Raw genomic sequence first — 72,089 nt, 5'->3', positions numbered from 1 at the left:
AAAATATTGGTTTTAATAAAAAAAGTTTGGCACATATTTTTCGTCACTTACTTCACATATTTTAGAGAACACTTCCATCTGGAAATTCCAATTTCTGTGCATTCTCATCCCGCGAAAAGTTGAACGCACACACACACCGAAAAAAAATATTCGACAAGTTTTTCGTACCTTTTTTAATTCCGTTTTGTTGGCATTTTTTTCTTCCTTCACCGCTCTTTCTCTCTTTCTTTCTCTCTATTTCTCGTTCTCTCTCTCTCTTTCGCTCTCTGGAAACTTTTCGAAAAGAATTATTGAGTTGAGAAGTAACAAATGTATAGATATCATATAATCCGTTTGCTCCATTTACTACATCGTCTGTAAAAATGTGCAAATTTTTTGAAATGTATTTCACCGTTGACTGACACAAAAACAATGCGCGTACACTTTGGTATTGCTAGATAATAAAAAAATGTGAAATATTACTTTCAAAGTAAAATATTTGATGTAACTCAAGCTTTGATGAATGAAACTTATATGAAATGGCCACACCCGGATGTATATGCTTTTTATTTCAAACAAAACTCCGACCATCTTTTTTTTTAAATCTATTGTCTTAAAAACAAAAAAGGAAAGTTTCAAGAAATCTTTTATTCTCGAAGGATTGTACAGTCGATTCTTGAGCGTAAAAAAATCATGCGATTGTATTTTTTAAAAAATGTGAAAAGAAGACATTTGTTCCGTCAGCAACAGACAACTGATACGAAGAAAAAATCTCGATAATAATTGAAGCGATACAATACACTGCCAATTTCAATCACAAAAAAATGAATATTTTATTTAGTAAATCACATTTGATTATATTCTGTTTAGCGACAAAACGGATCCAGGGATGAAAATCGATGATGCGTACAGATTTATAATGCGAAAAAAAATGTTGAGGAAAAACCATCAATTTTCTATTTGTTGCTATATAATCGAGGCTGTTGAAAAACAAGTTTTATTTAGCATTTCAGGTGATTTCCTCTTTGCTTTCGAAACGACTCTTCCCATTCCATCATGTAAATAAAAGGTCGGACATATAAAAACTTAACAGTCGAAAAAAAATGGATTTTAAAAGCGAATCAATAGAAGAGATACCCAATTCAAAGGTGAAGCAAATGAAGTAGAAATGATAAAGCATTTGAACTGTTTGTTTATCTCCGGTTTCCTAACTTTTCATTCAAATTATTTTCTTTCGCATCTTCTCAATGGAGAGTAAAGCTTGATTGTATTTTGAAATGGATATGGAAATGTAATCGATTTTAAAGAGGGAAGATATTTAGATGCCATTTAGTGGCATTGATCTGTGTACAAACATTTCATCAATAATAAATGTTGGACAATCCATTTCGAAAAAAAGAACAGCTCATTTTAGAGCACAAAGCTATTCGTATTTTGTTTTCAATGAACTAAATACGTCAAAAACTTTTCAGGGAGGATTGTTTTCATTTTGACTGACGTTTGATGATAAAAAGTTCATAATGAGAATAAGGTTAAATATTCACGAACTATTTATAGTTGAATAAAAACTGTTGAATAAACTTCCCAATCTAATCACTCCCACCGGAGTGTTGAATTACTTTTTTTAGTTTACCAAAATGTCACAGAATCGCTCATCAAAAGATTGAAAGAGTTTGATGATGTGTCAACACATTTTAATGTGAATGAATTTACCGTTAATCAGCGAAAAAAAAACTAAAATTACTAAACGTTATTTGATTGCGAATACCACTGAGAGAATGGACTTGTGATAATTCTGAAAATAGAAACTAAATTGATGTTTTCGATGAAACCGCAGAGTAAAAAATAAATAACTTGGAGCATTTTGGTTGTGATTGTGTGTGGACTTAATTTGGTATTTGACAAACGCAACCTTTTTTCGGTTAACAAAATTGCGTCAGAATCTTCAATCCTTTTTGGATTCGACTGATGAATAATTTACATAATCCGATTTCCGTTTCGTTGGTTCTCCATTCTTTGATTTCATATGTCAACATACGCGTAAAATATTTTGCCATCGCCAAGCAACCAAATTATTATGAGTTACGCGATTGCGTTTCTTCGATGTTTGTGAGATTCGATAGATTCGCGAAAACCTTTATTAAATATTCATTCGGATGATTTCGTTTGAATTTATTCGTCTTAAAATTCGTTATGTACGTCAGTTTTGTTAAGTTATAACCTTTCTTCGTTTTGAAGTGTTTTCCTGGATTTTAACGCAAGCTAGTGCACCTAGGGGAGTCTCTCACTTTTCTCAAGCATGAATATTTCAAGATAATATCGATATTATCGAATAAGTAAGATTTCAAACGATATTTTCAATAAAAGCCGATAAAAGCAGTTTAGAGCAATATTTGACGATTTTTGATGGATATTTCAATGCCAACTTAACCTGCTATACCGACTTGTCATGTTGATGGAGTACTAGATTATGTTATTAAAATTTTCTGTTCTTGAAATATTCATGCTTGAGAAAAGTGAGAGACTCCCCTAGTAGTGCACGATTACGCAAATAAAACTTAAATTTCAGGGACTAATACACGTTGGTAAAAAGTGATACAGCGTGCGTGCACCGTGTCTCATCTGCATAAAGAAAAAAGGCTCTTGTTGGCATTGATTAATTTGGGTCGGCACATGAAGCGAAAATCGCCAAATCTTCACGATTCCTATGCAAATACGGTGTGTAGAAAACAGCGTAAAGTGACGCTAAACACTTTTTCCTTCAAATAATTTTCAAACGGATAATCCGAATGAGAATTGGAACGGAACAGATAAAGATAGCGCATCACATTATTTATACATTTAGCGAAGCAGTATTTGTACGTTCCAAAGATTCGTTCCATCAAACGAACACGGGAGTCGCCAAGTTTTTGGCCAAACAACGACCGAACGACGAACATTTTAAGATGAATTCTTTGATGGAAGATGCATAAAATCTCATCCCAATGGACTTCGATTTAAAGTTTTATCCGCACTCCGGGGAGATTAAAATGTTCAATCTCAATCTTGTACGCGTGTTGCGCAAGGAACTGGTCGAAAAGGTACGAGGGAACGTTATGAACGAACGAATGAGCTGCGGTGCTTGTGGTGTAGGCGAATGATAAACATTGCCAAACTAGAAAGACAAAGAATCGGAAATAAGATTGAATGCCGGTTTATGTCCTTTGTCACACAACGACCGCATTCATTTTTTGGTTGTGCGATAAGGCGTCGGTGACTGACGACAACTTCAGCCAACATATTTTCCGCTTTTCAAAAATTCACTTGTTTTGCACATCGCACTCGCTCTCCTCTTCTCTCTCTCTCTCTCTCTCTCTCACACACACACACACACACACAATTTCGACTGCGAACAGATGGAATACCGACCGACCTTCACCTAATAAATGACTGCTTTGTCAAATTTGATCATTGTATGAAGGTGAAAAGTGTTCGTTAGTTTGGAAAATATCGTGTACTCATTCATTTTGTATATGAACGGGCTCAATTTCAAACGATTTATGAAATTATGAGATGAACAACGGAATCTTCTTTAATGGCAATTACACTGATCTCAACTTGATGAAACACACACACACTCTCTCTCAAACATAATTACGTCACCCAAATAGCACATTCTTCTTCCTTCTCAACAGAATTCATTGCTCATCTTCACATGCTCTCACACACATCCATTTCAGACGATTATGCTTGTACTGTGCAACAGAAAGTGAATGCTTTTTTTATGTGTTAATTAAGATTATGAATATTAAGAGATAGAAAACTTTTCCGTTCGAATTTTTCCCACACTTACACACGTGTCGAGATGCCGTGTGCCTTTCTCTACACAATTTGTGCGCATACACACACACAAACATAGCAAAAGTGTTATAAGAATGTAATGAATTTAACAAACGGTTAAATTCAAATCTGTTAATGATTTAATCATTTTGTTGGCGCAAAGATTTTATTAATTCATGTGAGTCGATGATTTCTTCGCCAATCTTATGCTGGAAATTAATTATAAATTGTGCGGGAAACGTTTTACATCCGGTATTACATTGGGAATTTTGAACATTTTTGCGGTTTAGCAAGTTCGTTTACCTTTTATGTTCGCAAAAGCATCTGCAAAGTTGTTTAGCACAAAAGCTTGCAAAAGAAGATTCACACGATAAACTTTTTTACATCTCAAAGGGTATAACAAATCTATGTTAGGCTGTTTTGTGCCAACATTCATAATACCTGGCATGTTTCGGTAAAACGGATTGTGAAATTATTTTCTCACCCTTTTCTGTCACGTGAGATTTTATATTTAAAAAAAGAATACCTCAAAAATTGGATTCGTTCACATATTTTTTAAATAAAAGCTAAAAACAGTTTACAGATGTAAATCAATATGAATATTTTATTAGAAAAATGTTACTGACTTAAAATAAATAAAATATTGATTTATATCTATATATAATGGCGTTCTATTAAAAAAATAACATCCAAGGTTGGTAGACACCACCATAAAAACATCATATTATCACTATTTATAATAGTACAACAATAAACAATATTTTTTGACAGTGATTATTTTATTCGGCACTCATACTTGGAATACTTCAATCTTAATACTCTTTTTTTGTTTCTTTTTTTGTAATTCTACCCGAAAATTGAAGTGTCCCGAAATTTGAACTTCAAATATTATCCAAACGAGTACACCCAAAGAAAATCTGAGGTAAAAGTACATTTTATCTAGAGAAGCTTAGATTTCGTTACACATTTTTGAAAAAATTATAAATTTTTACGACGCGTGTGGAGCCCATGTGATATTATGCTATGCATACCTTTGAACTCTCAGTAAGGGAAAAAAGGATGACAAAAATATGGATACTAAACAAAATATCGTTCACAATGGCTCTGTGTGATGAATGTGATCGCTGTCGCCAATATTGATGTCACTTTCACAATGTTGATCAATATGATGGTGGCTTGAGAAAAAAGCTTTGGGCCAAATTGAAAAGCTGTTCATTTCAGTCTTTCAACTCAAATATGGGTTAAATTGGAACAATTTATTATCTCACACTTCCTGTCAAAATTTCATCAACACAGGTAGACACGGCGAATGAAATAAAACGCAAAAAATGTGAAAATCCTTCGATCTCATGAATTTTTGTTGGTATTCTTTTTTTCTCACGAATCGTCGAGCAATGGCCTTAGTTTAAAAATAATGTGATTCAACATTGTAAAAAGAAACACCTCTGAATGCGTTCACCTATCATTGTCAATATCTTCTTGGGAAATTCGCTGCGTTTCTTTTGTCAAAAAAAAGTGTTGTATAGTCTAGACACGATGCGTATACAAGCATGAGAAATCGTGAGTGTGTGTGCGTACACGTCAAAACAAACAAAAACAACACAACAAATGCCTGAAAAACATCACCAAAATAGCGTAATATGCGCAACACTCTGATTTAGTATCTTTTGAGAGGTATAATTTTCAATTCATAGAAATCGTCGGCATCGAGACAACAAGCGAGTGAGATTCGTTGCGATGATATCAATGTGCATAACATAAGATGCTACATTCTATATTGATGGTTGAAGGAAAATCGTAATCTTTGTTGTGATTGTATCGGAATACGAATGAAAACCAAAAACCAACGTAAGTAAATATGTGCTCGATGCCTTCGTAGACGAAGCTTTTTCATCAAATGATTATGTGTGCTCGTGCATGTATACCGAGTGTCATCGACATTATAAATCTTACAAAGGAATGCGTTAAAATTTACACACATTGCTGCACACCAGACGATCCAAAACGCTATAAAAAAATATTAACAGAACAAAACATCACAGATTCCGGCCGGGCACATTTGTACCAACGATTTTATTACGCGCTAAATTGACAATTAAAAAATGTTCATTTTTACAGCACATATGCTCGTTTAAGCGATACAACTAATAACCTTGTTAAACTGTTCGCCACCAAATTTAATGGGCCGCGTCATTTTATCCGGCTGAAAAGCAAGAACGCAGAAGATGAAAAAATTGTAGTTGAAAAAAGTGGATGGCACAGAAAAATATGATTACTGAAAACACCTAACGAATGGGATCCAAGGCGCAAAAGCGAAAAAAAAAATACACCGAAAAAATTGAATAATCAAAAATCATGAACTTTGATGTACAAAGCTAATAATTTCAGTACCGCTGCAGAATATAAAATACGTGTTCGTGTTTTTTGTCGCCAATCGTATGCTATTTAACAGACATACTTTCTCTGAAATGAATTTTGAGTTGTGTACAGAGCGGAGAAAAAACAGCGAGGAATTCCCAATGAACTGATGTATGAAATACACCTTTGAGCTGCTTTGTGCTCGGTACCAATGTACATGTACTGCGCGAAATATAATTTACAAACTGTGTATAAAAATATGTGTCTTTCGGCTGATTTCTGGGGAGTTCACTTTTTTGAATGAAATTGCGTTTTTCCTACTCTCGCTCTCTCCCTTTCTCTCTTGCGCTTTTCTTCGAATTACATTTTCATCGATGCGACGGTGTGAGAAAGGAGAGCGATGGGAAAAATCCTTGAAAATGGAACAAAAAAATTGGCAAACGAGTCTGAAGGCAAAATATAATATTCATTACGAAGATTATGATGGTGATGATGATATCACGTTCTTGATACGTTAGCTTAACATTGACTTCTCGTGTCAATTTCAATTTTTCTGCTATTATCCTCTCGCTTGCCTTCTGCCTTATTTTGTTACGCCGAAATATGGATAAATGTTACTGCATCGAATTTTTCCTTAATTTTGGTTTAAGAAAAGCACAATGACTGTGTCAATTTTTATATTTATGAAATGGCCAAAAGTTGTCCGTAAATTACTATATGAACAATGGCCTCTGAAATTCCGTTTCTATTGTTTTCCGAAGAGAAAAATTAATTTTTATGGAAAAAAATAAATGTTCTGCAGATGCATTTCGTCTTGTTAAGTAACATAATGGTGCATGTTGTGAGTAACCAGACATCGTAAACAAGCCCATTTTATCCATTAAATGTTCGTCCATAAATAGTCAATTTCACTTGGGTTAATTACAACTTGTATACTTTCTAACAAGTATGATGTTCGCTTCAACATAAACTACACAGTTCGTTGGGTGCGCTAAATGTCAGTTTGTTTGATTCTCTTCCATTCCGTAAATGTGACCAGCACTTACCGAATCAAGCATTTCAAAATGTGATTTTATTGATACGCTAATAAAATTTGAAGAATGAATACGATTTCGTAATTAACTTCAATGCACCGCAAATTCCTTTTAACTCCATAGTTTATCCTTCGCCACACCGAATGAACCCTATCACACAATTACATTCTATTTTGGTTCCAAAATCATGCACGCTATTTTGATGGGCTAATGCGAAGTGTGCTTATGTGTGTTTGTGTGGATAATTTGAAGTGTATTGAATTTTCTACTGGTCGATAGAGACCACCAATCGTTCAAACTTTTCTCTTAATTCAAAGCAGCACATTGATTTACAATGCACTATCGATGCTTGCGCCGTGAGCCGTTTCAACATTGCATGAAAAAAATGTGTGTGTGTGTGTACCACAATGGGATGAAATGATATTATGTTAGCGTTATATTGGCATTGATGAAACGGAATTGATGCATTGAAAAACATAACTTTTCCATCAGATGATACAGACTTCAGTAAAAATCAATTCAAAAAGTTCAAAAGAGCGAGCGCACGAAATCGAACCTCGTCCAATTTAGATCAGCCGACCACCAAATTGGAAAATGACGAATGAACTATATATTCGAATACGTCAAAAGCACTACGCCTTTAATTAGGTGGGATTTTCCGCATATCTGAATTTGAAAACGTTATGGTGTTATGTTCGGTCTCTCTAACTCTCACTCTCGTTCGCATCGTAACCTCTTTAAAAAATATAAAACTTGCATTCGAAATCACTTCAATTTTGTATATGGGCCGAAACAAGCAATTCAAGCGAAATGCACCAAAATATATGTAGAGCGAAAGGACATTAATCTAATCAAAAGTATCCAATCGATCCGCATGAAATTTTAATACTATCGATTCTTATTGTTTGTTATGTGTGTGTGAGTGTTTTTTTTGGGCATCGCTTCTGTTGTTTGTTTTATGTTGAACATTTTCGTGCATTGAGAACGAATGGTTGAACGAACATAAAGAACAGAGAGATGGTCTCGATTCAAATCATTTTCGATGCAATTTTCTCGTATGATAGACAATTACATTGGGATTATACCCACTTTTACAGCAACAATCTATTCAATTCTCGGTGAATGGGAAAATACGCTCTCGCGAATGGAATCGTTATGGTGAAAATGTGAACAGTATCTCTCGTCAGTTTCGGGCCATACATAATTTGGCTGCGTTTGATTGGGTTTGACTAGTGTAGCATGTTCATTGGCGTACCATTAGCAATGGCACCGATGCTCGCGAGACAAAAACAAAAGCAGCCAGAGGAAAATGAAGTGTGAGACACGGAAAAAGAGGAGAATCTGACTGAGCTCTAGAGAAATATCCATCAAATTTATGTGTTACGTGTTGCAAATGAAACTCGAATTGGTGCAACGTGTGTACTATCCGAAATAGCACACTGAGATAGAGAGACATGTGTCTGTTGCACGGCAAGAACAAAACGAGATTTTAAATCAATGTCGATTATTTTATTTACTTCTCTTTTCCGGCCTTGTTATTGTGTTGTGTATTTCGTCGATCGCGCATTTCTCTTTATTGCCGACAAACCCAGAAGTCGTTCCATTCGAACGGGGTTTTCTATCTTTTACTCTGTCGGTGTATGTTTTTGTGTCTTTTGTGGAAGCTAATGTGCGCGCGAGTGCTCACGTTTTGATGGTTTGAAAATCAGTGGAAGGATTCGTGCAATGTGCAATTCGAATCAAGTAAATTTCGCCGCTTTGCTCGAATCGAAGAGAGAAAAATAATACAGCTAATCGACCATTCAGCAACATTGCGGGTACAAAAAGGAAAAATTCGAACAATCGACAGCCGGTATTGGTGTTGTAGTGGTTGTACATTTTCTATCGTTTGTTGAAAAATGAATGCTTTTGAAATTGGCGTTCAATGTACAACTGTTCAGATTTATTTTCATATTTTATTGCCATGTTCAAGAATGTCAATTGACGATGCATATTTTCGGACAAACGAAAACCGGACTTAGCTGCTTGACGAAACCACAAATGCTTTCGAAAATGGCATTATATATGTATTTGTATAGATTGAATAGAAACCTTCGAAAAGTGAATTGTTCGGCCAACAATACAATGCACGTTGAGCTCCTTTGATATCAATGTAATGTCATTTTGACATTCACGTTTTCAAACTCCAACTCGGCCCGCACAATACATATTTCATGGAAAATTGCACGAAACGCTGAATAAATTCCTTGCATTAAAGCAAGCGTTCTCTCTCTTCCTCTGTGTGTGTATTCATTCTAGGCGCAAGACTAATTTGATCAACATTTAATTGGATTCCGTGCGACAATGGTGATGAAAACCACCGAATGCGCAATTTAGTGGCATCCATAAATATTTAAAAAAGTAATGACACAAAATACAAGCCATTAAACGAAAATTAGTTGTATGGACGTCTTTTTTGTGGACATGCTGAGCCACGGTGTTGCTTGTTTATCGCCTGGAATAGTGGTTGTTAGTGATTTTATGGGAGTATTTCATAGAATATTCATTAGACATACACACACTGATTGATGGATTATTCAAAACGATCAATGGCCGGTCTCGATCAGTGTGCATAAGTGTGATTGATTTTCAAGGGGCACAAAAAAAAATTTAAATTAGACTTCTTTTCGCAAATCATTTTCAATACAATATTTCAAGCCAATTATTTGAATATAGTAAAACGGAATATCTTGCAAAACAAAACAGACACAATCAATCATTTTTCCAGATGGATAATATATGGGAACTAATTGGAAGCGAATTCTCAGAATGCATGTGATGTGGCAAAAGCCACAAATCATATTCATGTACCTAACGAACAAACGAATGATTGAAAGCGCCGTCGACCACAATGTTTGCAAATCAAGCATACCGAGTTGAAGCACCTTTCTGCAATATATATTTTATTGTTGTTATGCCGGCATTTTTCATATATTTTTTGCCTATTATGCAATTGATTTATAACCTCTGCACATTTCATACCGAAGAAGAAAAAAAAGCACAACTTTGTTGCGAATATTATCGAATTTAATCGGCTCTTGGCAATCTAATGGCATATGATATATAGAAGGCAGGTAGAATATGTGGAAGGGAATAAAAACAGGTGTACTGGATGTGTTGATGGAAAAACCAAAACGAATCGATTTGCGGCCTTGAACTATGTGATGAAAATGGTTGTGCATGTGTAAGCGCTCCTTCAACGATTTTATGTCATCGCTTAACAATCAAGAAGCGTGCCCGAAGGTACAAGCGTCAACACCATAGAGAAAACTCATGGCTTTCCAATTAATTGGTTTGATTTACGATGACTGTGATTGGATTTCCGTTTTGACCATTTAACAAATCAACGCACACAGATTTCACAGCACTCAAGAGAGAAAGACGGAAAGGTACAGAATATAATATCATCTTGCATTTAAATTGCAACCGCAAAGATTTTCTCACAAAACTAAATGACTTTGAACTTCTTTGAACACACATTTTGAGCAAATTCACTGTCTGGGCAAAGAAAATTGTTGTGTGCAGTGGGAAAATTTGACGTTTGGACTGGAATCTCATTTTAACACTCTTATATTCATTTTTTCACGCGAAATTCATCGGATTTATTTTCAAAATGAATACATCAGTAACTTATTCAACGTAGAATTTTTCTTGTGAAAAATTGTCTTATTTTCTTACCAGAATACACAATCTCACCAGGTTTTAAGAAATTTTAATGAAAAATAAGGGTATCCCCTTTAATTTTGGTTTAAGGACGAAAATTTTGTATGGAAGATACCCTCAATTTGCATTGAAATTTCTTCAAATTTGCAGAATGTTCTTTAAAAAATAACTTGTGTAAAGTTTCACGTCATTACGATATCATACGGGCATACATGGCATAGCTCTCGTACAAAAATCCACATTTTTGTATGAAAAGTTTGTTAAAAATTAGTTATATTGTAAAACTAACGTCAAAATCGGTTTTCTCTTGCCAAAAACTCCTCAATAAAGATTTTTTAAAGATTTTTTTTGGCAAATAGAATACTTTCAAATATTCCATGAGGAAAATTAGAGTCCAAACATAATTTTACAAATGACGTGCTAAGAAAAGACTGAAGGCGTCACTTTACTTATAATAATCTGGCGCCAAAAATTAGCCCAATATACCACTTTTTTCGTCGGACAGTGTTTTTGATCAACAAAGTAAGCTGACAACAGCAATCAATATACCCATGCATGCTAATTATAATTGATATAAACCTACCATTCGAAATGCTTCACCATTAATTCAATGAAAAAAATTTAATAAAATATCAAAGTACAAAATTAATATAATAATGTGGGCCGTGGCGTTGTCTATTTTTTGTACTTTGCTGTTTCCCAGAAAAATGGTAATTTTAATCGGATAAAGCAGAATAAAAATAACATCAAATTACAAAATGAGTGTCCGATAAAGGTATTTAAGCACATAAGCTCGATGAGTTTCCAATATAATGCTTCTATGTTGTTGCTTTTTTCGGTTGTGGTGAATCTTTTTTTTTGTTCTGGTTTGCCAGTTTCCACAGCACAAAATATAAATCATTTTTTTCGTATCTGTAAACTGTGGTGCACAGCGTCATCAATAATAGCCCCATGGTTCAGTCAAATTAGCAACCGGAGCGAAAGGGCGAAAGCGTACCGGGGCTACGGAAATTGTTCTGCACGACAATATATACATATATACCTATAGGTATATATTAAGGTTAAGGGAACAACGTCATGGAAAGCTTCTTGTTTAAATGATCCGAAATATGATCTCATTTTTTTTTGTCAAAATACGCAAAATATTTGCATCATTTTTTTAATGTTATGCAAGAGTTTTTCGAACAGGAGATGAAATATTATACAAGGTGTACAAGCTCATGGGAATTCTCATGCATACACACACATAACGAGCAAATGAAAACGAATTATGGCTGCAGCATTCAACGCGCTGATGATGATGATGACGATGAAGAAGAGAGTGTTATTTCGCCCTTCAGTGAATCTCACGTACACATTTCTATATATCTAGAAAATGCTGCTATTGAAATGTGAAAAAATGGAAATCTTATGCATTCGCATGCGAACATTCAAGCCAAAATGAAGGAAAAATCCCGAGATATAAGAGAAAGAGCGAGAACGATAGAAGTAAAAGAAAAGCGAGATGAAGAAGAAAAGTGCCATGATCAGGCACACACCATAAATAGATTCAAAACAGACAGAATGCATTCAACATTAACACTAACTACTACAACTATATGTCAGCATGATAAGCATGCTTATGCGAAGGATCTAACGAATAGTTAACAAAAATGTTCGAACATGAAAGACACAGATCGTCGACATACACACATTTTTATAAGTAGTGTTGGCACCAAAACGAACGTATTTTCTAAAAAAACCGAGACCCATGTTACTACTTTTTGTTCAGTTTTTGAATTTTTTTGTCCCAACTTCATACGATTTTCTCTTTAATATTCAGCCGAGATGCGGAAATGCACACATTCCGAGCTTTTCTACACAGTTTCTTTGATGCTATGCTCATGAAACGTGTTCAGTTGGTGCCCCGTTCATTCTTTTCTTCTCTTACACACACACTTTTTTTGTCGGTGGTGTGTTCAAATCGGATACAATAAACACGAATCCGTCGCTAGACCGTTACACATATTAGCTGGCTGTGTGCAACGCATGCACATGTATTCTCTTTCTCTCCCATGGTAACCGACCCCATAAAACGTTTTTAAAATAACGAACAAATTTTTGGCCGAATAAAAGGCGCTGCACACGACAACAACACCACCACATCAACAACAACAACCGACGGGTGACCGATAAAGACTGTGTGTGAGGTGAGGGGCAGGAAAAATGGGTGCCATAGTGCAATGAATGGAAAAGTGCATTTGTGAGCGAATATCTGTAACGTGAAATTCGATGAATATAAAAAAAATCTCAAAGAAATGTAGTTCAGTTTGTCGTGAATGAGGAGAGAGAGAGATAGAGAGAGAGAGAGAGAGAAAATCATACCAACAACGCGACGACAACGAAAAATGTGTCTGAGATATAGGTAATTTGGTATATAAAAGGAGCAAAGTGCATCACGTCAGCAATTTTGAACAAATTCCTGTCGTTTTTCATGTTTGTCACTCTCTTTTCCTTACGCTTCTTCTTTACCAAATAACCGACTTGCATCCATTCGTCCTTCTGCATTTTTTTTCAATCTCTCCCTCTCTCTCTCTCTCGTTCAAGCATTCGTCTTTTAAGCAACATTTTTCTTTTCAGTAAATGTGTACGAGTATCAATGTTTTTGTTTCCAGCTAATCCGGATTTCTTTCTTTTTTTATTTCATCTTTTTACCATCCTTGGAAAATGTGTGAACTGAATATCTCAACAGTATCTATTACATAAAATGAAATGCATAAATCTCAAATGTGCCATTAAAAATCTGTATGCAACTACACGGCCCTTCAGTTCTCATTATGCCAAATTTATTTTTACGTTTTCTTTTTCGCCGTAATTTTAAGCTTAAAAATAAAATGATCGGAAGCAAATGAAGTCGTCTTTTCGGCAAAAAGCGAAACAGAGAGAAAAAATCAACAATTTATTTGAATTTGATAACATTGACGCTTTCCATCACGCTGGAAGTGAACTTTGACCATGCAAAACTGTTTCGATCGTTTTTTTTTTATCTTGCAACTTAATTTTAAAAAAAATGATGAAAAAAATGTATTTCGAATGGCATAGAAATAGTTTTCATGTGAGTGGCTTTTTTCCTCATTTGTCAACCGTGAGAAATAAGCATCAGTTAAATCATCAGAGAACTATTCGATGATAGGATGACCTAGATATAGTAGTTAATACGCCTGCAGGCCACAGCTTGAACTGAACATTGCATAATCAAAGTCTGTGTATCAGTTGTAATAACAAAAAAATATATATTCGAAAAAACATATAAAAATGTGAGGTGGCAAAAACCGTTCAACATTTTACCGACTAAAAATAAATACCATGTGAATGAAGTGGAAAGAAGTAAATACAAATCCAAGCGACAAAGTAACCGTCAAAATCACAAAAACAGAAAAGTGGTAGTAATTGCACGAATTCGGCGCGTGTTTTTGGTCGTTTTTTTCTATTCGAATTTGTTATTTGATCGTTTTAAATAGCTATGCCATTTGATTTCTATTATATGGAAAATGAAAAAGCGCAATTTTACTGCAATGAATGTGGGACAGATATTGGGTTATACGTTTTTTAGTTTTAGTTCGTGATCCAGATTTTGTTTTGAAACAAACAATAAAATGCATGGCGAGAAAAACACATGAAGTCAAGTAAATAATTAACCTGCAAAGTGGTTGTTTTCAGAGAAATGGTTTGTAATGTTTAAAGAATAAACGAATTTAAACAAATTCAAGTGGAAATCGATGTGAAAATCGAATTTTAATCCTGAATAAATATGAATTGAAACTTTGATGATTGGAAAGCGTCCATTTCAATAGAAAAAGTAGGACAAAAAGCTGGACGATAGAGGGATATGGAGAACGAGAGTAAAGAAAACCTAACAACAACAAACGATATGTTTCATGTTTGTTTTGCGTTGTTTGGTGCTATTTTTCCTGTACAATATTGTTGGTTTGAATTGAAAATTACGGAATTTCTCCTGCATTTTATTCCAGCATACCGATTACTTGTTTTGCATATGTAAATTTCAAACTCTAAATTAAAATAATTTGCAATTTATTTGAATTGGATTGTTTTACATATATTTTGAGTATGCTTTTGTTGTTCAAAAATGGCAAATGCCGTTTTCGTGTAGTTGTAGATTTGCACGATGTCAATGCAATAAAAAGCACTTAAATCGGTGTCATTATGTATTGCGATTACATGGTAAACAAAGTGAACGTGTGTGTGTGTGTGTGGTGTTTGTGTGAATGAATATGTTGGTTATAGTTCAATCATGTATTGGCTCGATGAGCGGCTAAAGTGTTTCTGTAAATGCGATATATTCATGGAAAATTGCGATACAATTAAGTTCACATTTTATTCACAACCAAAACAAATCGTTTTTAATATTTGCTTTAAAAAGACTGCTCTCACTCACTCATTCACTCTGACGCCAACAATCCATTCAATTTACATGCATTTATTTCGGATTGTATTGCATTGGAAATTCATTTCATTGAAACACCGAAAAAAATACACACAACTTTTAATCGGCATAATTATCATTTAACAAGGCATAAATATTCTCGCTGGTCACTGACGATTTATGTTTGGTGCACCAACGATTTACACACATACACATACAAAAACACGCTACCAACACACTGGATTTTCCGAATCACTTCGGCTATATAACAAACATTGACTGTATTAATTTATGATTTTCTCGCATATATTTATGGTCAAAACTAAAGCAATCACTAAATTATTCCATGAGAATTAAATAGAGCCGCAATCGCATAAACAAACCATATGATGATAGACGAATGAGCAAAAAACCAGCAATGGCAGCATCAACAGCGATCTAAAATGTAAATTATCATTAGTCCCGGTGAATGATAATTTACTTGTAATTGCTAATTTGAGCCTTCCACCGGATTTATTTGCATATGGCTGTCGGCTAATGACCCAGCAGTTAAACAAGTGCCGTATGGCTTTCGTTTTTTTTTCTTTTTCCCTCCCTCTCTCTCTCTCTCCCTCCCCCTCTCCCGGTTACAAAAATCGAAGGATTTATGCGTTCGGTTTATTTATAAAATAAATTTGTTACATAAACTTCGGCATAAAAGTTTTGTACACCGGTCATTCGTTGAATTGCTTAATGTGAAAATGATGTCGATGACTTTGACTAGAAGTAAATAATTATGAACACGATAGAAGGAACATTTTTATCGGATCGTTATACCGTTTTTATGCTATTTGCACAGATGAAAGAATGGTAAAAGTTCGGTGGTTTCGTTTTGTCGACTGTATATATAAATTAAGCATATGTCAGTAACATAGAGAAATTGTTTACAATTTTCTACGCAGATATAATTGATATCAACGCTTACATTTATGTGTCGAAATTCAGTTCAAATGAAAGGCAATTATAATTTATTTATTTCGTTTGTCGATGTTATTGAAATTATTACATTAATTTCGGGAGTCTTGACCTTTGAAGTACAAACTGTGTGGAATAATAGCAACAAAAACAATAGCAATAGCAGAAGCAGCGACATCAAAAATCGATCCACTGGGATAGTTGAATGTAACAAGTTAAACTCAAAATACCCGTGTTCATTACTCATTGTAAAGCCTATCCCAAAAACAAACTCCTCTCCAAAAAAAATTGTGGACAAAAAGGAATGGCTGTAAATTGTTACCGATTTTCGTGGCTTCGGCACCCGTAATTCATGTTTATTTTTATGAACAAACTAACGAGATTGAGACATCTACTTAAGACAGCAATCTAAACAAACAAAGTTCATGAACTGCTTTTCCTCCGCTTTTGTCAATGTCGTTAAAATGTTGTTGACTCTTTATCAAATCACACGAACACACACAATGTATTACATCGTTCGTATTCGGTAAATCGCCGTTACATTTTACTCTCCAGTCTCCTTTCGATGTTCAATTCTTGCTTTTATATGCTCTTTTATGTATGGCCTTATGGCATGTCTCGATTCTTGTTGCTGCCGATGCGAATGCTTTCTGATTTTACTTAAACTTATTGAATGGCGAATTTATCATCGCATAAGCATGTATTGAATGTGACAGTGTCAGGTTGAGTGTCATTCGAATTATAGTATTTGTTGTGCGCCTCCAAAGATGCTGGTAAATTTGTTTTCAAGCGAAAAGATGGAACACATCATTTGAACACAATCAATGGTGATGAAGACGAAGAAAAAAGGTGAAACGTTCGATGATATTGCGGGTGTTGGGTGTGATTGTGTATGAAAACGTTTCTCGTCGACCAGTTTCTATTATAAGTATAAAAATATTGTTGTCGGATGTTTCATTTTTACGGTTATATGCATAAATGTGTTTATTTACTGAAGCTGCCGTGGACGGTGCTCGTTTAGCTCCCCTTCAAACATTTTATCGCTTTGAATGACTGTGTTTTGCTCTCGTGATTACATTTAAAATGTTCGCCTAAATAACCGAACACAAGATTCACTGGAAAAAACGCTTCCAACTGTTTGTATGTTTAAACGTAAACGAAGTTTTATGAGAAATGCCTCACTGTCAAGGACATAACATTAATTTGATGGGCTTTAATCCATGCAATAGCACATTTTCGCTGACGGCTAACAAAAAAAAGAGAACAACAGCGTTGGAATAATTCACACAATGCAGCCAAAACGGCTGGAAAATGCTTTTGATTAAAGTGTAATTTTTGCGCGCACGAAAGAGAGCAGATTACATGTGAAACATCACTTCATTACATTCAGACAGCAGACATTTGGAATCGGACACGAGATGAATGGATGGTAAAATGAAATTGCGCTTCTCTATCTGCGCTTTATGAAAGGTGCAAATGCGAATTCCAAACACAGAATGTGAGAAATGGTTAGGATTACTGATTTTATAGTTAGTAAAACACGTTAATGGTTATTTTTGGTCGAGGATTCACCAAAATAAGGGAACAAATCACAGTAAGCTTCTACAGACACGTGCACAAAACGCAATATGCAATAACAGCAAAAATGAAATGTTTTTCTATCGTACATTTGGTTTTGTTTCCTTTTTCATTTCCGCAAGATTCTGTGACATGACGCTGAATGAAAGGCACGAACACACATACACTGCTAGGCATACATATTGAGAAAAGTTTGGCAAGAATCATACCAAATGCTCAATAAAAAAAAGGTAAACGAAAACAATGTGGAAAATGGTACTGTGCGTGTCACTTTGTCAGCCTTTAGCATTTTTAGAATGAGAACACGGACAATTCCATGCAGACAATTTTTGCGTTCATCGAGTTCAATTGCAAATTGTTAAGAGAACTTTCATTGGTGACTCAATCGTGAGTCTGTCCATTTTATGCATACAGTAGGTCGCGCAACAATTTTAATGCTTGTATTTTTGTTCGTTACTCGGGATGATAATGTTTTGTTTTCCATCGTTTATTTTTCTTGTGGGGTGTAAACGGTAAACGCTCCGCTCTGCATAGCAATCAGTGTGTAGATTTTTGCCTATAGCATTGCTTCAATGTCCCTTCTCAACACCAAACACTTTAGGAGTAATCACATCAGATAACGCACAATGTCAGGCGTATTGACATGGTGCGGTTGACGACTATGCGCATTTTTACAAACAAACAACATACTTCATTTGTAAAAGCATTTTAAAACCGAGTTTTTAAATATTATACAATGACGATTCGAGAGGAAAAGTTTACTTTGCTTGTTACGATATTCATGGAAATCATTTTTATTTATTGTAAAAGTCACAACTAGATTTTTCGACAAGAGAAAATAAAAGTTTAATATTAGAACAACGCTGTACTGAGTCACTTCGTGTCAGTTGATATCTCAATAGAATTTCCACAACCATTGATTCAACCATTTTGAGCTTGTTTATTCACATCGGCTCTATTTTGCACAAGCACTGCAACGATATCGTCAAAGCCTATATTTCGAATAAGAATAACTTATTTTTATTTTATCTATGAAAAAATGACATTTTTATTGAAAATGACCTGCTGAAGTGGCGCTGTATAAGATATATTTCTGCGTGGTTGTTTGAAAGATTAACATTCGCACCGTGTTCCAATAACATTTGAACCAGTCTATCGCAGAAAAATAACTTTAGTTCTTTAAATATCTCTTTGACAATGTGACAAAAGCAAAATCAATTTCCGATTAAACTACCAAAATTCGAAGCAGTAAATAAGGCAGTTTCTCCATCGTTATTGTTGATATTTGCTCCATTATTGAGTAAAAATTCAGCGATTCCTTCATAATCTAAAGACATTATTTTGTAACACATTTTAAGGTATATTTTAAGAGAATCCAATGACATCAAAATTACCTTTTTGAGTGGCGATATTTATTGCAGCGATGCCGCTCTTTGCTTTGGCACCAACATCAACACTATACTTAATTAATATTTCAACAACACGCTCGTGACCTTATTTTAATGAAATGTTCAGAAATATATTTTTTTTTATATTTTTTTTATATTTTTACTCTATTTAAATATTTCGTTACCTTCAAAGGTTGCTTTGTGAGTTGGAGCTTCGCCGTAGTAATCTTTCAGATTTATATCGGCACCATTATTTATCAAGAACTCAACTATAGCAATTCGACCTGAATAAAAAGATATTCAAGCATATCTGTTATCATTTATATTTTGACGGTGTAACAAAAGTGTAATTTTATACCGTTTTGAGCAGCAGTAAATAAAGTTGTTCGACCGTTATGATCTTTGACATTAATATCCGTTCCGTTTTGTAGTAGTTCTTTGATTGTTCCCAGATTTCCTTTGGGAGAAACAATAATCGGTTCTAAAATCTTTCCACACTAATATTAAAGAATATATATGAAATTGCATCGATTGTCATTACTCACCACTATGAGCATCGGTATGAAATGCTTGCCATGATCCTCTATAAGGAATGTTTTTAACAGACAATATATTTAGCTGCCGTCATCTGGATATTTCAGCTCATCTGGATGCCGTCAGCAGATGATGCGAAGTGAAAACAATAGAAGTGATTGTTATAGTAATACCAGTAATTAACAAGCTTATATACCTATAACAATCACTTCTATTGTTTTCACATCGTATCATCTGCTGACGATATCCAGATGACGACAGCTAAATATATTGTCTGGTTTTTAAAAGTTAGTGGTTTAATGAATAAGATAAGTGTATGAATTTGTTGACCAAGTCGCTGATAGGTTTGAAATGCATGTCTGGAATTGATTGACATTAATAAATAATCGAATTAATATATGATCGTGACAAGCAAAAATATTTCGCACGTAAGTCACGTGATGAGAAAGCTTCGCATGAAAAATGAGATTTTTAAAGCATTGATTTCTGTTAGCATTGGTTTTTTAAGTAAAATTAAAATATGTTATGTTTTCTGGTCATTGAAACTAATATTTGAATGTGAGACTTTTCTTTTGACTAGTCATCACTTTTTGTATAGCTGTGTTACATTTCAATGAAATTTGAGTAGAAGTTCATTCATTCACTCTATTGGCGATGGAGTTTTTCTAGATGAAAGTTTATAAAATAAAACTCCATTGCTAATTTTTGTTTTTGAATCGAAAAAATGATGGATCCGATCTTCCAAATTACCATTCAAAATAAAAAAAACCAAACAACGATGTAAATTTTGAATTCGTATGCAATAGCCGGCTTGTCTATTTTGAGATTAATTTTATGCGTAAAAAAGAGATCTAGTTTAAATTTTTGAATATGTTTGACATAAATAAATGACATGCACCATTCACCGCAATTCATATTATATTTTGATATTGTAAGTTTATTTGTTGAATAAAAATTCGTTTGTAATAACAAACTCTGATTTGACATAAAATTCGGCTTGAATTAAAATTTTGTTTTGTTTTGTTTTTTACATCGTGACATGTTATCTGCTGAGAATATTCATTTGCATGGGCGGAATAATAAGCAACAAATATCGGGTGTATGCGTATTAATCCTAGGTTTAATCAGTAAATAGATAGAACATAAAAAATCAAATGAAGTCATGCCAAATGCTGATTTTTCAATTTGGTCCAGCAATCACGGAAATTTACATGACACATGAGTGATAATCGTAGCTTCTTAAGTTGGCGATTCAAGAAGGAGTGGGAGTGTTTTCAAAAAAAAATTTACCAAAAAATCAAGTGGGTGATTTGTTGCCAGAAAGCTGAAAATCAAAAGACGTCTGCATTTAAATACCAAAATGTTCTCTACTTGCAGAAAGATCATCAAAGATTCATCTGACTTTAATCTGTTAACATCACAAAAGTGATTGAAAATGTTTTTTTTTTCATACGCTTAGTAAACACAGATGCCAAAATCAGAAGTTATTGGAGTAAAAAGATCTGGTGAAATTTGTAGCCAGTCCGTATTACATATACCACAGTATCCGATTTGCCTGGGAATTACGTTGAAATCGTACATCATTTCCTGAAAATATCCAACAAGTCATTTTTGCCCTGCGTAGGCAAAATCATTTCAATTCTCATTTGTTTTGTAGTGTTCAGCAAAGATTAAAAAAAACAATCAATTGTTAGGCAACAATCATTTGTACGTAAATAATATTCATTCGAATCGACAAGGCATTGCGTTTCTCTGCATATGTAGCACAGATTACATAGGCAGTAATTTTCTTCCCATATTTCCAAATACAAGTTAATGTTTTGTGTTGCAACACAAAACAAAAAAGAAACTTCTCAATAACCCAATGGCTAGTTGTATTGCAGATATAAAGCTCATTTCAACTTTGCATTCCACAATAACTCTGGCATTTACTTATAGACAACGGATCAAAACCGCAATATCGCTCTTGTTGAAGTACAACTGAAGGGAAATTAAACTGAAATTAGGATTTATATTGAACAAAGGATAATATGGCAATTTGATGAACTAGAATGATATGAATGCGGTTTTAATGCAAAAATAGATCACAATGATAGAAGGCAATGCATCAAAATGTGCATAGACACAGTGAGGGACATGGGAGAGGCAAACGGGGAAGGGCAAATAATAAATTAAACAAATGCACAATATGACCCGATAACTAGTACGTTATTAACTACTCATAATATCTTGAGCGAAAATTGGAAACCAATTTCAAACCATTTTTCTGAAAGAATTGCCTGCGCATGGTTGAAAATATTTGTAAAATTATTTTTAATAATGTACGATTCCATAAAAGTTCATTTCAATTGTGCATTCGTTTTGCAAAGAATGAAAAGGTTGTATTTGGGTGACGAATTTTTATTCGAATACAAACAAAATAAAGTTATTATTTACCCGATTCTTTACACATAAAATAAGTATATTCGCCCGAAGAACGGCATTTTCGGTGAGCTGAAATTGAATGTCGCCGTTGAGTCGTGTCGAAAATTTTTTGGCTGAGAAAATTAATCAAATCCAAAGTATGTTGATTTATCACGCAACATGGATTACAGTCGCGCCAATAAAGCGTTTATTTTGTTTAGTTGCACACCGTATGATTCATTTATTTATTTATGTATTATCGTCAGTGCGTATAGTCTTGGCCAAAATATCATTGAATCAATTGTCGTACGGCGAAAAAATATCACATTACACAGTGTTAGGCTATTGTGATGTCAGTGCGTCCACGACAGTTGCGAAATTAATTATGGAAATTAATAAACTTGTTTAACTCATTTTGACCGATCCAGATAAAGTGTTGTCTGTAGTTTTCCCACTTTGGTCACTTTATCATTTTCGAATGGAACAAACGTAATCATTTTTTTAATCAAGTCTCGCCGTTGATTCATATCGTGCAAGTAATTATGACGAAAACCATGCTGAGCACGGCTTGATTGGCCGACAAACACAGTTTTCAAACTCAAACCAGATAAAAAAAGCATTGACGGCACAGTAAATCTCATGCAAACATAAATGGGCATTTATAAAAACACTGCAATTCACAAATTGCCTGAAGTAAATATTAATAAAATTAAAAATGTCCAAATAATGAAGAATGGAGATCGTTGTGTGTAATTCGTGCTACAAATTGTATTTTAAGTACATCGAGAATTAAAATAAGCGCATTATAATGCAACAGTTGACAATACCACGTGTGCATACATAAATGAGCTGTAGCAACTGCATTATACTTTCTCTCATATATACTCTACCACCACCCTCTCTCTCTCTCTCTTTCCCACAAACAACCGAAACGAAACGAGTATAAAATATCCATTTATCCCGTATTCTTCATCAGTAATGAGTTTTTTTTTTCAAAAGTGATTTTAATTGTGAATCGAAAAAATTGATTGAAATCCGGAATCCGGATGGTTCGTCGCATGATTGCCATTTGAGTAAATATTTGGTAGAACCCGAAAAAAATAAGTTTCATGTTAACTAGGTTTCAATCGCGTGGGTTCGTTTCTATCTAGTTGTGTCAAACACTGCAAATTATAAGTGAACATAAAATATAATTACCGATTTAGAAATATAAACATTAAATGCACCGCACCTTTATCAATGGATCAGCAATAATTTATATTTTTCATAATTTTTTTTTTTCATTTTTTGCTACTTTTTCCACGGCATTTGTTTTTAACGTTGCGAATAACAGCAATAAGAAGAAGAAAAAATGCCAGATATATAACCAGCTGAAAGCAAATGCAAAGTACAAAAGAAAAAAAAAACAACCCAACGAGGTATTGCCGTGAGAACATGACATTAAAGTCGTTCGCGTTTCATTTTGTGTCGATTGTGGATCATTTTTTTTCTCTTCTTCTTCTTCCCTCCTTGCTAAATTCAAAGTTATGCTTGTGTGTTCGTCGTTGTTTTCATATAAAAATGGATGTATGTGTGAATCCTGTGTTTTACTTTTTATGCATTGCATGTTCTTTGATTATCATAATTTGGATATCCAATGAATGCGAATATGAAAAAGGAATTGTTTGTTTTGAGCAAGGATTTTCTATGTATTTTTATGTTTTGTTTGTTTGTTTGTGTGTGTAGCGCCCAACCGTACATGCTAGCATTTTATGATGAATACACGCTTTGCATGGAAATATTGAGGAAACTTCCTGGTCAGTGTTTATTTATTTTCTTCGCATTTTCTTATCCACTCGCTTAAATCTCTAGATATTTTATTATTTGTCTGTGGGCAAGCACGTTCAAATCTTGGATTGAGTCATAGTTATTTCAGCGATCAAATTTATTCGACGACTATCTTTTAAATCATCCATTTTCTTTGGGGCTGTGTAGTCAATGCTTCTTCTACTATCTTCTGTGTAGTCTGTGCTCGTGCTCATATGCATATTTGGGTCATATGGAAAGTATAAAAGCATATTTAAAATGGAGATGGCTTAAATATATAGATCATAAGTTGAATATTATTTTTTTTTTGTGTGTCTCTGTGCGGTATTGCCTTTGAGTTGCTTGGTGCGCGACAAAATTAAATTTGCCGTTGCCTTTTCGCCAATTCCTCTGTGTGTCTCTTCGTTTTCTTCTCTTTCCCACACTTTTTCTCGTCTTTTTTTTATGGTAGAAAATGTTAGTCTCGGTGTCGGAACAGTGCCAGACCAGAATATTAAATTCACTTGCCATAATTTGCATTGAATTACCACACTTTAGTGTACATTCATCAACTTTAATGTGTGTGTGTATGTATATTTGACTATTTTCTTTCGCACAAAAATATCGTCGATGTCGAAATGCCGTGCAGATCACAGTGTTTGTATAAGGTTAGTTCGGGTGTATGTGTATTTAATCGATTTGACCAAGGATATGGACATTTATAAGAAAATATGGCAAAAGTTCGTGTTTATGTTCATTATATATACAATTTCATATTTTATTTAGACGATATACACACGTGTATATACGATATGGCCGAGCTTTTAACGCAGTTATATGCTCAACTCATATACAAACATTTAACATTGACGCAGTAGTTTTGCTCGATGAATGCTCGCCATAAAATATACGTTGTCTTTTCGGTTTCACTTTTGTCTATTCTGCAATATGTACATACACACATGCATTCAACACAATATTCGTAAATTTTTAGGAGCTCTTTCTTTTTGTGATAAACAACAAAATCTGAATAAAACCAAAATCATAATAGTCATCATTGTTCGTGTATATCTAATGCACAACAAACTGAGGTCATTTCACCAAACCAACTGAGAACCGAATTCGTTATTCAAAGCATGAAAAGAGCAACACTAACTAGCCATATCTATATATATAACAAGAAAATATGTGCACATATGTGTTGGATGCGCGCGTGTGTCTGTGCATTTTGATAATTTGATATGCGATTTCAAGCAAACGATTATCTAAAATGAATAACACATACATACGCACATTCACATAAATGTGGCACCATATAACTGCGTGCGTGTGTGTCTGTATCTCTTTGGGCAAAGACGATGCAGTATTTTTCATGGAATTTTTCATATAACACCTTCAAATATACATATAGTGAATCTATCGCCCGGTCCGACAAAACTAGCACCATTCAAAGTGGCTAAAGACACAAAAACATAGTTCAAACATTAAATTTAATGAGAATAATACCTAACAAATATTTCATTGCCCAAGACCCAAATACAATGGTTTTCTATACTGATGGTGTATGTGTATGTGGACGGGAGATTGTGTGTAGGAATATAAGATTGAGAATGGGAGAGAAGGAAACAGAGAGGGAGAGGGAGTGAATGAAGAAAAGAGGTGTGTGCTCAAAGGACGAAGCATAGCCGAAATGATGATGTTATTGTATCTTATCACTGCTATCAGGAATGCAATGATGATATGGCCTCCCAAAACAATGCCCATATACAAACCGATACTGTAACGCAATTCAGTTGATACGCAAAGTGTTCGTTTTGTTTTATTATCCATCCATTTTCAACATAAGTACAATCATTTAATGCGAATGAATAACGGAACATTTTCGGTTTGGATTTTTGCCTATACTTTATAACTTGTGAATGTATACATATATCTCGATTCTTGAGCATTGTTTGTGTGTGTGGTTCTCGGTTCCGAGGCATTTGGACAAGACACAATATTCGGATAGAATGTAACCATAGCGTTCTGCATGCAAACCAAAATGAATAATTCCTTCATGCTATTTTCCACACGAATCACAAAACGAATATATCGCATTTTCTGCACGTACCGTGTGTATCTCGAGTTTGGAGCATTTCTTTTCTCACTCTCTCTTTCTCTCACTCTCTCTCTACTCTGTAGGCCCGATTTAATTTCTTTCATTTCTTCCGCCAAAAACCATTAGCATGAATAATAGACGGTGTTTTTCAAGGCTTCAAATGTAGATTTTCTCCCTCATTTCCTTTTTCTTGGCTTTTCTGCTCTCGGTGTTCGTGTGTTTTGCTTTTTGCATTTAGTGTGCGCTTTGCACACGCCTCCCCGTCGTTTTGTCATATATCATTAGGTCGGTGAGCACCGTTTATGCTCGGCTACATAAAAACATATGTGGCCAAAAACAGCCAAACCGGTAAATGCTTATATTCAGTTTCTATATGGGTTTCAGGAGTGCACAGCATGATCTTTTTTTTTCAGTTTTGCTATCTATTTTCTATCTTCAATCAAGATAATCATCTTCCATCGAACATAAGGCGTTTCGGCTGGTATTGTATCGGTTACGGTGCGGTTTAGATTCATTTGATCGCATTTGCATAATGGCCAGTAGTTTGGCGAATTAGCGTCGGCTTGATAACGAATACGCTTTTTTTAAACGAATGCAAAAGGCGGAACATTTTTTCTCTCTCTCGCGATTGTGTCGTGTTTCACGCGAAAATGTAACCATTTAATTTATGTTTTTTTATAGCCGTTGCATCCGCTTTTATGTAAACAATTGATTTGGAATCGCGCGTTCATTCACTTTGAATTCGATTTTTGGAGGCCGGCACCGGACAAACGTACACCGATAAAGCATACCAATTACAAAATGTATAAATGTCTTAGTCATTTTTATGCCTCAATCCGATATGAAGAGCGTCTAAAAGGAAACGCAGGTACACAGTGTTGAACAAATGCGGTGTCCGCATGCAATGGCCATTTTAAGTGCTATTTTGTTGGCATATTCGAGCATAAAAACCAAATAGAAAACAAAAAACGTCGTCCAAATTGCTATTCCCATTTTCGAATGAAACAAAAGCGAGCCGAGAATTTATGTGCGTAATAAATTTTACCAACTATGCGTCTTTGTGAATTTCGAAGAAAATATCGCAATATCGCACACAAACACATAAACACACTTACGCTCTGCACAAACATTCATTCTTGAACGTAAAAGAGACATGAAAATGTAGATATCAAAAAACGACAATGATTGAAAATGCGTACACAAATAACCAAAAATGTTTGACTGTGGTTTCCGGTTAAAATGTTAAATGTACACAAAACACGAAAATATTCATTAATTGAAATGCTAAGGGAACATTCGACAAATGCATGAACACAATGAAATCAACGAAACTGACATGAATGAGCTCGGAAAGTAATAAGCTCATTGATAAAACCTCTTTCAAACTTAACTCATCGCAAGCACAACAATGGATATGATGTGTTCCAATTAAACCGACAAAATCCAAGAATATTTCCATTTTTGTAGAATTGACGAATGAGAGCGATGATGATGATTTATTTAAAGAGCACAGTATCACGTTCATATTGCATAAAATTGACATAACAAAATGATAGAAATCTGTATCGACCCAAAATGTGAACGAACGAGAAATTTAAAAAGAAAATCCGAACAGTGTGAAAATCATAATGTTGTTTGGATGACACAGTCTTGAGTGTCGGGTGTTTTTGGTGTTGCGATTTCAACATTTGTGCCTAAGATGTTTGACAACAGATACTTCATTATCTTATTCTAAAGTAATGGAGAAAAGCGATGGAATCGTCACTGTTCGACGAGAGTATAGGGTTTGATAAAAGGGTATCAATGTATATATATATGAAGAGCCGATTTAATCACAGAATTTTGATTAATGATCGCTCTAAGTGACGTGGATAAGTTCATCAACAGTAAAAAAAAAACAAACACATTATAAATTCACACAGTCCGGATGTCATTTGACAAATAACCCAATTATTTATTTGAGCGTCATCGTTCAATGTCATATTTTGTCAGCGAACTAAATCAAGTAACAAATGATATTCGACAAAAGCGAAAAATGAAATTCAAAATGCAACCTTGATTGTGTGTTCATTTTGTTACTATAATGAAAATCGCATGAATAAATAAATTTATTTCAATTAAAAATTTGCAAAGTTGTAATTTCGTAAAACATTTGCTTTTAAAAAATTATGAACGGATTACCGACGAAAGACGGGAGGACGAGAGATATAGAGAGAGACAGAAACATACATCTCTGATGAATGAGTGAAATTGATTTAATAACTTTGCAAATTCCATCGAATGGATAAAATGAAGAAAGACCACATTTATGCCAATTACAATAAATTTACATAGACCATTCGGAGTGGCTGCCATTCATCACAACTTTTTCGCTCCGAATAATTTAAAATTATTATCAATGTTAAGTTAGAAAATATTTGTGAACATTTTATTTAGACGGTTTGTTTTTACATCTCCGTCTCGGATCCGGTACACATCCATTCGCATACATATGATTATTCACAACTATGCATATAAAAATTGTGGAAATTATCGAATGGTCACACATATTCGTTGTTGATGTTGTTTTTGCATGCAAAATTTGTGTGTTTTTTTTTATTTCGACTGAAACCCACTTGAAATGGAAATGGAATGAATTTATACACATATATCAGCGTTGAAAGATGTACTACATGACATAAAAGCGTAATGCTATTCGATGAAAATGGCCGACATTTAACATGCAAAAATATTGTTTTGAATGGTCGAACGTGTTGAGGATGAGAACATGAAAAACTTTTAATGCATGTAATGTAAAAGTTTTACGTAACAATGTATTTGGCAGCTTGACTAGACATATGAGATGGACCAACACATGTTCAAACATTCTGAATGAATAGCGAATTTCCATAATTGATGGAAAAAAATGCGTCTTTTTTTAAAAATTGGAACATGTTTTTCAACTTCAGAATTATAATCAAATTGATAGAGAAAGAAAAATGTTGCAAACAATGCATTAATTATTGTAAATTCAGTATGTGTATATTTTTAATACTGTGTGTACTTTTATTAAATTCAAGTGTAGTATCAAGGATGGTAATGACCACAATTACTAACGATTTTCGATGCAAAATTAAACAACTGCCTTAATTTATACATGTAACATAATAGTCTCTCGACACGGTAAATACGTTCTCAATGGCAATCATTATTTTAGTTGCAATTAATTTCCACTTCGCACCACTTTGTGTCGAACATCAAATGAAATTTTATTGAAAAATTACAGCAGAAAATGTTTCCAATATTTATTTCTTTTGATATAATTAGTTTTGAAGAAATGATCATTTGGTCGACCAATTATCCGCTCGTGTTACTGTTATGGATATTTATGGATGTTATGTTATTCAAGTGGGAAAAATAATGAGAAATATTTCCGTGTGGGTCTGAGCAGATGTTATACCAGACAGAAATTGTCTGTGCATTTGCACACGTGGTATAATCATCGTTTGGGATGCAATTTTGTTGGGGTGGAAATTTGCTTCCCACGATTAGAAATGAAAAAATGGATAAAGCCAATTTCATTTTGATGGATTTTAATGATCTGTCTACAGTCATGGCAACTTTTTTATATAAAAATGTTCAGATTTTGAATGCCGTTTAGAGTGCGAAAAATTATTGATTTGGTAAAATTTCTGGTGCTGGTAAGATTTCCTTTTATTAATGTTCATATTTGTATACACCAATTTTATTATTATTCTTTAAACGTGTGTGAAAGTTTTAATCTCTCTGATAAATTGTTTTTGGGCCATTCCGGTGAATTTTCTTAACAATCGCTTGTTTTGAAAGTTATATGCTATACAAATTATAGTCGAATAATTGACATGTCGAAGTGATTTCGTGTGATCAATTTTATATCAGATGGGGTTTTTGATGAAATCGACTGTATTTAATTATTCAATATAAGAAAATATTCACATAAACTTAATTTGTTTTTGTCCAGGTTTTTGTGGCACACTCTTATAACACCACTATGGTCATAGAATAAGCATTGTGCTTTTGGTTAATTGTTGCGTTGTTTGAACGTATTGCATATTTAATAGCAAATCATAATCTTAATTACGTTTTTGTCATGTGTTCTCATCATTAAAACAATCAATAGATAACATGTATAACACAGGTGACTGTCAGTTTTAATTTAACACAGCCTTATGGTGTTATCCGTTTGATGTGACTTTTGTTTCGCACAAGTAAGATAAATATCTCATAAATCATGCGCCACACTCGATAAATTCTAAAATTCAAAGAATTGATTCTGAAGCTCATGGGTAAATAAAGACGATTCGGGTAATCATCAATAAGTGGCACATGTATCAAACGGTAAAGGAAAATCGGTTTCAAAGTTTACAAAGTTTCAACAAACTAGCCGATACAACAATCAAAATTCGATTTTCTTCAATTTTTGTTATCAAAGTGGGAACTAATCATGAATAATATATGTATAGAAGATGAAACAAGTGCTTCCACAGTGAAACTAAACGACTCTGTTGTTCACTTCTTAAGAATTGTTTACGTTATGCTTGTTTGTGCATATGTTTGTTTGTGTACAAAAAAACTTTTCTGTGTGATCCATTTCCAAGTTTACCAATTCAAACTAGCCCATTTCAATAGTTTGTACCGAGAAAACCTTGGCATCTACATTAAAATTGGTATATATACGATTGAAATCCACGTCAGATATTTTCTATGTCAACTATATTGTGTTGATATTTGGGTGATTGCGACCAATATACATTGGCCGAATTTATCGAAAAATGAAATAAATAATTGAAGACCGAACAAAATCGATTTTTGTTAGATATTTATGATTTCGGCGGAAAAAACAAGAGAAGAAGAAAAAAAGCGAGGCGAAGAAAATTATTGAACGGCTCATAAAAAATGTGTATATGTATGTCTGCGTATTATGCTCCAAATCCGTAAATTCTTGAGAGTAACGTTTTCATGGAAGAAGTCGTAGTAGCATAGGAAGAAAAAAAAATGAACAAATTGTTCGGCAAATGCCAAACTGAGCGCAATGTAGGCGAATGAAAAATCTATACGACCATGGACAGAGATGAAGAGAAATGAAATAATTCCGAAACCGATTTAAAAACAAGTAAATGGAAAAGCGATCAAGGCAAAGCCACTACAAAATACGTAGACAAGTTGTATGTGTGTCTGTATATATATATCTCTATCCACATAAATAAATAAAGAAACAATTTACGAAATCATAAATTTTATTCTAAGAGCATTGAGCCATTTGCAATAAATAACCAAAAAAAAACTGAGTAAGCAACCAACAGCAATGGTTGGCTGGCTGGCAACGACGGCAGAACCAACCAAAAACATTCGTTTTTGTATAAAAACCCCTCAATTCATGTTAATGCTCCAAAACGAAACGATCAACGCTTACTTACAACATGAAAATATAAACAAGCAAATGTAACGGCGAAAAATAACAAAAGTCAAGACAACCTCTCTCACACCGAAACGCGCTAAAAATGAGCAGCACTGCGCCAGCTTCAAGAAAACAAAATGAATACACAAATAAATGGAAAATTAAAAACACGAAAATGTATAAGTCGCGCGGCGCGGGTCAACGAGTAAAGTAACCAAAAATTAAAAACGAAGAGTGCGAGAGCGACCAACGGTGGATGCAAGAGCAGGCCGAACGGATGAATGAACGAACATACAACAAAAACAAAAAAGAATCAAAAACCAAGTCATGTAACGCGCGTTTTTTTCGACTCCATTGTTTTCCAACGCGGCGGATAATGCCTAAATGTATTTCGAAATTTCAACAGCATTCTCTTTTGAATAATTCAGGTTTTGCGGCACTCTTCTCACATTGCTTGAATATATGTTTGAGTGTGTATGTAAAGTTTGTATCTTAATATTTTGTTTCCGTTCGATGGCTTTGCAATTCAATGGGGCAAAATCCGTTGCCATTTTCTTAAAACAAATTTTTTTTTTTACTATTTGCATTCAACGAAAAACTCGCGCAAAAATTACTCGCAAGCAATGTGAAGTGTAAAAGTCTCACTTTATCCGTTCAGCCTCTTACAGTCTTTTCGACGACTTCATCAGTGTGGAAAAACAACACTTCCTTTAAATATGTATATTGTATACGTCTCAAAACACAAAATGACATTGTACATTTCACATTGTACATTTCCTATTTGGATTTACTACATAATTTATAAAGTTAAGTTCGATAACAAGGCCGTGCACAGTTCATTCAGTATGATATGCGTCGACATTTGAATCGAACGAATGCTAGAACGTAAAAAGCATTGAATATTTTTCTATCGAAGATATTGCGCACCAGGAAACCGGCTTCATCCATAAAAGGTGAATAATATTCTACGACACATAATATCAAACACTTCAATTTGCTACTGTTTTTTTAATGTCCATTGTTATGGAAAGGCTCTCTAGTATTTTCCTTTTTGTATGACTCAGTCTTATAATTCGAATCATATTGATTCCATCTCAATAATTAAAAGCAGAAATTTCAGACGAAATGTAGCATTCATAACTTTGAGATAGGAATTAACATTTGTTAAACTTTTTTTTTCTATTTACAAAATGAGAAAAAAGTGACAAAATTGATAAGAAAATGAGAGTTACATATTAAAATGTGTCATAAAAATTTATTGCTGCGTTTCGATTCAATTAAACAAACAATGTGATATATCCGAAATAATTTCAAAACTGTCGTCGCACATATAAAATCTCCATCATAACAAATTGCCGGCAGTAAATCAATGTATGAATGAAAATCTTATGCTGTGGTGAAAAAAAAAGTCAGCGGGAATTTTTCCTACTAAATAACAATACGTGATTGAGCATACATCAAATGCAGAAGTAAATTCGTTTATGTTAGTTTGCACTAGAATAAAATTGAACGGTGTTTGTGTATGTGTGAACGCTCAAACATTCGCTGAATAATTTATTATTTGACTTTTTTCTTCGGTTTATGTTGTGCGCGCAATTAATTGCCCTTTGGACATTCATCGTTGGCGTAACAACCGAACGCCACCTGTCGTGCTGTCACTTTTATTTTCGATCTTTCACTTCGGGAATATGGCAATTGTGTCTGATTGAAAACGGTAGAAATTCATAGATTTGCAATATAAATTACCGCCGACGAAAAATGTTGCCTCAAAAAAAGATGGAAACGAGGTGACGAGAAAGGAATAACATTCGATATGAAAATATTGTGCGACAATCATGAAGCGAAAAGAGAGAGACAGAGAGGTGAAATCAACAAAAAGACAAATATTTGTAAATCATATTAAGTTAGCAAATTGAAGAGTTGTGCACATGCATATGTTATGTCAACAACGAAACGACAACAGCACAAACACACACACACACTGAAAATTCAAGAGCTAAATCAAATACTTTGGGAAAATCGCAAAAGTTTCAATCTCGTAAATAAATAAAGTGTTTCTCCGTTTTTATTTTTGTTTTGTGGCAACAACTTTTCATTTATGCAACAGCCAAAATGAGAAAGGCGGATATGGGCGAAAGACGAGATTTACGAGAAGGAAGTCGTGCGCGCAACGTGTATGCAAAATGTAAACAATCACACACACAAAGCGAAATAAATTGATTAAACAACAATGGAAACGGGACCGGATCGAGGCTAGAGAATGCTGTATGTGGTTTTTGCTTTGTGTGCACCTTAAACATAGATTATTATAATGGTGCGATAGATAGAATCAGGAAGTGTATCGAACTAATGTGATTCTACTTAAACACCTCGCATTGGGAGCCATACACATACACGATGATGTGTACGTTTCACATTCAAATTGGTACAATCAACTTTTCTACATGCATACACTACAGACAAGTGAAACAAGCAAAAGAGATAAAACTATATACGATGCCATGTGAAATTCATATGTGATTCCATGTTAACATTGATTTGAGCCCAATCAGTATTCAACATACAAAAGCGATGACTTGTTTCATTGAAAGTGCTGTCTGTCACCATAACTAAATGAATGGACAACCGATTTTCAATATGTATGCGTATATTGTAGTACTTTATATGATATCATATGCATTGGGCATTGTGATTTTCATCGTGGGATGGCCTTTATTGAATGCCATGTTTAATAATTTATTGAAAACTAATTGAAATTTTCTGTTAAAGGTCTTTGATGTCTGGTTGGCATAACAAATGCGTGAATGGATTGAACCATTGAAGTGGTTTGGACATTAAATTCAGATTCCGAGCACTTAGTGTAATATAGGTTTTTTTTTTTCAATTGTATCAACAACAACAAATTTTGTGTATTATATATTCATTTTTTTATCCTTTAGTTCGGGTATTTTTTTCATTTTGTATTTTAATTTGAAGGAGTTGTCGTTTATCTATTGGACTTCTAAACAACCACAATACAATTATGAAAATTAATCGTTGTTCCGCTTTCATATTAATCTCATATATCCGGTCGTGTGTTTCCATCATAATATGATTTTTCAATCAAAATCGAATTGAGCTAAAAATTGAATCACAAGCAGAGAGATAGAGAGAGAGAAAGATTGCAATTTAATTTCCATTTCCGAAAAATTGCTCGAGTGTTTTTCATAAAATATGTTTTAAGAGGAGACTGAATTAAGCCAAAAGTATATATATGTTTTGTTCCACTTCATTCAAAATATAACCCGAAGCTTTGCCCACTTCAACATTGAATTAAATTCAAAATTTAATTAAAATTCGCTCATTTCCAAATGATTCAAATTTTAAGGCACTCGAATGGGTTTCAAAGTAAACAATATCCCGCAAAAATGCACGCACACAGTGAACAACCCAAAAAAAAAAAAATTGCCATCAAAAAGGCATGAAATCATGGAGCGAATACATATATTTCGGTTTCCATGCGGAAATTCATTTGAACAAGGTCCACAGTTTGGTGTGTATGTGTGTTTTTTTTTGTTTGTTTGAAGTTGCACAAATTTTGATTTTAATTCAAACGACAAAGGGCCATTTCATTATTTATTCGGTTGTGTCTAAATTTATGGAATATTCCCATTTGCCAATGGCAACGGCAACGTCAACGTCAACGTCAACCATTGCTAATGAATGACCTTTGGTGTGCGTGCAAATGTTCAATAAACATCATCAAATTGCCGAAACGTGTGTATGTGCGAATGGTATATGGTGTGCATGCATGTGACATATGCGACCCTCCGCAACAGCGAATCATATGATTTTTATTGCGCTAATATTTTTATTAAATTATAATCGTAAGCAATCAAATTGTCAGCGACTTGATGAAACTACGCGAAAACTTTGCGATAAAATGACGACAAACGATGACGACGTCGACGGCGGTGGTGGTGACACCAATACCAAACACCGTTCTAATGAACATTTATGTAATACGATGTTTTGTGTTTGTGACATATGTGTGAAATCGGCAAATAAACATAATTTTATGTAATTCTCTCCGGCATCGCATAACGTTCACACACTCACTCAAAACATTTGGTTTTATCCCGCACGTGCAATGAAATGGAACGAAAAACAAAACGTTTTGATTGCATTTACAACACAACTATTCGCAAACATATACAAGAGAGCTAAAAATCCAATTATAGATTGATGTTAGCGCGCAACTTCTTTCAGATAGTTTGCACATGTAAAGAGAGAGGGTGTGTGTCTTGACAAATAGCATCGAATAGAAGCGAACAGAGAAATTGCGGCTAATCGACAAAAATGAAAAGAGAACAAAAAATATTGTTTATATTTCAGCTCGTTGGGATTGTTCGTCGTTCGTTGTAGCTATTAGTGTTGCCGGTATATACTATGCTTGTTCTGCGGCAGTCTCACTGGTAAATCCCTTAACATGTTGCTAAATACCAAGTGTAGCAGCAACTTAAACGAATGTTTTCGTTTAATATTTGTTGTTATCGTCATCGTTGTCTACATCGTTTTTTTTTTCATCGCAGGTTGTATTTTTTACGCTTGCACTCTGCTGCTGCATGCCGCAGTAATCCCCTTTATTAGACGGATGCATTTAAGAGCATGAATATATTTTCGATTAACTGACGACTACCCTAGCATCTCTGTACTCCTTTCTCTCTTGATTATCTCCAGTGCATTGCCATTTTTCATGCACAAACTAAGCCAGCAGGAACACAACGAACGAGCAGAGAAAAAAAAACCATATGCGTTCAATTTGCGTTGTTGATGAAAGAAAAAAAGTAGCAACGCTCGACATTCTTCCTAAATAAACTACGCGCATTTTGACTTTATTTTCATTATGTGCTAGTCGTCAGATTCTGTTTTATTAGAACCGGTTTTTTTTATCTTTTTTTTATTTGATTTCGCATTGTTGTTGTTGTTATCGGATTGCTACTGTTATTGCTTTTCGAAAGACGCACACGCGTATCCGTACACACGATTATGCTCGAATTAAGCCAACAAAAATTCCCATCGCATTCGTTTTGCTATACTCTCTCCATCTACTCTTTCGCCGCATCCATATTTGATGTAGTAATTTTGTAGTTTGTTTGAAATACAGATCGCGAGGGAGCAACTCATTTGCAATTTTATCTCAACTATGAAATTTAAGAGTAAAAATGGAATTTTTTGCTTCATCATTTTTTTCATCTTCTTCTTCTTCCTTCATTCATTTGCTTCGTTTGTTTCCTTTGGCATTGCAATGTTGACTCATCTTTGGCGAATGCAAGCGTGTATTTTATGATCGTTTAAAGGCACATCGGAAAAATTGCACAAACACACGAGCACATTTATTTTATGACCACGAATATGCATAAACATTGCAGTAGGTTCTTCCCCTCGAACACAAAAATACCACTTCTATTGAACATAGAGAGAGATAGAAAGAGAGAGAGAGAGAGAGAGAGAGAGAGAGAGAGTCTCACACAGCATAGAGTCGGAGTGTGAGAGGGGGAGAGAGATAGAAAGACTTGGCGCGCCAGACACTCACAATCACATACCAAAGGCAATCACATACACAGATTCCACATATGGAACCACTAGATTTATGTAAAATTAATTCAGATAGCTGGATGGAGGTGGCGCATTTAAACCATACGTGATATTACACAGCATTTTGGTGTTTTGATAAAAATTGGCAAAAAGTTGTTATTGTATTTAATAAAAAAAGGGAAAAAGGGCAGAAAACTCTAAGTTACAACGATCAAATTCTATATTTCATAGCATAATATATTCCGATGGTTTTCCAGCCCACACCATATGCATCGCATACACATTTAATCGGCTACAAGTGTACGAGATTTATTTGAGTCAGACAGTCGGCAAAAAACAATCTACTCTTATTATGAGTTTTTGTTCCTACTATTTTGGTGGTACTTGATTCAAAGCTATAATCAAAACCGGAAATCATTTCCGTATTAAATTGAAGTAGATTGTATTTTTGCTGATAAAAACTGCCAGCTCATTGTTTTCCACACGAAAAATTTACACAAACACAATAAAAATGAAATGTGTAAAACGAAAAATGCCGACCGATTTGCTATCATCTGGAATAAATTTTGATGCGCCTAAAACGTGCTATATCAATCATTAATCAGCTTCGGTTGGATTTGAACGGAGATTAGAGCTAACCATTGGATAGATATGCGCTTATGCTATAGCATTAAATGTTGACCGATGTTTTTAATTTTCCATACACGTGCCAACAGTAAATCTATCCACATTTCATTCTCACATCATTTCACATGGTCGCTAATTTCACCACATTTCAACGCAAACCGATGCCGTTTAATATGCCATTTAACACGCATTCTCCAAGAATTCTGGGCATTTTCATCTAAAAATGGATGTGACGCCAAATATTTTAAGGGTTCCTTTTTTTCTTCCTGAATTTTTAAAGAGATAATACAGAACTCATAGCAAAACAGCAACCCCGCCAAATGAAGAGCGACCGTTATATTTTGATTTTCAGGTAGAAAAGTTGATTCGTTTGGTAAAATTGTTTTAAATCCTTTTTCTGTCTATTGTTCATTTTTATTTGGCGCATTAGACGTCATGGTCGTCGCCGTTATGTTCAACAACGTTGGAGTTTTTTTGTATTCATCTCGCCTGCAAACAGAAATATTATTAAATTTAATCGTTTGTTTGGGCTTAAAATATATTTTAATTGTTCATTCTGCATGTTGAATCGTATTACAGAACAAGGACACATCAAAACAGTCTATAATCTATGTCATGCACAAATTATCGATTTTATTTTTGTTATAATTCACTTGGTTGATTCAAATACAATATATTTCAATGAAATGCTATAAAATTGACTAATGGCAAAACCAAGTCAGAGCAAACGATAAATTGAAAATGAAAACTTTAACATTCAGAGTCACGAACTTATTTTGGTCGAGCATTGAATCGAAATGGAATAACAGCAATAACAAAAGAATAACATTTACTTTCTGCATATTTAAATTTTATCAGAAAATCACTGCCATTTTATCTATATTTATTTTGAATTCATTTCGAAATAGACGACGCCACATTGGGGTGCATTCGATGTGTGTGCACGATCCTTTTTTGTTCATTTCTATTAGCTATATTACTTTAAATGCAGAACAGCCACAGGGAATTTCGTTCTTTTGAGGTGTGAGATAGCACCGGCTTACACACGTCATTTATTTAATGCAAAAGAAAAATGGCCAATATCCCCGAGAATAAAAGCCGAAAAAAGATGAAGAAGAAGTGTGAACGTTGTGATAAAGCAAATAGACATGGATTAAATGGATGTTGAATACGCCCAAAAAAAACACATACACATTTAAATGATTCGGAATAAGATTAAAATATGCACCCTTTATGCGCACGATGCGCTCTTTAACGCACACACACAGTCACAGTGTCAATGAATTTATTAGATTTGTGCCTGGAATCCATGAAGGTAATGCTCACTGGAGCTCACTAACGAAATAAAAATTCATTCTGGCTCCGGCTTGTCGGCGTTTCTGCATTTATACATCTCTCACACTCTTATGACAAGCGCATACACTTTGCCATTTAATCAAATAAATTTTTTTCTATGCTTGGCTTTCGCTTTTTCTATAATTTAAATTTTAAATGCTTTAATTCACCTTGTCTGTTAGCCTTTTAAGCACTAACTCACAGATTCATGTTTCAAAGGGATTAAAATCAGAACATGTGTGTGTGTGTGCAGTGTGCACCGTGCATACATTTAACTAGAACAACAACAAAAACTATCGCTCTAATTAAATTGAAGGTTGCAGAAAATTTCCAGTTTTAGATGTTTCAGTGCACATTGCTTGAACATACCATGAGCAACCCACAATATGGCGAAAAAAAGTAATGAATAGAAACAACACGAACGGTTAAATGCCAAATGTGCATTTTTTTGTTCTCGATTTATTTCTGGGCAAATATAAAATATATATATATATAAAATAAAATCAAAACAAATGGCAAAACACACGTAAAATTGAAGCCGGAATAAGATTCGTGTTCTGAATGCTAATCGATATCTCCTCTTTCTCTCAATCCATCCCATTTGCTGATACCGCCTTCATAAAAGTAAAAAATACGTTTATTCAGACAGAAAAGTGAGCGAGTAGTGGGAGAAAGTCGAAAAATGAAGAAAGATAAAAACAAATTGCAAGGAAACAAAACAAAATTCAGTGCTTGGTTTTGTATTTGGATTAAGTTGAAATGCAGAAAACAGCTATAAAAAGGAAATATGAACACGTGGAAAATGAGCTCGGCAAATGCAATTGATCGAACCGGATTTTATGTACGAGGGTGAAAAACCACTTCAAACCCGTAAACATCGTAGTTTCCTTGATGGTGTATGTGTGTGTGTGTGTTTGTGTCCTGCGAGTAGGCAAAATAGGAAAATTCATTTTGTTATGTAATTTAAGCCTGAATACTGTGTACATCATCATCGTCAGAAACACCCCACATTATTGCTGGTCTTGTGTGTATTCAACTGTATATATCAATTCTGTGCGGTGCACAGTGAATTTTATGAATAATCGAAATATTTTAACCGTTGCAATTTTGATATTTAGAAAGTCCCCCCTCGTTACCTCGTACAGCGCACACATATCTACAAGTTCAAAATCGAGTAATCCAAATAAATAACATATTTAAGCGAATGGTATTACACGGATTTCTATCAACACAATTATTATGCTGAATGCTCTTCGGGTGCGATGCGGTCGCATCGAATTTAAATTATCGAGAGATTTTAATGTTTGTATGGAATTAAATGCACAAAATCATTTGGGGATTTGAATCTTCAAAATGGGATAGATGAACAATACTGTTGCGTTTCATATACACACACTATTATGCCCATAATGGCGAAAAAAGCAATTTCGTTTCTAAAAATTTTCAAGATCGATTATAGCAACGAACGTACAAACAACAACAACACTAAATTGTACCAAATGGCGAGAAAATAAATCGTTTTTTATTATTTTCCCTTCAACACTCAAAAACTTTTCGCTTTGCACAGCAAAAATAAAACCAATAAACAAACCCAAACCATTTTTCATCGTTGCCAACATTCACGTACTCAATTCAAAACGAATGAACAGAAGGGAGACTGCAAATATGTTCAAACAAAAACTTTCCAATTATCGATTTCGTTAGAGAACAAGAGAGCTACGTGTGTGCAGTGAGTGTTTTTTTTCTTTCTTTCTTCTATTTTATGTGGATAACCAGTTTACACTTCTGTACGCTTTAGCTTCAAAGGTTGATTTGCCTATTACGTTTCAGATGGAAGTATTTACGTGTAATTTGGTCGAATTATTGATTTTAAAAACTAACCCAGTTATACATTGTACTATGCCTATGCTTAGCAGTGCTAAGTTAGCACAGTGTTTTGTGCGTTTTAAGTGAGAAAAATGGTTGTTTTATTTATGCGATATTACCGCTTTCATCCACCTGTTTGTTTTGTTCCGACATCAATCAGAAAGGAAAATGAAAACGTTTCATATTTTATTAGAATTTTGTTGTTCTGCAATTTTTCAGTTGAAACGTTGACATTTAACATTTTTATTCCTTAATTACTCCAATTTGTTGTATGTCCAATGCCATGGACAAACACGTACTAACACGTGTACTTTGCATCTTCATAAGGTGAAGAAGTTGAAAATTACTAATAATTACAGTTTGAAAAACTATTTTGGAGACTTCGGAACAATTTTGACAAATAATTGTAAGGAAAAAATTACCAAAATATGAACTATTAAGATATACGCTATCTTCTACAAAATGATTAATGAAGTCTGTACTGCGTATTTTATGAAGACCGAAACATGCGTGTGGCTTGTATTTTATAAAATGTCAAATATTTCGTTGAAAATCAACATAAATTTTACAGATTTTTTCAAATCTATATAAAACTTCGATATTTTTCTTCAGCATATTTCCCAGATAGAAAAAAATCGAGAGATGCAAAAAGTAAAAAGAAATGATGGAAACTGTTTGATAAAAATAGCCAAAACCAAAATACGCAGACTTTCATTGAGCGGGAGTGCCCATGAGCACTTTTGACACGCGATTCTCAAATTAATTTTTATATCAAATCATGCGAATCTCTTTTTTTTCTTCGTCTTGCATGCCATTTTCGAGTGATTTGTGTTGCTCAATTTAATGCTACTACATTGGGTTGAGCCTGTTTTCATTAAGATAGCAAATATTTCAATGTAAAAAAAAAATGATGAAAACATGCTAAAATGAGGTTTTATAGCTATCAAGACATTCGCCCACATCATCTCTTCCATTCTTTTGTTCAGCTTAAAATACGCAAGATTGTTTACTTGTTGGGTGCACACTGCACACCTACACACATACCGCTTTCGATACGAGATTTATGGTGAAGTGTGTGCGACAGCAACAACTATCACGAAAATGTTCATTCATTCAGTTTAGTGAAATTTCATAGTCTCAAGATGAATGAGTCGAATGGAAAAACATAATCCATCAATTTATTTACATCTAATTTGTTCTACCTCACACCATGCCGCCATGTATCTCAGTGACAAAGCATCATACAATGGAAACAATTGCAAGAGAAAAGCAATAATCGAGAACAATTTCTCTCTCTCTCTATTATTTCACATGATTCGAATATGTTACAACTGAACCACTACCGATAGCACAAAGTAGATGGTTTTCATCAAGCGCGTAATGCAAAGCGAATGGTATTTTTATTCGTTCAAGTAAATCCAAAGTGAAGTAGCAACATACAGAATTTCGAATGACGAAAACGAAAAACATATTTATTTGCAATGAATTTTATACGACAAAAAAAGACAACACAAACACACATCACACCGTCAAGCAAATGGATTCAAATATTCTTGTAACATGGTTAAACATGGGTTGTTTTTCTCTCTTTTTCTCTTCTTTCGCGCTCGATTTTGATTATGTAAACACATTTACAAAGTAAATGAAACGAGAGCAAATGTTTTGAACTGATGCAAACGATTTGAAATATACATATGATTGAGTGAAGCGTAGAAATGTTTGTTGATGTTGACAGTTCATAGCGAAAATACGTTTTTTAAATATTTAACACATGTTTGCAATGGTTTCAAATGGAGAACATTATTTTGCGTTGTAATAAACAATATGATGTAACATTAACGCTCACAAAAATTAGTCGAATTCAAAGTGCATTTGATTTTGTTAGCTTGTCTGGCGGATATGACACAGTAATGTTTACGAACTTTTCACGTGCATGTCATTTTCATTTCCGCAAGTTTAACGTATTCAACGTTCTGTTCTGTCAGAAAAAGAAAACAAATTGGAAATTTTGTCGCGAACACATTATTTATTCTCTTGGGTGAATGAAAAAAAAGCACCTTTTCAACACAGTACATACATATTTTTAGCAAATTTTCATAGGATCACAATTACTACAGTTGATGAATGAAAAACCAAATTAACGTTTCTAACAGTTTGGCTAAGACAAAGCTCGTTCAGGCGTAGTATATTCGTCAGTTCGAATCAGTAGCCTTTTTTATGACCCCATTTTTCACCCTTTTTACTTCCGCCTTTCTTTCCTTTTTCGCTTTTGTGACCGTACTTGCTTTCTTCGCCTTTTTCGCCTTTGTATCCTACAATGGAAAGAAAGTGTCAAATTCAAATAGTTTCATATTTCGAAGCGTGTCTACGAATTAATAAACTAAAACGGAACAATAGCAGTTAATCATTTATCGTTCAACGTTTGTTGATAATATTTCTTCACAATTGTATCGCTTTTTGTATTTAATTCAACTGCTAAAATCCATGCTCTGAAAATGTGAAACTTTTGAGACTGAATGTTTTCGGTTCAAAGGTCAAACTAACATTAAAATTCACATTGTACAGTGAACGTTGATATGAATGAAACCAATCAAAGTTCAGGTCATCAGGAAAAACGTTTTCATTTTATTTTTGTGCATTCAAAAATATTAAAATAGTGAATAATGGTATTTGATTAACCTGATTCGTCATGATGATGATGTCCTTTTTTGCCGTGACCCTTCTTGCCAGCCTCTTTTTCCTCAAATGATTTGTTAAAATGTCCTTTTTTGTGTGATCCACCCTTTTTCGATCCATGGTTTTCATGAAAATCACCGTGCTCCTCATCGTATGCACCATCATAATCTTCGTCAAAATAGTCTTTCTTCTTTTCGGATTCATCTAACTTATGAATGACATGCTTGCCTTTGGTTGAATGACCTTTTTTAAAGCTACCTTCTTCGTGAAATTTGTGGCCTTTTTCACCCTTCTTTCCTTCTTCTTTTTTCGAATGATATCTATAAATGTTTATCAATTATTTTTCAATTTTTTTTTCTTTTTATAAACCATATCGGAAATTTTCGGCACGCTATCACATTAAAAATAATGAAAATAATTAAAATATTACCCGGAATCATCATAATATTTTTTCTTGTGTCCCTTCTTCTCTTCGTATTCACCTTCGTGGTCTGCTTTGTCATGGTGACCTTTTTTACCTTCTTCTTCTCTATTGAAGGAAAGAAAAAAGTAGACAGAGTTTTCAAGTTATCATTGTACGTTAAGCTGAATTATTTACGTTTAATTTATTAACGATCCTAATCATATTAATTGAAACGATATATTTTGAAATGTTTATTGAGATGGAATACACCGCATTTTTGTTATTTCTTTTTATTCAACTCATTATTTTTCGAAAGAAAAAAAAAACGTCAAAAACACAAATACACGTATTCCAGCGCTAAGTTCGCTGTTAACAATAATTTTTTTGCACAACTTTCTCTCTTCACTTTCCAACTGCGAGAGAACTTTTACTTTGAAACACTTTCAAACATCGATACGTACCCATGCTTTTCTTCGTAACCTTTATCGCCTTTCTTTCCATGTTTACCATATCCACTGTGATGATAGTCTTCTTCTTCACCTTTTTTCCATTCGTGTTTGTCTGATGCAGCCACGTCCAAATCATCAACTTGAATGCGTCGTGCATCGCAGCCATTCATCGTCAAACTGACGAAAATGGCCGCAATGCACATAACAACGATCGTCAATCTTGACATTGATTGTATTCGATTGATTTAAATGGTATTTTACTACAATTTTATGCGTTCGTCTTTGTTGGTCGACAATTCGAAGGTTTATGACGTGAATTGGTGTGATTCAATTTTTATTTATATATCGATTTCGTAACATTTAATGAAATAACAACAAAAAAAGAACTCGAATCTTCGTTGAGTATTACAAAAAAAAAATCAATTTGTTTCGCTTTATTTTGTCAATGAACCTGTTAATGAGATGGCGATGTGAATAAAAAACACATTTTATCGACACATATAACAACAATTTTAACGGTTATTCACGACAAATCGATGATTGAATTCTTTTCAGTTGATTGTGTTGAACGAGACCAGTTTCAAATTATATAGTTTTTCCCTCTCTTTTTGCGAACAATTAAATCTCAACTATTTTTTTCTCTATCTCTTCTCTTTCTGATTGAATCGCTCTATTCGAATCAATATATGTAGAGATTGAGAGCAATGGAAAATTCATACACAATAAACGAATGAGAATGACAAACGAAGCAACGATTTCGATCAGGCAAAAATATCAAGCAACATAAAAAAAAACACTAACGATATTGACGTAATATTCATTGAACTGATTAATTGCAACATCAACACTGATTGTTCTCTGTAATTAATATTTATGCAACACATTTGTGTATCTCAATCGCGCCATGAACCCGATAAAGATGTGAACAACGGTGACAGAAAAAAAGGAAGTGTGTATCAGTGTGAGCGTGGAAAAATGAATGCGACAAACAAATATGTAATGTGAATTAGTCACAAAATATAGGCGAGAGAGCAAGATGTGGATAGAGAGAGAAAGAGAGTGCAATGGCAACAAAAAGTCTCGTGGTCATGTTTCTATGAGCATGAAAAAGTTTATAAAGCACGTTCAATTCATTGGTTATGCGCACAAAGGCTGGAAAATAGATAAATTTCAATTTCAATTCCGAGCGTCAATAAGCCAAACATGGGAACAGAAAAAAGAGACTAAGCCAGAACGCGCGATATCGAATTTGAATCTCTTCCATTCGTTCTCTCCCTCCACGCCACCTCATATATGAAATGAATATATCGCTCTAACAAGCGAATAAAAAGCACGCATCGTGTTGTTATTCGATTAACAAGTTTTTACGTCATCACCAGCAACGCAAGCAAAACTCCACTATAAAGTAAACATTTTTTATGGTATTTTGTGTGTATGTGTTCATTTCATTCAGCCACATTCAGCGATACAATTCAAATTTATGGAAAATAGAAATCGATATGGCCGTGTGAATGCCATAAAAAAATGAATGCATGCATTTTTTTTTGAGAAATCTGTCGTTGCATTTGGCATATATCTAACATTGGAAATCGTGCATAAAGTCATTGTTGCTAATGGCGAAAGAGAAAAAAATGCTTTGCACATTTCAATCAATTAAAACTTTTCGAACAATGTTTCAACGCAAATGCATCGTGCCGACGCGTGGTTAACGAGGTGAAACAACAACAACAATGACAAAAAAAGAATTGACGACTTTTAAATAGAAATCTAAAGAGAAATACGGCATCATAAAACCAAACAAAATGTTGTACTCAGTGAAACATTTCGCGTTTTAACCGGAACATTGCTATCTATCTAACACATTTTTTTTAAATATTATAACGAATTGTGGAATTGCTCTTTTTTAGCATCATTGCCATATAATATATGAAATGTGGACTTTCAAACATTTTCAGTTATTTGACATACACACACGCTCTCCCGGTCTTTATTTCGCTCTTTTTCTCTTTCTGTTGCACTTTCTTTCTCTCGCTCTCTCACTCTCTGATTGAAGTTGGCGCATCATTTCACTACTTTCGCTCATAATGGCAGCGGTGCGAATAAAAAGAAAAAGGCAGCCAGCATGCGACGGGGCGCACATTCACATTTATCACATGGCCAAATTAAATTAAATACACGTATGCTACGAAACGGCTCTTTATTATACGCATAAAACGGAAGTGGCGTGAACCACTGGCGAAACTCTACCAACAAGCATAAACGGGCTTATGGCATCATCTGAACACGGTTTGAACACAGAGTCATCATATGTACGCATTTCCATATATGTATTTCACTATTCATATACCATACAAAGTGCGCTCCATATCAGCAACATGTATGGTCCTTCGTTCGAGATGACGCATATGCTTATCTCAAAGTGTGGTATATCCACATTTCCATTGCTCTCTCTCTCTCGCTCATTCGCTTTAATAATAATTTTGTGTTCACATAACGGTAATTAAATTTGTATCCGTTTTTACATCATTTTTGTTCATGAAAAATTCAAGCGATGTATATTTTCTTTTTGGTGTGTACACATATTCAATAAGATCCAGTACTTTTGATAGCTTGCTTCCATTCAAAATGCAATATGAAAAAATAGCAAGTACCCCAGATTCTATTGAAATTGAGTATACATGTTAGCCCTCAATGATTCGAAGAATGAATGCCTACCAAAATGCTCAACAAAGTACAGCTTAAATCAAGGATCATATAAATAATAAGCGAAATTTAATTATTTATTAACACATATTGATAGCATCATTTCGAACAGCACTTTATTCAAATTGTTGGTAAAAAAAAGAACCTTCATAACCATCCTACATGGTTTAATCACCTTTCCAAACCAAACGGGGCAAACAAAAGAACTTGCACGGAAACATGGAACTATAACGAAGTTCGAAATGAAAACAAAAAGATACTCATTAAATTGATAGCGGAAATTCCATATGCAGTTTAATAACTAAGTTTTCATTGTATCTGCCAAAGAATTCAAATGATTTCCATCCAATTGAAATGATTCCAAATAGTCTATTTTAGTTCACTGATTTATTCTTTCATACGGAGTCACTCAACGGTAATAATTTTATTTATAAGCAGAACAATTGCACAAATGCCTCAAGCGATTCATGTTTTGAAAACGGTAGTGAACTATGCAAATGGTATTGTACGTTCTCTGCTCGTTAGTCAAAATGGGATGATTCACTTCGTTCGTGCCGCCAGAACAAAACAAAAAAAAAATTTACTTTAAGACTCGATAAGAAAAATTACTGCTCGTAATCCTATAAAAACGACCGAAAAAACAACACCCATCGAGAACTGATGCTATCCGACAATATAGCCGAAAACTGCATACATTTCTTTTGTTTGTGATAAAAATGAATATAGAATATCATAAGGAGTGATGGTGTAAATGACATTGTCGTTTTGTCTCTCTTCAGCATTTCAAATAGCATCGTGTTGTAATCTTTTTGGATGACGCGCAACCCAGTAAAATTGATGCGAAAAGTTTTCACCGAAGCGACGAATATAATAACAAAGCAGTTGCAAAACACCATTCCATCCAAAATCGTCATCGTTATCATTAGTTTGTGTTATTGCTAATTGTGTGTGTGTATGCGGGCGCTCGACGGTGCTTGATTTTTTGGTATATTTCATTTTGGGTTGGGTCGTCATATCATCGGTCCTGGTTGCGTCGTTTGCTTCATTTGAATAGCAAAAAGATAAAAAATTTATACTTTCTGTATTCGGAATTTATTAGCATAAATACAAGATTAGACATGGTAAAAATAAATAATGCGGCATTTTTCCAAAATTTATTGTTGCATAGAAGTTTTCAGTAATTACAACCGGGTTTGAGCACTTTGCCGAGAAACTTTAAATCTATTTAAAAGTATTGTCATGTCGAGTAGGAAATGGAAACATGGTTTTTCATACGAACTTTGTTTTTTGTACACTTAGTTGATGCTAGACGCTATGCACGCCTTTCTATTTTCCTCTATACAATTTTTATGGGTTGAACAATAAAATGTTGTGCACAAAGAGAGAGAGAGAAAGAGAGAGAGAGATATTATTATCTACGTTACTATGTATGAAAATAAGTTTGCGAAAGCATTACAATTCTTACATGGCAAATCACATCAAACATTGAAAATTTACTTATGGAAAATGGACATGTAAAATGCTAATCACATTAAATCTTGACGTGTAGACAAATGAATTACATTACTATGAATTTGTATGATGACACTGTGAAGACGAGTTTGCCAAATTTTGTAACAAACAAACATCGTACTCTTCAAATTAAATGTAAACTTCATGACCTAAAAAATTAGCAAATAAAAATAGAGTACTAAAATTACTATCTGATTGGCGAAACAGCTTTTTGGGTAAGGAAACAAAGATTGTGGTACGAATTCATTTAACCAGTCTGATCAACATCATTAAAAAGGTATAAATTTTCTTTGTCAACTGAAAGTAAAACCGAAATAAATGAGCTCTGTTTGAATGTGAGATATATATTAAAATACTTAAAACCGTGTTAACCTGAGAAAATGTTTCAAAGTATAGCTCGGCAAAACGACCGATACGGAGAACGGCGTCATTTTGTAAGCGATTGAGCATATGAGCATATTTCAGTTGATTGTATGTTGGCATTAGATACTATGGCATCTCTTCGAATTTCAGCACCAGCATTTTATTCTAAGTGAAATTATGAAATAATCAAATACATTAAATTCATGCAAAAAAATGTGTAAAAATTGCATTTTTTTCAGATACATACGTATAAGTAAAAGAAAACTGACAGTGATACCGGAAATTGACTACCTATCCGAAATAGTAATAGATTTGAATCAATATCAACGTACGGTAAGTTTATGCTTTTTTCCAATATGTATTCACAAAAGATAATAAAAATTGTTTGAACTTGAAGAAAAAATACATATGTATAAAGGTATAATAATACATAAGAGCGCCGGACGAAAGAAGAAATAGTTTTTGGCGAGCGAAAATAGTTTGGAATTAACCTTGGATTATCGACTTTAAAATGTATCATGTACCGTGCGTGCATTCACTCTTCAAATAAACTCTTCTTGATAAAGAAGATATATTTCGCAAATTCAAATCTGCTTCCATCCCGCAAATTTGAAGGTAACATTCATGGAAACGTATGAATATTTAATGAATTTTTTCCACTCAAATCGGTAAATGCGAACCGAAACATTTTGACCGTTTTATTCGTCATGTTTTTTCTTGCTCCACTAAAGAATTGACTTTGTGTTGCCTTTCACCTTTTCTCAACACATTTTTTTCCATTCGATGGGCGATAAGAGGTAATATACACTAAGTACTTAGGCTAATGAGCACCGTAATCAAGACCACACTAAATTTTTTGGCGACATTTTTTGAGTATTTCACTTGAGCTTTTAGTGGTTCATTTCAAAATCACTGATTTCATTGGATAATTGAAGAAACCGAATGCTGTGAAGCCAAAATATCAACGAAAGCGATAAGATATAAAAAGCTGCAAACGAAGAAAAGAAAGCGTGAGTGGATGCGAGAGCGAAAAATATATAGTATAAAAAAACAAGCAAAAGACATTCAAAATATTTATACGTTTATCAAGAAAACTTAAAGCACACTTCAACTTGAACAAAATTCATTTCAGTCGGTGGCAAAGTGTGGATATAGAATGAAGAAAAAAAGTTGCATCGTTTCATCGTCATCTTTCACATTTTTGTTTCCTTTTTTTATTCTCTCTCTCTTGCTCTCTGGTCGCAAATGTTGTTTGAGTTTCTCAAGTGGAGAATTTTCACGCTAAAAGATTTTCGTTATCAGAACTTCGTTTTAATTCCATTTTGTATCTTTTAAAAGTTGTAGTTTGGCAATGATTTGTAGCATTGAAGAAGAAGATAGCAGTTCGGGTGTTCGTGACGTTTTGCACAGAGTGCTGGTGCGAGTGCGATGATGATAAAAGAAAGGCGCCGCAGTTGAAAAGAAAACCAAAGATGAATCGACCAAATATATATAGAATCTATGTCGAGTGGGTAAGAAAGAAAACGGAATTTAAAATGGTGAGAAAGAAGCGGAAAAATGCGAAAAAACAGCGCTCAAATTTATTTGCAACCGCGTTTTCCCTTTTGTCAACTCCGCACAATTTTCTTTTGTAGTTGATTTTAAAATATACTTTCATTGGATATGCATAGACTGGCTTTTGTGGGATTTCGAACGCGCTCTCTCTCTCTCTCTCTCTCGCTCTCTCTGTCGCATTCAGCATTCTCGGATGCATTGAAGATGCGATAAATTACGGTAGCCGAACCGAATAATTTAAAATTGCAAGCATTGCTTTTGTCATATTTTGTGTATGTTCCACTCTATAATGTGCTTTGTGTGAATGTGCGCGCACACAGCCGTAGACGCACACATACACAAATACTCTATCTCTCTCTTTGGCACAAATGCATGCAAGCAGAACGCAAATATTGCATGAAGTTTTTGTGCATTAAGTGTTAATTATGTGGTTTATATGGATGAATTTTAAACGGTACATACAATAAATCTGGCACAAAGGAAACAATGCGTGAAAACGAACGATTTTTCGGTACGCGCAAAAGAAAATATGATGCAAACGAACGATGGTGAAAAAAGAACAGCGAAGGATAAAGAGAGCGAGATCGCGTGCGAAAGAGAGAGAGAGAGCGAGCACAATGAACACAATCCAAAGAAATGCGGGCTACACTCCAGTGCAACTATTCACGATTCCACTAAATAAGTACCGCCAAATTGTGATCTTCCGCTGCATTCAAAAAGCATCATTTACATAACCAGTACCATGGTAAGTATAGCGATTAAATAAAATGATATAATCACAAAAGTGCTGAAAATCTGGAAAATGCATTCAAACTCCATGGGTATGTGGTGTTTTTTTCTTCATTTTTTTCTATCGTGTACGATGAGCGCATCCGCACTCTTATGTCCGTCTTTGTGCACAGCACCCGGAAAATGAGAAAAAGGAGTAAACGAAAACAATACGAATGTGACATAAACTGCTCTTTAACGTTCGATGTGGTATGTATGCGTATGAGAGGATTTTAAACTCGTACAAGATTTATTGTTATATTTTTGGTTCGCGAACATTGTTGAAATCGGAATCGAAAGTTCTTACAATGACGACGGTAACGACTTACAGCAATGATGACGACAATAACGAGTATATATATATTCCTCTCTATTCATGTATATGAAAAAAAATAATCTCGGAAAAAGTCATCTGATGCAATTTGTTTTCCAGCGATTGTATTCAATTTGTTTAGTGCTTATCGTAAGCATAATCTATTAATATTATTCAAGCGCATCCAACAATCATCCATCAAAATTTCATGGCGCTGAGCATAGTAGTAGAAAAAACGAGATGTGAAACAAAATGTGTGTACAATTTGGCTAGAAATATTCGGTTGGGTTGATGCGAGGAGTTTTTTTTTTTCGTTCGTTGAAAAAAAATGTGCACGCGTCAAGAACTAGAAAGTGGATGGCAAAAGTCTGAGGTCTGAGAAAAACTAGCACATGCCTGGTGCCAGATGTGTTGTTCTCATATTTTTCGATTTTTCTCCGATGAAAAGCAATCTCTTTTCGAGAAAACTGTAAGTTATTGTCGGTGCGATAAGCAGTCGAAATGAAGGTATTTTTTTGATTTCAACAGTATGTTGTGTCACCACAAAGACATTAAGATATATGTCATAGTTTAGAGCCATCCGAATAGAATGCTTTAAACATATGGCGAATTTTTCCGTCGTCATGGCCGTTTCAAATGTGTTGAACAAATGCGTAACATAAATCCATGCCAAGTTCCGCAAATCAAGAAAAATTTACACATACAAGAAATGACATTAGATTATGTTCTTATGGTGAATGCAATCTGTGAACCGTACCGACTTAGAATTAGATCAAAGAGAGAGAGAGAGGGAGCGATAGAACGGGCGCTACAAAACTAAAGAACAATCCTTGAGAACGAGCAAGTGAACGAAGGTCTTTAGTTCAATGCGGTGGCAAACAGTAACCGTTACAAATCTCCTAAATGTAATGAATCATATTTTATTTTTCGTCTACATCAAGACTCGCATGAATCACATGACAGGCCAAAGTAACACGCAAACGGTACAACAACAAATATTAATACGACAATCAAAAGACTTTACTCTTTTATTTACAGCGCGGTGGCAGCAACACAGAACACGACCATTTGGAGAAAAATCACTACCATAAAAGTTAGTTATGTGAAATTTTGTAGTGTGAAAAATAGATTATAGCAACATTCATCATAATGGTATTTCTTTCAATTTTTTTTGTCAGCCTGATGCTAGACGACAACTGCAATGTTGCAAACATTTGAAGAAAAAAAGATGTGTTTATTTTAATTAAAAGTTTCATTCTGCTGAAGATTGTTTTTGATATAGTTTTTGATATGAAGCAAACACATCTCAGTTACTCAGCATAATTTTTGCACTTTACGTTCAATAAATGATGAAGTGCTTGAGATGAAAACCAACCGATAAACATATATTGGTAGAACATAAACAATTTCCGAAAATGTCTTGAGATTCCACAATGTTGGAACTGCATAATAAATGTTACCGAATCTACCTTTGCCGCTGTACGGTATGGTTGGAATCTTTGTGTAATTATAATGAATAAACACCCAACGGATTGAGATTGTAATTTTATTTGTACACAACAAGAAACGCTTGGTTCGCTTGAGAATTTTGTTTATTATTATATATTTATTCTCGCACACATACGGGTACACACAGTGTGTCATGCAAGTCTGCGTCAGGTGTTTTTTTCCTTAAAAACGAGCACTTCGTTGGCTTCATCCTGTCCTTGAACGCAACAACCATACATCAGAGCTTGTTGACAAAAATCGATGTAAATATGCTTATGCATGATGAAATTCGTAAATAAAATAATAAATGCAAAGCAAACGCGTGCTATTGTTGGCATTTATTTGGCATCAAAATCGCATCCTTAAATCCATTTGGTTTTCTCGACAACGGACAGAGATTGAAATTCAAAACGCATTTGCAAGCAGCCACAGCATCAACAGCACCATTCACGATTAGTGTTTTTCTACAATTCATAATCTGCATATGACTCTATCAAATGAAATACGAACAAAACCAAAGACTTACGATTATTGTACACACATACATATACACATCAAAGCACATGCTTGAACGCTCACATTTGGTTATTGTATGATACGTTAAATTTCTAAACAGTGGCGCCAAAGCACATACAAATACACACACAAAGTACCGACCGAAAGAGATGAATTGTGAACAAAGCCATACGAAACAAATACCGAAATTGCATTTAAATTGTGTTATGTGCCGCTTGCTTTGTCCGCTTCCCCTTCCCATTCCGTCTTTTGCTCGTACGTTCCCTCTTCCCGAGTTGATCCGTTGTTGCCATTGCAGAAAAGGACAACAGCGACACACCAGCTGCATATTTTGCATATGTTTGGCATTTTCCGCTTGCCTACATGGCAGACATATGCAGAGTTTATAAACATCATTTGCAACGCATACAAATTTATTTTATGTTTGTGTTTATATTTATGTTTTGTTCATAAAACTTAAATCTACTGTATAAATTCCAAAAGTGATGGAAATGGAATTTTATGTTGTGCATGAGCTTTTTCCTATTTACATATAAACTATAGGCGATCTCAAGTGCTGCTTTCATTTAGAAACAAATCTAAAATCGAATAAAATGCAATGGAATGACGAAATCCGTTTGCTAAATCACAAACACACATAAACACATTTATACGATATGTGTTCAGTGGCCTCATTTTCAATCACCCACATACACACAAATACAATTGCATCTTGTGTGCCAGCATACATATGTATATATTTGTACGTCAAACAAAACTCTAATCTGAATTGTTTGGGATTTCATTTGAATTTTCAAACATAGTTCACAACATTACTGCTACATGACTGCAATAATATGGTCTACTGAATTATTATGATTTCTCATTGTGAACAATTTTTTATCATTTTTTTTTTACCACACACAGAAAGAGAGGAGGTCTACGATGCGTTACCACCTTGAAGTTCCTGTACATGTTCTTTCGGTTTTTTGAAGAAAAATATCTTTGGATTTACTAAGGTTTCGCCCGGCCTTCACATTTCAATCATCAAGTGTGCTTCAAATGATTCAAGTCAACATTTCTTAACATTTTCGTAATTAAATGTATGCAAAACACCTACGACAGAATAAAGTCCTTCGAAAATGTTCAAACATTCTCATCTCTACTTGAAATGCAAATTTGCGATTAGATTTTGTTATTCGTAATTAAATCTATTTCTCTGGTGCTAAAATTTGCGATGACGGACAAGTTTCATTGAGAGTAAAAGTTTCATTCGAGCTTTTAATGTTTTGGAAATATCATCACTAGATAGGAATCAGTGTTCGCCATGGGCATGCAAACCACAAATCACATTGTACACTATGTGTACGCACATCTAAGTGCAGATACTTCATTTTCTGTTACACATTTTGTAGATGTACGGTGCGGTATGGCAGCTTTTTGCAAAGTGACATAGCTTTTCGTTAAAATTCTCACTGAAAATTTCATGCATTTCTGTATGTAACAAAATATGGCTTTGATTGAAAAGTTAATAAATTAAATCAGAGATTGTGTATACCAGAGTTTATTCAAGTGTATTTGTCAGTTGCTATCTGAAAAGTGAGCCGTGTTCCATTTACTTGTACTAAAAACTTTGTGTGATTTTCATTCGATTCATCATTCAGAGACAATAATTAAATAAATTGTAATTTGCAACAGCATAACAACACTGGACAGATTTTAAGACCTACTAAATTACTAACTCTCAGACTTGGAGCGTCTCAATGCGTTCAATTACAAAATACTTGAAATGTTAGAAATCATGTTGAAACTTTTACTTTTGCAAGAATAACCAAGTGAAAGAAGCAAATCTATCTTGTTACCTACCTGCAGCTACCCACACACATAGCAGCTTACTCGATAACCTGGCAACATTAAATTAACGACACACATTCAACGTTGCTCTTTTTCTTCTTGGCAAACATAAAAAGCTTTCGATGAAAATGTTTTCTTCCGTAACTGAACATAACGACAACGGGAAAGAGAGAGAGAGAGAGAGAGAGAGAGAGAGAGAGAGAGAGAGAGAAGAAAAATATGTATATTGCTTAACCGCTCGAAAAGTAATTTTAATGCTTCGGAAATTTGTTCGAAAGCTTCAAGATATAAGATTCAGTTGGATTGGTGGCTGCTACCGGCGACAACGACAACAGTACAAACACACATTCATATTTTATGCTAGTCGGGTATAACCAGAAACCTTACATTAATTTTCTTCGCATTTTCTCTTAAAAAACTGTTTATATCGAAATTCTTTTGAAGTTTTATTGATGCACGATGTTAATTCACTTAAAAAGAGCCCAAAGATGCCATTAGGCTGAAAGCTATTGTAAAACTGTGTGTTAATGTTCAATCGAAAATTGTTCTTCAGAACAAGCCATTGCATCGATAATTTTTTTTCCACTTTCCTCATAGTGTTTCTATGCAAACGGAGCAACGTTGATGAAACAACACAACATTGCCCATGGGATCATTTATACTCGATACAATCCATATCAACAAATATATGATCTATAGATTCTGAAGTTGAAGATTTAGGTGGGTTGTCTTAAGCAAAAAGAAAAATCGTAAAATCGTTGGTTACGCAAAATTCATGAGGAGTGGGACATCAGGGGGTTATAGGACCCCTGGTTAGTAGCTATGATATCAAGTTGATCATCCGTTTCAAAACCGGATCAAGGTAATATTCGCCTGTCAAGGTAATTTTCTTGTTAACTTATAATGCATGATTATAAACACTTATATAACTATTAAATTACATTAACAATTTCTTCTTTTCTTTGCTTTTGCTTTGAATTTACTGCGAATTTGTTCTAGACAACATGTATGTATATGTATCAAACATGCTTTGTTTGAAATATAAGTTGATGGGAGAAAACTATTAATCTTTCGACGTTTTTTTTTCTTTTACTTTGTTCTTGGAATTGTTTTGATATTTTCTCTATCAAATTCAAATCCATTAATAATAAAATAAATGTGTATAAAACCTCAGCATATTTCATTAACGTAATGAACTTAAAACTTACACCAGAGATTCAAATCTTCTAATATCGTGAAGTAACTCAAACTTTTAGTTGCACGGAAAAGAATTAATTTTCTAAGATTCCTGATTTCCATATATTTAGTTTTTGCAGAACAAATTAGGATTAAATATTCTCAGAAGAGCCAAGTTGTGTGTTTTTAATGGTACAATATCAACTATCTATATTTGTCGTATATTTCATTTTTTCATCTTTTCATTAATAATGGTTTAACACGTTATATTGTATATATTATATGTCTAATATGATTTTTAAATCCATATAATAACAAAAAACCAAACAGAGAAAACCGCCAAAAATGCCAAACTACAATGATAAAATGTAACATCAAAGAGTTAAATTGTTGAATTATCTGTCATGAATTCGCATGCGGAGTTTTTTGTATGGTTTCTGCATTTTATCAATATATGCGTGTGCGATTGTATGTGAAAGAGTGTGTGTAAAAAGCAAATTGTTTACATTTTCCATCTTTCTGGCACTGACACACATATTCACCGTAAAACTCGTTGCTCTCGCTCTCATTTGGAATTTTTTGTATAATGTTTGCAATTTAAAAGTTTCCTGACGTGAATTCTTTGAAATCAGAAAATCGAGATGAGAAAGAGCCAAAAGCACGAGAGGCAAAGTTGGAAAAATTACATTCAAGTTGTGTATCCAGTGCATTCATGTGATATTTTGAAAACAATCTACTCTTTATTTGCTCTCTCATTTTCTCTGTTTCTCTCATTGCAACCATTTTCGGGACCACATCATTTATTTTATGTAAAATGTGTACTTATACAGCGCAATAGTAGTATGGAAAAACAAGCGCTGTTAGCATAAAAGTGTATGGAGCACATAATAAATGGGATATTTGGCTCTGTGTAGCGTTCTATTTCACCGGCTCACTGTGCCATTGCTCAGATTGTTCGATACAATCGAATTGTGTTTGGAATTTTTGTCATTTGCTGCTTTTTTCCCTCAATTTCACATGCTTTCAATTCGTGCGATTCCAAATGATGTTTATGCTCTCACTTCACCGTTTTCTCATTTTCTCTCTTGCTCTCTTTCTATCTCTCTTGAGCAGCTTCAATGCAATAAACATTCGAAACGAATAAGATTAGAAACTGTTTGTCTTTTACTTTTGGCTTATTAGGGAAGAGAAAATTGGGTTTATGTCAGTGTCTGCGTTTATATTTAGTAAAATTGGCAATGGTGGCATTTTCGGTGAATGTATGTGGTTTATTTTGAATATCCCACAATGACACACAAATCCAAACACTTATTCATGGCTCAATTATTACACTTCTTGCAAGCAACCGCATTTCGAAATAGTTTTGTGCTTTTTATAACTTCTTCGATGGAAATGAGAGATTTCAGTTTATTTTGCATACCAAATGGCACATCGTTTATTCGACGGTTTTTTTTTGCTTTCATGTTGGATTTGAGGACGATACCCATATAACTCATTTGCGGAGTAATTTTGTCGATGACGGGACTGTGCGGAGTTCGGCGGAGATAGCATGCAAATGCTGTGTGTACGAGTGCAACAGCATTCTTTGCTGTTCATAGATTTATTTTCTCCAAACGAACATCTTAGTAGCCGTACACACAACTAAGTTACTAATCATCTGCGTAAGAATGATGCACATAGAAGTGCTGTTACCCTCGTACACACAGAGTTTGTATGTCATCTCCGCCAAACTCCGCACAGTCCCGCCACCGTCAAAATTACTCCGCAAATGAATTATATGGGTAGGACGAATTCCTTCAACCATGCAAATTATATATATTTAAATATTGATTATTAATTTTGTCGTTTAATGTGATGTTTTTTTTCTTCTTTGGAATAATATATGTTAATTCCATAGATTCTGGAGTTGACGATTTAAGGGGGGGGTAATTTGAGAAAATCTGAAGGGGGGTAATTTTGAAAGTCCATTCTATCCAGTGTAAATTTGCTTTCGGAAAAAAAGTTGAGACCGAAAAAAAATTTGAAATTTTTATTATGACATATTCCAGTAATCACTAATATTATTACATTATTTTATTAAAATTAAAGATACAAGTTTTTTTTCATTTCCACTTCATTAATATGTAATTAATTTGATGATTTCACAAAAATGATGGTTTCGGCAAGAACTCGTACAACTACTTTGACATCCACCCATTATTACTAGTTTCCAATTTTTTTTTGTAAACTCTCTTTTTTTCGTCTATTTGAAGTTGTTACACACTTCGACTCGAGGTGAGTTCGCAATGAATTTAAATTCTTTGGAGTAATCATATCAATCGCCGATAATAATTTGATTCGAAAATGCAGATGTGCAAAAACTGAGACATAAACAATATAGTTGATCGAACTTAATCAATTAAATAATCAAACAGTTGACCGGACTTAATTGTTTTGTCTACGGCGAATAAATAAATTTTGTTTAGTCGGACATTCGAATATGAAAATTGAATTTTTGAAAAACCTCAGCAAATCGGAATAATTTTTGCTCGAAAATAAAAATGGGAGTGGGTACTTTCAAAATCACAGAGGGGGTAAATTCGTTGCTCAGGGGGGGGGTATTTTGTACCCTGGACCCCCTGGTCAGAATCTATGGTTAATTCACACGTATCAATCTCATCATATCTGCCACTTCAGTGCGACCGGAAAACATAAACCTTTCTGTTTTGCTTTCGTTCTAGTTCGATTTATCTCCATTTCCATCTCTGACTATTTCAAAAGCAAATCCATAATTGCAGAAACGTCTCGATCTAGACTTGTGTTTGGTGCTTCTACCGTAGTTTGATCAAATCCATCGTAAAATAAGTCCCGCATGAGTGTCGCCTGTCAATGAAGTCGATCGAAAAACGAAACGGGAATATTCAATAAAACATTTCTACTTACGTTCGTAATGGCAACATAAGTGAATAGACGGTAAATTATTTTCTTTGTATCAATAAAATGCTAAATCTAGCATTTATTTCCGTATTCAAGTGTGTATCCTGTTTCTCTTAAAAACCATTTTCTCAATGTTAGATGGTGCATTACGATGCTCTCTCTCTATTCGAATGGATTTCTGAAGGCTTTTATCCCATTTCCAATGACGCATCCCCTCTCCATAGAAACGAACATTGTCGATAAATGCTCTTCCTCTACCTCTCCCATACACACATACACACAACCATGCACGTGTATATGCTTTGCGTTTTTGCAATTTCCTTTTAGCCATTGCTTGCAGGTGTTTTGGTTTGGTTTGATTTTGTGTTCGAAATAAACATTACCTTTGCATCTTGTGCTTCTTGTGTGCCATTTCCGCCAATATTTTTTTTCCGCTTCGATTTTCTTCACTCTAAGATAGCAAGTAACACACTTTTTCTTCTCTTTCGCTCTCTCTCTCTCTCTCTGTCACATAGACACAGCTCACGTCTTACCATCCCACTTCGCTGCCTGCCGTCTGTAATGTAAACGCGTAAATTGTGATGTGCCGGCTCTTCATTCCATTTGCACTTGGTGTTCACAGCAGCTTTTGCAGCAGCGGCAATATATGAATGTCATGCTTTTGCCTGATTTACTTTCGTTTCTGTCGATGAACCAGAGAGAAAATCGACTGTGTTTTGTCAAAATGTCTATTTCAATCGGCACGGCCAAATCGAAATAGCACACGTACGTGAAGATTGATGCAAAAAAAGAAATACGACAAAAAAAAATACATCCGTACGCATATGTTGGCATGAATAAAAACCAGGGAGCAAGAGAGAGAAGCGAAACAACCCGATCGACGCAAAGTATGCAATAAAAATAAATTTTATTCGCATAAATTCCAAATTAGAAAATCGACAGAATGATAGACTCAAAATATATCTTTCGATTCGAAGAAATAGCTCAAAAGTCAAACTCACAGCGTCTCACATTTTATGGTACACATTTTTATTGACACAAAAAAAAAATCTAAGAAAAACACAACGAAATATGAAACGAAAAAAAAAACATTGCCAACGAGATAGCAATTGCAATCTTTGTCGATGCATAAAATTCAACAAAAACCACACTAACGACAAATATCCAATTGAAGTTGTCTTCATATAAAATTTAAGTGTTTTGAAATAAAAAAAAATTGTTTGTTGATGCATCCCCATTTTAAATTGAGGAAATGTTCAACTCAGTCGCTATCTACTCCAGTTAATTTATATTTTTGGGATAAAATGCGACGAAACAACGTAAACGATATTCGTTTATGCCAGGATCATTTAGCATTAGCATTCGAGCATATTGAAATGCATATTATCGTAATGAATCAGTGAATATGCATTGCATATGAAAACAATGAATGCTATAACAATTCATATTGAAATCAAGAGATACAATCTCAAGAGCATTTTACCAAAATGCTCAACATCCCAATAAAATCTTTGTAAACTAATTGCTATAATCAAAATTAAATGAATAACTTGAAGGTAAAGTGATTTGATACATTGTAAATTAACTCTGATAACTGGGTCTAAAATCCGGGAAAAATGTACCACATACTCTTGCATACAACATATTTTCACAATGCACAGAGACACACATACAATTTGCAATAAAATTGTATTTTGTAATGAATACATCCCTCTGAATATGTCGGATCGCATATTCTTCTGAAGTTAATGGTGTTCGGATGTAAAATTCGATGTTTTTGGCTAATTCAAAATCATACACTCACTGTATTCGAATTCGTTTGTTGCAATCAACATCAGATTGTAATTTGAATGTTGTACATTCTGAATGTTGGTCACAATCATATTGGCACATTGCAATTGAAGTCATCAACATCGACTTCATTCGAAGTATATGTACTATTGTTCCAATTCTCTAACTGGTTTGCATTCTCTATCATCATATTCCGTGTGCTAATGCGCACACAATATGGATGTTCGACAATGGTGTTCGCCGAAGAGAATAACATCCAATAATAACAAGTGGAATAATAATCATAACAAATAACAATTATTGTGATTATAACAATAAGCGAACCGACACCAAAACACAGTCAAAAAGTACTCGTTTGATGCACACATATCGGAATAATAACGGTATTCCAAATATCTTCCTCGTTTCAAATTCGATAACAAATTGTTCGCACTGGACCCAGTTCGAGCTTAATAGGATGGCGTCATTTTTCGAGAACCACGAGAAAAAGGACAAAAAAGGGTTTACAGCGAACTATTTTACATCTAGTGAACCCAGAGCTAGTGTAGTATTTGCAAAATGAACAGCATAGAAAACTAGATCTTGACAATCAAACGGCGCTCACAACCGTTACATACACCCATCGAGTGCCGAAGACAGAATGTACAGTTTAAAGCAAGCGTTCAGGATCGCATACATTAATGCGAATCAAATAACGCAAACACAACGCTAACGATGTCGCTATGAGTACGGGCCTGACAGCGCACCACGTGCTTATATGATACACGTAATGATGTGAATGTTCAATAAAGCAAGACCGTCGTGTGCTACTAGATCCGCACGTACAACGACAGCGTTAGCGTTATTTGATGCGCATGAAATGATGCATGCATCATTCAATCTATCGCATAAATGTATGCGATCCTGAACGCTTGGTTTAAAGCATATATAGTACTGAATGACAAGATTACAAACGTGGCGGAAAAATATATACGTGGCAATAATATTTTTGGTATGGAAACCGCATCCATTTTAAATGGTTTGCATATTCGCGAAAACATAATATGTTCCGTTCTCTTCCTGTCTCTGTCTCTTCCGTTGCGTAAACAAGACACATAGAGAGAGAGAGAGAGAGAGAGAGAGAGAGAGAGAGAGAGAGAGAGAGTGAATCACATCTAAATGTTTGTTATCGCTGAAACTGAAATGATAGCGGCCCCAATGTGCTTGTGATTATAGTGTAACGACTGATATGATGTCGATAGGATATGTTCAATGTGCTTTCTGATGAGCGTTTCGACTTAACTGACTGGTGAATGGAAGAAGAAACGCTTTTGTTTGTTTAGTCAGAACATGATAATTGCATACATAATAACTAATAACACTCTGTGATAATAGTAAAATACAATAATAAAATTATCTTGCTTATTACGGTAGTTATGTGAATACGCTAATGGTTTTGATTTGGCCCAAGAGTAGCTGCTTTTGTGCATATTAACATTTCGAGATTACGGAAATATTCGACGAAACGACACACACACACACTCACAACAATTATTTGAGCTCAAATGCTGTTGGCACTTCTGAGTGAGCGAGGGAGCGTCAGAAAGAAAGAGAGAGATAATGAATGAGGAAGAACGATCACTTACTGCTACACATCCATTTCGGGTATAGTGAATAAAATTGTTGGGCGTGAGATGTACGATGGTGCGTTTTCGATGCGAACAATTAACAATCAGTTTCAGCAAGATCAACTCATATCATGGAACACATGCAAATGGCTGGCATTCAAATTCCCCCAACGTCCATATCATCATCAGATAGTTCGCAATATCATCATTCAAATCGGCACATGTTTGTGAGTTTATATACTAAGAACAGTTGCGTGTAACTACCAAATTGGATGCGTCACGGTTTCCATTCGGCTGTGTACTATAATGTGTGTTGTTCTAACTGTGGTGTTTTGCTTATTTCGCTGCATATAATCATGGAAGTATTCAAACGATAACAAAAACGACCATTATTCTGCCATTCTTCTGGAACGAAATGAAACGACGAAAAAAAGAGAAAGCAAACAAAAAAAAACGGTGTAGAAATAATAACAAGAGCAAAACAACTAAAGAATTTCAAGATAAATTCAAAATTGTTCGCTGTACCAATGTGAATTCATGATTTGATGTTGGCAATTGCAACGAGAAAATGCTTTTCGATCTTCTCTAGCTCTATCGTTAAATATACAAGCATTTAATGCGTTAATGGCCAAAGTTTTGGAAGTTTTTATTATTTATGGATTTGCTGGCGTTGTGCGCGTCTTGTTCATTTGTATTTTATTATCTTTAGTATTTTCACATTTTTTTTGATGTTGTTTCACACGTTTGCCCCATTCCAACCCTCTAAAAATCATTTCAAAGTTTTCTAAAACTGCAACGACGAATTGAAGAATGAAGCAAATGGGAATTAAAACAAATAGCAACGGGCCACCAAATTTAGGGAAGTTACATGACAGAGCCCATTTTCGTTTGCATTTCCTTTTTGATCTTAAATGGATTTGTCATTGAAATGAAGACCGTTTACACGGTGATTGAGTCGAGCACATTGTTACACGAAAAACAAACGAAATACAAACATGGGATAAAGTTTTTTTTAAAAATATCTCCATGGGAGCAAATCCTATCAATCAACATTTATGTGACGAGCAAACGAACAAACACACACCGTTAAGAGTGGGGCAATCATCGAATCAAACAAAAATGCTGTCTCTGTGACTCATCATTCACATTTTTCCTTATCCCAAAAACGACCAACAAAAACTTTTTTTTTCTTGTTTTCTTCTGTATATGCAAAGTGTGATATTTCAATTTGAATTCATTTCAAAATTAGTATTTATATTTATTTTATAAATGAAATTATACATAAACTGAATTTCTTGAAATCTTTTGTTTTCATTTTTTACAGGTAGCAACACACGAGATAAGACGAACACATTGTATGAAATGTTGCTCGGAAACTTTTTTTTGTCGGATTTTTTTTTCGGGGGACATATTTTATCTCGATATGAATATGAATTTATCAGAGATGAAGCGAAAAGTGTACGAAGTTTTAAAAATGTGTACACATCCTGAAAATATTTCTTTTTTCCTTATCTAGCCCATTTCGTTTGAATTTTGAGGTCGTTTCTCGACAGAATCATATCATTTGTGTGTTATTGTGTGCGTGTGTTACTTTGAATCAAAATGGCAAGATCTTGAAATATTCGAATATTTTGCAAAAAGCGAAAATTTCCGGCTATTTGCGTAATTGATGTTTATTTTCGAACTTTTGGCAATATGCGTGTTCGTATATATTATGGTTGAGATAACGACGACCTAATCATAAGAATTGCGAGCGTATATGCTCGTCTTATGGTATTGAGATATGGGAGGATTCGCAAAATTAATTAAGACTTTATGTTTTTATGTCCGAACAATTTGCTTTGAATCGAATAATGGTGTATGGTTAATTACAAAAAAGATTTTCACATTTTCGAGTTATATCGAAAGATCTCTGGTGTAATGGAAGAAAGAGCGTAAAAACCGTACTAACAAGACAAATGCGACTCAACTTTTGAAATAAGATTCAGAAGAGCAAAGCAGCATTCATGACATGACTTCATAAGCTGCTTATTACACTAGCACAAAGAAATTTATTCAATTTACACACAGATAAATAAAATAAATTTATTCGACTAAGAAGCAAGGAAAGTTACAAACATTCTTTGTTACCATCGTTCCAATCTCTCCCATTCTCTCTTTTTTCGTTCTCATTATTCCGAGACACACTGTCGCTGCGATTTTTCAGATGAGTTTTTTCTCGTTTTATTATGAATTGTTATTATTACTACGCGTTCACCTTACCACGTTTTTTTAACAAAAAAAAGCATTGTCTCGCTTAGTCATTTGTATTTAGTGTGCATTGAGAGACACGATCAACATATATTCATACACAATTCAACATTTTTTGTAGATTGGCTTTCAAACTGTTTTTTTTTTCGTTCTCGTTGGTATATGCTCGTCGGTAAATTGTGTTCTTATTGGGCCGTTACTCTTGGTTGCACTGAAATTGGTATAAGGGAAGAACAAAATCTATCTCTTGCATATATGAGCAGAAAAAAAAGCACACAACAAGATTAATGACACAAAGTTGAAAAGCAACGATTTCGTGTACAGGTGCTGCTCCAAAGCGCTACACGTGAATCGGTCGTACTCAAATGGAGAAGCTGTAGCACGTAGATTTGCATTTTACAATGAATTATAACAATATTTATAATTTTCAAAGTTTACACAATTCTTCCTCTTTCTCTCTCTCTCTCGTGCGCGCGTACAATGTTTTTACTTAACGTAATGCTCAATAATTCATAAGCCAAAAAAGAAGATAAGTGGCAATTTTAGGTGAAAAACATCGCTTACAGTTACCAATTGACAAATCAACTAAAGCATGATTATGCTAGGTTAATTGTGATATGTGCAAACGTGGCGGACACTTCAACGAACCCAAATTGCAAGGCTTACGATTTTCGGAAATTGTTCGCATTTATTTTTCGGAATGTTGTTGAAATAATAATACGAATCTTCATTGTGAGCATCAATCCATCGAGAATGTTACCTCAACAACTGATTGGCTGTCACTTTCTTCCGTTCATTCGTTTTTTGTTTTTATTTATTTTTGCTCGCATTGTTTGTCCCACGCATCTCACCTCTCCGTCGATGCTGTTGACGTTATTTCATTTCCCTGTTCCACTTTCTCATCATGAATTTTGTATAGTAACGCAATTTATTTAAATTACATCAGCATAATTGATGACATTTCATTTTGGTGCCATAAATTATTATGTTAAATTTGCGGTATGTCAGTGCCTTGTGTATGTATATGTGTGAACGCGCTGTTGGATTGTGATTGTAATATGTTCGAAATATGTTTTGGTCCCGAGACCAAGCCAAACCAAACTTATTCATCATGCATAAATTTGTGAATGGTTTTCTAACATTTCATTTCAATTCGGTGGCACTTTCATTTTTCGCCACCATCATTAGTGTGTGTGTGTGATGAGAGTTGGCGAGCATCCGCTCTTCTATGTCGTTAATTTTTTGTCTTGCACGCGTTCTATCCGGTTTTTTTGTGCAAATATAATTTGATTATAACAATTTTAGCCACAAATCGTACTAACTGCATATAACCACACACGGAAAGAGAGAAAGAGCGAGATTCTTCCGTCTCTTTACATTTTCGAAATAAAAATATTTACAAATTTTTCACGGCCAGCGAATAAATATTAACGAAATGAATTGCAGAGAGCGAAGCAAAATTGAAAAACGAGAGAAATGATATGATAAGACAGCGTATCATTTTTTATACCGAAAGCACAACGTGTTGAGTAAAATTGTGCAAAACGATAAAGTAAAATGCTGTGCTGGTGAATTCATAGATTTCTGTTTTTCACACATCAAAATTGTACATGATGAAATACACAATGCCTGACTAAAGAGAGTATAAAAAATAGAGTTAGAGGGGGAGAGAAATCATTTCATCGCTTGTGCCACATATGTTTGCGACGAGATTTCCGTGAATTTGTACGCCCCGGCTGTTCGGTGTGAAATATATTGAATGTGGCACAGATTCGATGACGAAAATGATTAAAGAGCTTCATAAATTTGATCGTTGTGACGAGTGTACGATTTGTAGAAGCGAAAAAAAGGTATACACAGTCGGTCACCATGATGAATTCGTATGAGACATTGGCAAATATTGCGGTTGGTAATACCGGGTGGGAAAAAGTTTATGGTTGAATAAGAGTTTTTGTTATTGTCAACTATTTCCGAAGTTGTTGGCATCCAGTTACAGATGAGATCGTTCACACGTGCTCGTGAATAAAATACAATAAAAATATTGGAGAGAAAAATTGTTTAATTTATTTTCAACTTTAAATTACGATTGATACTTATTTAATTTTTAATCCTTAATACTGCGCAAAAACCTAGACAAAACCCGGTTTGCATAATAAATAAACAGAGAATCCCATTTGAATATACTTTCGTTCGATTTTTTTTTTGCAATACGAAATAAAAATCTTTTTTTGCAAAATAAAGGAGTCTCACATGGCTCGAAGTGCACATAATAATAATATATGACTTTTGGCAATCAATTTGTGCTCGAGGCTCCCAAAATGAAACGGCCTATCTACTTTTGGCATCACTCATTCCAATTTTCGCATAATGAAATTATGATGAATTTTTCCATATTAATATCCAAACGACCTAGATTCATCATCAATATCGGAAACGAACACACAAAAAAACAACAAATGAGAACAAAAACGAGCTGCATGGATGAAACATGAATATTAATTACTTGTCAATTCCAATTTTGATGGCATTTCTCTACCCTTTATCGAATTCGGCATGCTCTATTTACCTTCTCCTTCACAATGCACAGCTTCACATTCGATATACTTTAGTTGAATCCTTTGAATTCCAAAATAATAAAACGAATATGAAAATCCAATAACTATATTATACACACATGCATGACGGGAGAGAAAAAATGGCAGTTCGGATAAAACAGCACATATCGATATCAGTACGCCAATTTAAATCACATCGTTGGGATTTTGATTCGATTATTATTAATTTTAATTGAAATTTTATCAATTTTTTCTTCGTTGTAGTTGTTTAAATCGGCTCTACAATTGATTGATACTTGTGTGTACTTGATGAATAAAAGTTTATTTACAGTATTTTATCTTTTTTTATTGCTACGATTCGAAATTGACAATTTTAAGAAATACATAGTGAATATTTAAAACACATTCCATTTAAAAATTAATTTCATCAAAAAATGAATAATTTTTTGTTCTCGGAAATCCGTGGTAGAGCTTTTGTTCACGAGTCCAAGTTACCAATGAACATTTTGCAGAAATTTTTGAGGTGATGGAATTATCCCTCTATTTTTTTGAATTGGACCACATAAATTTCCAATGGTGTTTGGTGTCATAGTCCTTTTTGAAACTAACTTCCACTTGCTTCTTGCATTGACAACTTACCAGATTTGACGATCTTTCCTTAAATATTAATGCTCGTTATCATAAGCTTTTGTATGCTGCTCTGTCAAAGTGTGTGTCAATATGTTTCATTAAAAAATTTCCAGCTTCGATTGCTTCAATGAAACAAAAAAAATCCACTTAGTTTTGACATTAAAGAGCATTCACGCTGATGCAATCAAGTCGAAAGTTTGTTATCACTCCATACATGAGTGCTGTAGATGAGCAATGGATAAAATCTTAAATATTATCGATGGATTCAATGTCATTTCATGCGAAAGAAATAAAAAAATGTTATTTGGAAGTCAGCGGGAGCGTATTATTAAGACTCGTTGTTGTGCACTCAATAGGACGGTGTAGGGATCATTGATGTCAGAAACAGGTGACAAAAAGTTATCTCAAGTGAATAATAATCTTTGCTTATCCAAGGATTCATCCTTGCGTCCTGACAGTTTTATGGATTATTTTACTTCAAGAGCCATTTTTTCGCTCTCCCACACTTTTATCGATTTATGTCTTTACAATTACTACATCATCTTTGATAGACAAATAATATTTTCATCCTTTTTTTTGTGTTCGTTTGCTTTGTGACAAAGCAAATGTGCGTGATGCTGGTGGTGTTGTCTTCGTTCGATTTTTTTTTGCCATCGCTGCAAACAGTGACATTTGATAGATTTATATGACGGCAACCATATTGATGGTGTACAACCAAAGCATTTATATATGCACAGTAAAGAGAGACAAATCTTTGTTGTTGTTCTTTTTTTCCATTTCTTCAGAGTAAACGTTTTTCTATGGCTTCGCGTTGTTCGGGAGCAAAAGATAACCACCCACACTTGATATTGCGAGATGTGAAAAAAAATATTTGCTCCCATAGATCGTTGACTGTTTGCTGGTACAGACTGTGTGTTTTTCTACAATTCAGAATATTGACAGTGATAAGAATGAAAATTGTGAAAAATGTGAGGGCAAGGCGAACAGAACAAAAAAGAGAGTAAACACCAAAAGAACGAGGTAATAATGACTTAATCCAAACGAAATGCGACGCTGATCCCACAGCAAAATCGTTTAGAGCGGTTATTATTGTCTTATGGCAAAGCCAATATCGCACAATTCAAATATGTGCAACGTGCATTGTGGCACTCAATCAAGCGTTTTCAAAACAATCCATTGGGATTATTTTGATTTCAATTCTTTGATTTCAATTCAGTGGCAAAATTGAAACTCACTAAAATGGGCTGCGGATCCTATTCAATTCGATAACAAATTGAGTTGAAACAATCACAGAAAATCGAAATCGTTGAAATTGAAAATCTCGATCCCGAAACGATGATTGTATAAATGCAACAATAGAGCCAGAGAAAAAAACGAGAAAATATTGTTTAAATAGAAATTGTGAAAAGAGCTGAAGTACCACATAACCGATAATCATTATTGTGATGATAAATAAACATGAATTCCACTGCGTATTGTTGTTATTATTATTGAGTTCGATGTGATGTTGATGCTACTCGTCGCAATATTGTCGAATGCAATTGAATCGCTGGTGACATGAGATTGATGGTGGCTCAACACACAAACTGTCTGATGTGAGATTCAAAATAGACTATGTAATACACAGTGTGTATGCCTGCGTGCGCTAGCGCACACTTGCACGGAAGCACACATTTTACCACATTGTCATTTCATCGATTCCCGTCATATTTATGTTGATTGGAATGTGAAACACCAACAATTGTGACTTTTTCATCGTGCTCCCATTTCAATCCCTTCCCATCAACTTTTATCGAACGCTTTCTTCCATTTAATGTGCACATGAATAACTGAAATGAATCATTAACTTTGTACGAAGCACAGATAATGATTTGGCTTTGGCATATCGTAAAATTTACACAAACGATGAGAAAGAAAAAAAGACCGACGACGACGACAACAACAACAACAGCAACATTATGCAGTCTGTGCAATTGAAAGTTTTCCTTCTGCTTTTTTTTGCTACAGATACCGAACAAAGAAAAAAATTGTGAAATAAACATACTTCAGACTCAAGTACAAATTCAGACGATCTAACTCTCAACATAATTTCTTTTAAATCTCATTAAAAATAGAATGCATCATCAATATAAAACGTCAATCGCGTTCGCAATCAACTTTTAATTCAATTTTGAAGCCGATTAAATCCCTCTTCGGATTTCTATCGTTTGCTTTCTCCCTCTCTCTCTGTCTCTCTGTTTTCTCCATTGCATTCGCTATTTCCAATTCATTCTTTGTTTGTTTATGTCATTATGCTTTTGTACTTGCCACTTCATGGCGTATCGAATGATAGGGAGATGGAGAAAATCGAAAATAAAATAACAAGAAAATAAATACACTCGATGTTTCAATGTTCAAGTCGTTGCTTTATTAATTTTCAGTGACCGATCAAGTGATTTCATTCAAACAAGCAATTATCACAGGCACAATTCAAGCATTCCATTATCAGATCATTATGTATTTTTCAGTGGCCTTTTTTATGTCCCCACTTTTTGAATTTTTTATCGCCTCCTTTCTTTCCATGTTCAGACTTTTCGCCGTGCTCGCCTTCTTCACCCTTCTTTGAATGCCAACCTGAAAATTTCACAATCATAATAGATTAATTTCAAGCTGCATTCTTATATGCGCACAATTCAATATTTGCTTGCCTTTTTCTTCTTCATCATGATGGCCCTTCTTTCCGCCACCCTTTTTGCCGCCCTTCTTCTCCTCATGGTAGCTGTAACGAGGAACGTGTAATTGACGTTAGTAAGAAAAATTACACTGCAACTACAAAAATGTATTAAAAAGCTTAAGCACTCGGAGCTAGTAAAATAATTGATGTTGAAAACGATTTTTTTTCACTCTAAAAGATAGAAACTAGTGCTTTTGGCATTTGACTCAGATTTATGTAAAACAACATTTGCTCTCACCCTTTTTTATGTCCTTTCTTGAATGAACCACCCTTCTTGGATCCAAATTCCTCGTGGAATTTACCTATGATTGTCATATTACTATGAATCAACATAAATTATTATTTTATTTGATTTTATTCGATTTTACCATCTTTTTCATCGTATGCTTCGTCGCCATCTTCGTCAAAGAACTTTGTCTTTTTCTCGTCTTCTTCGCCTTTATGTATTACATGGTGACCTTTGTCGGAATGGCCCTTCTTGAAACTTCCTAAATTATTAAATCATTTGAACAATAATAATGATTATTCGTTCGTAAATTTTTAACGCACGTTACACATTACCTTCTTCATGGAATTTCTTCCCCTTTTCACCTTTATCACCCTATAAGACAATTTGTAAATAATTAAGTGACATTGAAAAATACAACATTATTTAACTATTCCAATGTTGATTAATAATTAATTACTTATTAGATCAATATTAAAGTAGGTAAATTTGGGGAGTACCGTCAGATAGAGCTATCCGCTTATTCATCTCCATACAATAGATTTATCAGATAAATGGTTGAAATGCATGATAATATTAGTACTCACCTCTTCGTGCTTATGATGGTACCCTTCATCGTCGTGATATTTCTTCTTATGCCCCTTCTTTTCTTCATATTCTCCCTATAGATGAATCAAAAAGACATTTGTTTATGCACATGAAACATTATCAAACCATTCAAATTTTCACAATACCTCGTCTTCTTCTTTGTCGTGATGACCTTTTTCACCT

The 72,089-nt window shown here is 34.3% G+C and overlaps 3 protein-coding genes across 3 annotated transcripts in view; all 3 read right to left on the bottom strand.

Moving 5' to 3' along the window:
- Nucleotides 1-19,061: 19,061 nt before the first annotated feature.
- Nucleotides 19,062-19,792, bottom strand: LOC116340676 (myotrophin-like). The gene is made up of 5 exons (XM_031767284.1): nucleotides 19,781-19,792; nucleotides 19,594-19,732; nucleotides 19,421-19,519; nucleotides 19,242-19,340; nucleotides 19,062-19,174 (listed from the first exon to the last, which is right to left on the bottom strand). Exons 1-5 carry the CDS (start codon nucleotides 19,790-19,792, stop codon nucleotides 19,062-19,064), a joined length of 462 nt encoding a protein of 153 aa, XP_031623144.1.
- Nucleotides 19,793-42,936: 23,144 nt separating this feature from the next.
- Nucleotides 42,937-44,690, bottom strand: LOC116341310 (cylicin-2-like). Its single transcript, XM_031768285.1, has 4 exons — nucleotides 44,417-44,690; nucleotides 43,983-44,081; nucleotides 43,556-43,872; nucleotides 42,937-43,188 (listed from the first exon to the last, which is right to left on the bottom strand). The coding sequence occupies exons 1-4, from the start codon at nucleotides 44,629-44,631 to the stop codon at nucleotides 43,079-43,081; spliced, it is 741 nt and encodes a 246-aa protein (XP_031624145.1). The 5' UTR covers nucleotides 44,632-44,690; the 3' UTR covers nucleotides 42,937-43,078.
- Nucleotides 44,691-70,793: 26,103 nt separating this feature from the next.
- The window catches only part of LOC116341241 (cilia- and flagella-associated protein 251-like), a 2,210-nt gene continuing 914 nt past the window's right edge, over nucleotides 70,794-72,089 (bottom strand). The window contains exons 2-8 of the mRNA XM_031768187.1: nucleotides 72,053-72,089; nucleotides 71,906-71,980; nucleotides 71,654-71,693; nucleotides 71,461-71,580; nucleotides 71,331-71,394; nucleotides 71,067-71,137; nucleotides 70,794-70,992 (exon numbers count right to left, since the gene is read on the bottom strand). The exon at nucleotides 72,053-72,089 is cut by the window's right edge and continues 9 nt beyond it. Of these exons, the coding sequence (XP_031624047.1) occupies nucleotides 70,883-70,992; nucleotides 71,067-71,137; nucleotides 71,331-71,394; nucleotides 71,461-71,580; nucleotides 71,654-71,693; nucleotides 71,906-71,980; nucleotides 72,053-72,089 (517 nt within the window). The 3' untranslated portion in view covers nucleotides 70,794-70,882. The remainder of the gene's footprint in view (nucleotides 70,993-71,066; nucleotides 71,138-71,330; nucleotides 71,395-71,460; nucleotides 71,581-71,653; nucleotides 71,694-71,905; nucleotides 71,981-72,052) is intronic.

The sequence above is a fragment of the Contarinia nasturtii genome, unplaced genomic scaffold, assembly GCF_009176525.2.
Source record: "Contarinia nasturtii isolate CC-2019 unplaced genomic scaffold, AAFC_CNas_1.1 Cnas_scaffold_695, whole genome shotgun sequence".
Taxonomy (NCBI): domain Eukaryota; kingdom Metazoa; phylum Arthropoda; class Insecta; order Diptera; family Cecidomyiidae; genus Contarinia; species Contarinia nasturtii.
This window is presented reverse-complemented; position numbering and strand designations above follow the sequence as displayed.

Excerpts from the sequence above, each read along its gene's own strand:
- LOC116340676 (XM_031767284.1), bottom strand. Across the intron at positions 19,520-19,593 it reads ATTTACTGCTGCTCAAAACG|GTCGAATTGCTATAGTTGAG; the intron begins GTATAAAATTAC and ends CTTTTTATTCAG. Across the intron at positions 19,175-19,241 it reads AAATATCGCCACTCAAAAAG|ATTATGAAGGAATCGCTGAA; the intron begins GTAATTTTGATG and ends TAATGTCTTTAG.
- LOC116341310 (XM_031768285.1), bottom strand. The coding sequence starts at position 44,631 with ATGTCAAGATTGACGATCGTTGTTATGTGCATTGCGGCCATTTTCGTC. Across the intron at positions 44,082-44,416 it reads GGTTACGAAGAAAAGCATGG|AGAAGAAGAAGGTAAAAAAG; the intron begins GTACGTATCGAT and ends TTCCTTCAATAG. Across the intron at positions 43,189-43,555 it reads TCATCATCATGACGAATCAG|GATACAAAGGCGAAAAAGGC; the intron begins GTTAATCAAATA and ends TTTCCATTGTAG.